At 45.3% G+C, this 72,089-nt stretch overlaps 3 protein-coding genes across 5 annotated transcripts; 2 read left to right on the forward strand and 1 right to left on the reverse strand.

Moving 5' to 3' along the window:
- The first annotated feature begins 8,346 nt into the window (after positions 1 to 8,346).
- On the forward strand, positions 8,347 to 27,226 carry LOC142214293 (high affinity immunoglobulin gamma Fc receptor I-like). 3 transcript variants are annotated; one of them, XM_075283196.1, is made up of 10 exons: positions 8,347 to 8,598; positions 16,115 to 16,135; positions 17,041 to 17,295; positions 18,575 to 18,835; positions 20,204 to 20,500; positions 21,538 to 21,582; positions 22,566 to 22,688; positions 23,396 to 23,485; positions 25,974 to 26,065; positions 27,082 to 27,226. In XM_075283196.1, the coding sequence occupies exons 1-9, from the start codon at positions 8,568 to 8,570 to the stop codon at positions 26,039 to 26,041; spliced, it is 1,191 nt and encodes a 396-aa protein (XP_075139297.1). In that variant the 5' UTR covers positions 8,347 to 8,567; the 3' UTR covers positions 26,042 to 26,065; positions 27,082 to 27,226. The 3 variants fall into 3 exon arrangements, with proteins under 3 accessions (XP_075139297.1, XP_075139296.1, XP_075139298.1); XM_075283195.1 differs by having other exon boundaries at positions 25,974 to 26,060; XM_075283197.1 differs by lacking the exon at positions 21,538 to 21,582 and having other exon boundaries at positions 25,974 to 26,060.
- A 1,598-nt stretch (positions 27,227 to 28,824) lies between these two features.
- METTL25B (methyltransferase like 25B) lies at positions 28,825 to 42,594 on the reverse strand. Its single transcript, XM_075283213.1, has 9 exons — positions 42,579 to 42,594; positions 35,423 to 35,534; positions 33,353 to 33,465; positions 32,850 to 33,063; positions 32,646 to 32,708; positions 31,450 to 31,593; positions 30,146 to 30,828; positions 29,310 to 29,494; positions 28,825 to 28,971 (listed from the first exon to the last, which is right to left on the reverse strand). Exons 2-9 carry the CDS (start codon positions 35,531 to 35,533, stop codon positions 28,826 to 28,828), a joined length of 1,659 nt encoding a protein of 552 aa, XP_075139314.1. The 5' UTR covers position 35,534; positions 42,579 to 42,594; the 3' UTR covers position 28,825.
- Positions 42,595 to 42,604: 10 nt separating this feature from the next.
- ISG20L2 (interferon stimulated exonuclease gene 20 like 2) lies at positions 42,605 to 49,157 on the forward strand. Its single transcript, XM_075283230.1, has 4 exons — positions 42,605 to 42,679; positions 46,342 to 47,122; positions 48,557 to 48,757; positions 48,971 to 49,157. The coding sequence occupies exons 2-4, from the start codon at positions 46,448 to 46,450 to the stop codon at positions 49,082 to 49,084; spliced, it is 990 nt and encodes a 329-aa protein (XP_075139331.1). The 5' UTR covers positions 42,605 to 42,679; positions 46,342 to 46,447; the 3' UTR covers positions 49,085 to 49,157.
- The last annotated feature ends 22,932 nt before the right edge of the window (positions 49,158 to 72,089 follow it).

Below are 72,089 nucleotides of genomic sequence, written 5' to 3' on the forward strand. Positions count from 1 at the left end.
CTTCCAATTTTGGGGTTTTGGACCCGCCACCGACTTGTCTGGACCTAAGTGGGGATCATGAGACACAGTTGCCATCAAGGCAAGCTGTGGTCATGTGCGGTTTGCAGTAAGGGGGCAGTGCGCAATTGGAAGAGGAGTTGGTGGATGACGAGGCCACCGACCCCACATGGACAGGGGTGATGTCTAGGGGCTAAAGCAGTGTAGATGTAGAGGGAAGCTAAATCAACAAAAAACCTGGGTAGAAGCAAAGGCATAAACTGGGGTGATGTTTAGGGGTGAAAGCAGAGTAGATGTGGAGGGAAGCTAAGCAGCAAAAACAGTGGGTAGAAGCAAAGGCATGCAAAACTCTACCCTGTTGGAAGACTTATTCCTAGGTCTGGAACACGTTAATGACCCCCCTGGACAAATTACTGCCACTCAGGGGCCTAGTGTCACCAGGAGGGACAAGTATAGGCGCATGTTGTGGGAATACCTGGCCGACACCAGCTCTGTCCTCTCCGATCCCTCTGTGCTCTACAGCCTAAACTTATTTTCTCATCTTTTTTTCTGAACTGCACATCTCTTGCCTGCTTCCTTTGGGATCTTAGAAATGGTGGTCCACTTCCACAGATGGTAACTTCAATAGACAGTGTAACGGGAGTAGCTGAGGGATCGCTGTCTTAACCACTTTTTGGCACAAAATTAACTTCCAAAGCCAAATATGGTGCAAGTATATGATGCAAGGACACCTACACACCTATCTCTGACACATTGGGGAGTTCACCCTCATGCGCCCTTTTGGCCTGCACCATCATGCGCCTCTTCCCAGCCACTCCACATTTCCCAAGCTTTTCATTGCAGGCAGAAGTACAATACAACCCACCCCCATGCCCAAGCCTGTAACAGCCTCATCGATAAACTGCTGGCCCTGGAGATGTTGGTGTTTGTTTATGCTTCTGGAGACCCAGGCCTTCCGTCAGCAGATGGCAGCTGGGGCACCTCCCTATGCTGGGCCTATCCGTTACTACTTCTCTTGGTGTGCTGTCTCTGCCTTGCGCCTGCATGTGTCCCATAACATCAGTCGGGCCCAGAGCTCTGCGCTTTGCTGCAAGGTCCACTTGACCACCGACACATGGACAAGCGCCTGTGGTCAGGGATGCTGCAGTGCTTATCTTTAATGACAGGCAGGGTGAATGTGGTGGAGTCTGTTCCCCGGGTGCAAACTGGGGTGGCCTATCTCCTCTCCCAGGCCAAAATTCATGGCAGGAGTAGACTGAAACCCTACGAAGCTGCAACCTCCACCCCAGCTACTAGCGGAAAACACTGTAACACTGGCATGGGGAGATGTCAGTAGGCCGTGCTGAAACTGATCAGCTTGGGGGACAGACAGCACAGTGCCTCCGAGGTCAGGGATGCCATCCTGGCTGAGATGGCATTTTTTTTTCCCTGCTACACCTGGGGCCTGGCATTTTTGCGCCTGTGATAATGGCTGGAACCTGGTAGCAGATCTGGAGCTTGCCAGACTCAAACACGGTCCACGCATGGCCCACGTTTTCCAACTTGTTGGTGCCATGTTTCTTTGAAACCTACACCATTGTGCCTGATATACAGGTCAAAGTGGGGCCATTTTCGTAAGTGAGAACTAGCCTCTGCTAGGCAGAAAACATTCAGAGCACACTCCTCTCATCTTCGCACCGTTGGCTGGCGGAGGAAGACGAGGGGGTTGGAGTGGCATCTGATGTCCCTATCCCACACGAGGCTAGAGGGTGCACTTCAGTGCATCCCATTGCTTCACCACAAATGGTGTGAAGGGGAGTGGAAAATGGAGGAAATGGAGAGTGACCCTTACAGTTGGGGCCAGCAAAGGCATGCCAAGTAACACACTGGCACACATGGCTGACTTCATCTTGGGTTGCTTTTCAACACATATTTCACATCATGAAGAACAAATAATACTGGATTTTTTCAACCCTCGAACCCCGGTCTAGGTCTAATGTCTGTTCCTTTCTTATATTAGGGGAGAGGGAAAAAAAATTACTTCAGTGATACGTTTAGCGTACATAGACTGACTATTAATGTGTATCCCACTTAGTGTTGTTAGGGTTACACACCGTCACAACCTGGCTAAAGCTTCTATAGCTGTTAATAAAGTCAACATAACTTTACGGTATCCAAAAAGACAGCTGGTACCGACAGAGAGCAAGACAAATGTCACCCAAAGCTGTGAGCTCTGAACACCCACAGTGACTTTGGCGTCATCATCATTATAAGGGAGCGGGTGGTAATAAATAACTTGGCAGTGCCTAAAACCCAAAAAGCTTATACAACTATATTTACATTAAGATACACAAATGAAACTTTTCAGTAGCATGTCATGAGACAAGCTGATAAGCTCTTCCTTTGTGCAGTGCTATTTGAAAGTTAAACGCTGCCTTTATTTTAATTCTGGAGAAGGTGCAGACATTAGATTTAGAACATGTTGTCTTCATTGTCCAAATCCTCTATATAGGTAACGTGTTTTTCGGGCCGAGCTGTCTGGGAACGAGCTGGTGCAGCACTGACAACCTGGGTGAATATGGCAAGAGCCTGAGATGTAGAGTGAATGAATCCCCAAATTATTTTTGGAATTCCCAGTGAGACAATGGCACTGTATACCAGTATTAAAAATTGTGGGTGCACATAACCCCCATATATTCTTTGAATTCCCAGTCAGACAATGGCACTGTATACCAGTATTAAAAATTGTGGGTGCACATAACCCCCATATATTCTTTGAATTCCCAGTGAGACAAAGGAACTGTATAGCAGTATTAAAAATTGTGGGTGCACATAACCCCAATATATTCTTTGAATTCCCAGTCAGACAATGGCACTGTATACCAGTATTAAAAATTGTGGGTGCACATAACCCCCATATATTCTTTGAATTCCCAGTGAGACAAAGGAACTGTATAGCAGTATTAAAAATTGTGGGTGCACGTAACCCCCATATATTCTTTGAATTCCCAGTCAGACAATGGCACTGTATACCAGTAGTAAAAATTGTGGGTGCACATAACCCCCATATATTCTTTGAATTCCCAGTGAGACAATGGAACTGTATAGCAGTATTAAAAATTGTGGGTGCACGTAACCCCCATATATTCTTTGAATTCCCAGTCAGACAATGGCACTGTATACCAGTATTAAAAATTGTGGGTGCACATAACCCCCATATATTCTTTGAATTCCCAGTGAGACAATGGAACTGTATAGCAGTATTAAAAATTGTGGGTGCACGTAACCCCAATATATTCTTTGAATTCCCAGTCAGACAATGGCACTGTATACCAGTAGTAAAAATTGTGGGTGCACGTAACCCCCATATATTCTTTGAATTCCCAGTCAGACAATGGCACTGTATACCAGTAGTAAAAATTGTGGGTGCACGTAACCCCCATATATTCTTTGAATTCCCAGTCAGACAATGGCACTATATACCAGTATTAAAAATTGTGGGTGCACATAACCCCCATATATTCTTTGAATTCCCAGTCAGACAATGGCACTGTATACCAGTAGTAAAAATTGTGGGTGCACGTAACCCCCATATATTCTTTGAATTCCCAGTCAGACAATGGCACTGTATACCAGTATTAAAAATTGTGGGTGCACATAACCCCCATATATTCTTTGAATTCCCAGTCAGACAATGGCACTGTATACCAGTAGTAAAAATTGTGGGTGCACGTAACCCCCATATATTCTTTGAATTCCCAGTCAGACAATGGCACTATATACCAGTATTAAAAATTGTGGGTGCACATAACCCCCATATATTCTTTGAATTCCCAGTCAGACAATGGCACTGTATACCAGTAGTAAAAATTGTGGGTGCACATAACCCCCATATATTCTTTGAATTCCCAGTCAGACAATGGCACTGTATACCAGTATTAAAAATTGTGGGTGCACATAACCCCCATATATTCTTTGAATTCCCAGTGAGACAAAGGAACTGTATAGCAGTATTAAAAATTGTGGGTGCACGTAACCCCCATATATTCTTTGAATTCCCAGTCAGACAATGGCACTGTATACCAGTATTAAAAATTGTGGGTGCACATAACCCCCATATATTCTTTGAATTCCCAGTGAGACAATGGCACTGTATAGCAGTAGCAAAAATTGTGGGTGCACGTCACCCCAATATATTCTTTGAATTCCCAGTCAGACAATGGCACTATATACCAGTAGCAAAAATTGTGGGTGTATATAGCCCCAATTCTATTGCTAGGGGACTTGCAGGGTATTTCTGAGGTGAAGGTGGGGGGGCACACCGTTGGAACGGGGATTTGGGGTGTATATATGGGGTATACGGGAATACACTGTCAGTGTGTTCCATTCAGGATCCTGGGAAAGCTGGGTTGCGGCGATTGAGCCCGTCAGTGCCACGTTACACTGACAAGCTTCTCCCTGGAATTGAAGTTATATGTAAGCCCAATATATTCTTTGAATTCCCAGTGAGACAATGGCACTATATGGCAGTAGCAAAAATAGTGGGTGTATATAGCCCCAATCCTATTGCTAGGGGACTTGCAGGGTATTTCTGGGGTGAAGGTGGGGGGGCACACCGTTGGAACGGGTATCGGGGGTATATATCGGGTATACGGGAATACACTGACAGTGTATTCCATTCAGGATCCTGGGAAAGCTGGGTTGCGGCGATTGAGCCCGTCAGTGCCACGTTACACTGACAAGCTTCTCCCTGGAATTTAGCTCTTATAAGAGCTGTTGGTTGTCTTCTCCTTCCTATCCTAGCCTGTCCCTGCCTACCCAGAATCTAACCCCTAGCTAACTGGACGGAAACCTCCGTCCTCGGTGAATTGCAAGCTCAGAATGACGCGAAGCTGGGCGGCGCTGTTCTTTTAAATTAGAGGTCACATGTTTTCGGCAGCCAATGGGTTTTGCCTACTTTTTTCAACGTCACCGGTGTCGTAGTTCCTGTCCCACCTACCCTGCGCTGTTATTGGAGCAAAAAAGGCGCCAGGGAAGGTGGGAGGGGAATCGAGTAATGGCGCACTTTACCACGCGGTGTTCGATTCGATTCGAACATGCCGAACAGCCTAATATCCGATCGAACATGAGTTCGATAGAACACTGTTCGCTCATCTCTACTAGTTATTAGAGATGAGCGAACACTAAAATGTTCGAGGTTCGAAATTCGATTCGAACAGCCACTCACTGTTCGAGTGTTCGAATGGGTTTCGAACCCCATTATAGTCTATGGGGAACATATACTCGTTAAGGGGGAAACCCAAATCCGTGTCTGGAGGGTCACCAAGTCCACTATGACACCCCAGGAAATGATACCAACACCCTGGAATGACACTGGGACAGCAGCGGAAGCATGTCTGGGGGCATAAAAGTCACTTTATTTCATGGAAATCCCTGTCAGTTTGCGATTTTCGCAAGCTAACTTTTCCCCATAGAAATGCATTGGCCAGTGCTGATTGGCCAGAGTACGGAATTCGACCAATCAGCGCTGGCTTTGCTGGAGGAGGCGGAGTCTAAGATCGCTCCACACCAGTCTCCATTCAGGTCCGACCTTAGACTCCGCCTCCTCCGGCAGAGCCAGCGCTGATTGGGCTAAGGCTGGCCAATGTATTCCTATGGGAATGCAGAGACTTAGCAGTGCTGAGCCAGTTCTGCTCAACTACACATCTGATGCACACTCGGCTCTGCTACATCTGATGCACACTCGGCTCTGCTACATCTGATGCACACTCGGCTCTGCTACATCAGATGATGTAGATCTGATGTAGCAGAGCCGAGGGTGCACTAGAACCCCTGTGCAAACTCAGCTCACGCTAATAGAATGCATTGGCCAGCGCTGATTGGCCAATGCATTCTATTAGCCCGATGAAGTAGAGCTGAATGTGTGTGCTAAGAACACACATTCAGCTCTACTTCATCGGGCTAATAGAATGCATTGGCCAGCGCTGATTAGCCAGAGTACGGAATTCGACCAATCAGCGCTGGCTCTGCCGGAGGAGGCGGAGTCTAAGGTCGGACCTGAATGGAGACTGGTGTGGAGCGATCTTAGACTCCGCCTCCTCCAGCAGAGCCAGCGCTGATTGGTCGAATTCCGTACTCTGGCCAATCAGCACTGGCCAATGCATTTCTATGGGGAAAAGTTAGCTTGCGAAAATCGCAAACTGACAGGGATTTCCATGAAATAAAGTGACTTTTATGCCCCCAGACATGCTTCCCCTGCTGTCCCAGTGTCATTCCAGGGTGTTGGTATCATTTCCTGGGGTGTCATAGTGGACTTGGTGACCCTCCAGACACGGATTTGGGTTTCCCCCTTAACGAGTATCTGTTCCCCATAGACTATAATGGGGTTCGAAACCCATTCGAACACACGAACAGTGAGCGGCTGTTCGAATCGAATTTCGAACCTCGAACATTTTAGTGTTCGCTCATCTCTAGTCGGTAGGTAAAGCCTCTTACTCATCTTTTATGCGTACATGGGAGATATGGTCATTGTCCACTTATCACAAGTAACCCCTTTGTTTCTGATGATTCAATTTGTTTGCTCTCTCCGTGCCAGCAGTCCTCACCACTGACCTTGAGATTGTAACACTTGATTGCTATGTCTTTATTGTGCAGCTTTCACCTACTCCTGATATTATACGATATCACCAAGATGACTTTATGTGCCTTATATTTATGTTTATTTTCCCTGTTTGTACCTTTACAGCTTTATCTTTATTGTTCATGATATACCACAATGTCATGTTATTGTATTACCAAGACAACTTTATATATCTCTAAACTGTGGATGACGTATACATGCCCTTTTCCCTTTTTGTCTTGTTAAAACTCTTTAATAAAAATGATTGAAACAAAAAAAAGTGAATTTTGGAAGGTCTTACCACATCACACACACACACACACACACACACACACACACACACACACACACACACACACACACACACACACACACACACACACACACACAATGACAGTTCAGGGTGGGGACTGAAGGATTTTCCATTGTCTATTCCATCTATGGCTGTCATGGGGAACATGATTTAAAGGGGTGCTTGTTAATGTTTGTTGAGCTTAAATTGGGGTTTGTGTCCATCCATTTGGGGAGTAAAGAAGGTTTCCAGGTATTTTCCCACTTTGATAGAGGTTTTTTTGAGTGTGGAAAGTGTGTAGTTGTTAGGCTGTGATGTTGGGGTAATAGAGGGTCTTTGGTGTGTTAGATGCCCCCAGACATGCTTCCCCTGCTGTCCCAGTTGCATTGCAGAGGTGTTGGCATCATTTCCTGAGGTGTCATAGTGGACTTGGTGGGATCCCCTGAAACAAAGCATTTTCTCCCATAGACTATAATGGGGTTCGATATTCGTTCGAATAGTCGAGTATTGAGCAGCTATTCAAAACGAATACCGAACATCGAATATTTTACTGTTCGCTCATCTCTAACGAATAGCCTTTCTAAAGGCTATTCCGACGTCTTATCCACAAAAAAAAGGGTTTTAATGGTAGAATCCCTTTAAATACTGCCTCTATAGCACACTTACATACATGCTCTGTGTTACACTTATATACACCTTTTGTATTACACTTATATACAGCCTCTGCCATATTGTGCAGCTGTTTAACACTACAAGGACTTATGGGTATGTGGGTTAGGAGTCAAGATCTGGTTTATGCCCCATTCATACGGTGGAAAGTGAAGAGGAAATTCCTCTTCACTTTTCGCCACCGGCTTTTTCATGCAGCTAGCCACGACTGACTGTAGCTGGTGCAAAATACATAGGCCTGTTCAACGCGTTTCTCTCCACTATTTAGCATTAGTGGAGTTCCTCATGTTGGAGATTACAAGGGACCCCCGAGATAAGTTGTTGAGTTTCTAATCAGGTAATTGTTACGAGCTCGGAGAAGTCATAAAACAGACAGGGGCCACACAGTGGCTCAGTGGTTAGCACTGCAGCATTGGAGTCCTGGTGTTCAAATCCCGCCAAGGGCAAAAAAACATCTGCAAGGAGTTTGTATGTTCTCCCCGTGTTTGCATGGATTTCCATCCCATATTCCAAAAAAGACATACTGATAGGGAAAAATGTACATTGTGAGCTCTATGTGGGGCTCACAATCTACATTAAAAAAAACAAAACAAAAAAAAAAACAGACAAGTATCGTGTAGAATGAGTTCTGTTTATTGAGAAGTTTATAGAGGAAAGTTTATAGAAGAATGTCTTGGCGCTCGGCCCAGGGTCAGTCATACCATCTGAAGAATCGAAACTACAGTCACAGAACGTCATTTTAGAGAAGCAGTTTGCATCGGATCTGACAAACAAGATTGTAACCCACATTCTGGGATTGTCCTGATTCTGTGAGATGTGACATCTGCTCAACACATGCAGTCAATGAAGAGGAAAGTTTCAACAAAATATACCGTAGACTTTGTACCCACCTAAACTACAAGGTCACCCTGCACTGCCGGCAGTCACATCTCCTCTACAAACACCCCTCCTAACCAACACGGGACTGAACTCTCCATACACACTGTGCTGTACAATAATACCGCACTCACCATGTATGTGATATCACTGACCCTCCTAGTATGTAAGTAGCATCAGAATTTATTACAGATTAGTCAGTTATAAACTTATTCAATGTTATATGTTATTTTTTTGTATTATAGTAGTATATTCTTGTACATAGGAGCAGTATTATAGTAGTTATATTCTTGTACATAGGAGGTAGTATTATAGTAGTTATATTCTTGTACATAGGAGGTAGTATTATAGTAGTTATATTCTTGTACATAGGAGCAGTATTATAGTAGTTATATTCTTGTACAGAGGAGCAGTATTATAGTAGTTATATTCTTGTACATAGGAGGTAGTATAGCAGTTATATTCTTGTACATAGGAGCAGTATTATAGTAGTTATATTCTTGTACATAGGAGTAGTATTATAGGAGTTATATTCTTGTACATAGGAGCAGTATTATAGTAGTTATATTCCTGTACATAGAAGGTAGTATTATAGTAGTTATATTCTTGTACATAGGGATAGTATTATAGTAGTTATATTCTTATACATAGGAGCAGTATTATAGTAGTTATATTCTTGTATATAGAAGGTAGTATTATAGTAGTTATATTCTTGTACATAGGAGCAGTATTATAGTAGTTATATTCTTGTACATAGGAGTAGTATTATAGTAGTTATATTCTTGTACATAGGAGTAGTATTATAGTAGTTATATTCTTGTACATAGGAGCAGTATTATAGTAGTTATATTCTTGTACATAGGAGCAGTATTATAGTAGTTATATTCTTGTACATAGGAGCAGTATTATAGTAGTTATATTCTTGTACATAGGAGTAGTATTATAGTAGTTATATTCTTGTACATAGGAGCAGTATTATAGTAGTTATATTCTTGTACATAGTAGTAGTATTATAGTAGCTATATTCTTGTACATAGGAGCAGTATTATAGTAGTTATATTCTTGTACATAGGAGCAGTATTATAATAGTTATATTCTTGTACATAGGAGCAGTATTATAGTAGTTATATTCTTGTACATAGGAGTAGTATTATAGTAGTTATATTCTTGTACATAGGAGTAGTATTATAGTAGTTATATTCTTGTACATAGGAGCAGTATTATAGTAGTTATACTCTTGTACATAGGAGCAGTATTATAGTAGTTATATTCTTAACAATATAAAAGTCAGTAAGAAGTAGCTCCCCCTTGTACAGCTGATTCACCTCCTATCGTGCATGATCCTGTCCTCCTTGACTCTTCGGAGCTCCAAGTTAAATAAAGAAGATAGGTCCAAACAGGTAGCTTGAAGGATCCGCAACTCATGGACGTGTAAAATCCAAGTCTTTATTTCATAGCTCTTTTAAAATTGAGCCACAACAGGCAAAAAACACATAACAGCTTGACAAGAAGACATAGTGAAAAAGGTAGAAAAACGTGAATCAAAACCGCTTAACTGCCGCGTTTCGGAACTATTTATCGTTCCTTACTCATAGTTCAATCCTCCCTCCATGTTGCACATGACTGATCTCTTATATAGTGTTCCTGCAGTACATGATAAGTACGTCTACATTACTTCATTCAGGACTGCCTTGTAAGTTCTGTGTCTTAGTATTGGTTGAACTCTTTCATCATTTAATACCCAAAAGACATATACATATAAATTAACAACACAATTATCGACCACTCTTAATCTTCATTCAGCATTCTTGACCAAATAATAAACAATCCTAAAAAATAGATTCAAGTTGACATTCACAAAGGGTTAATTCTAAGGAGTGCAGACTCCAAGTCAGCCTCAAGGTAATTAACTTGCAGGTCTGAACAGGAGCCTGAATCTAATGACCTCACAACCTGTTGTATTTTGAAAAAGCTGAAATAGTAATACTATGAAAAGAACAACCAGACGGCACAAATTTATCTGACAAGAGGTTATAGGGGTTATCTGTTCTACTATGTAACACTACATATAATACCTGTCCTAAATGACAGACACCGAAGTGATAACTGTTTTATGTGTTCACTTTATAGGAAGTATCCAACTAAGCATCTGCTGGGAGTGTAGGACTAGATCGATGGTTAAATGCACAAATTACACTATACTACTAATAGTGTTATCTAAATGGACCATGTATTAGTTCCAAATGCAAACAGGTACCTACTCCTAAAAAACAGGACTCTCCTGCAAAGTGAATAGGTGGCAACACTAGATCAAATTCATTCACAGGTGAATCCACGTTGGTCTAACACCTGAGGGATTGGATCGAGAAGATACAATGCTTTCAATAATATTACAACATTCATGTTTCCAAGTTCTACCCCAAATAATCATCAGTGTGAACAGATGTAGTGACATTCCATTTGGAATTGTGTGAAGATGACCATCTACATTAAATAGATAACTCCCCATTACATGTAGATATGGATGTAAATATATATACTAGGTTCCTAAAAAATTAGAGCTAAGTCAGACTTTGCGTTCACGCCTGCAGGTTGGCAACATCCAAACTTTAGGATTCATATCGCTTCCTTTTTTTAAAGATTTTTTTTCCTGATACCTCCCCTGACATTTTCTTTGACAGATTCGATACCCCAAACCCTAAAAGTCTCCACTGAACCTTTATGGATAATAGAGAAATTTTTTGTGACTCCCGATATTGCCTCTGTATTAGTTTTTTTGATATCCCTGATGTGTTCGGCTATCCTTACTTTGAGGGGGCGAATAGTGCTGCCAATATAATCCAAATTACAGGTCATGCATTTTATGCAAAATACAACATATCTGGAATTACAGTTTAAAGGAGTTGTCCCACGTCGCATACTCACCAGTCTCCGTTGCTGTAAAATCTTCTGTCTTCCTGCTTTGTTGCGTCATTGGTGGGTGGGGTTACATATGCAAAGCCAGCGGCGAGATGCTGCTGGCCCTACGTGCACGCTCATAGATAGTGAGACCAGTCTAGCCTTCACAATGCGAATACAGACCCGGCATCCGCTGTAATAGAGAGGCGGATGCCGGGGAGGGTTAGATGCCAGCACAGATGCCTGTAACATCGCTATGCTCCTGCCCTGCATGAAGCCAGCAGCAGCAGGAGCGATGCTGTTATTCCACTCCTCCCCCCTGGAATAACAGCACCGCTCCTGCCGCTGCAGACTTCATGCAGGGCAGGAGCATAGCGATGTTACAGGCATCTGTGCTGGTGTCTAACCCTCCCCGGCATCCGCCTCTCTATTACAGCGGATGCTGGGTCTGTATTGGCGGCCCCTTCCCCCCAAAGTGTAAACTACCCCCCCCCCCCCTCCAGGCTCGCTCCCGTGCACTTAGCCCCTCCTCCCTCCCCCCTGACAGCAGCAGATACATCACTTGACTCAGGAGCAGCTAGGTCAGGGCTGTGGCCACAAAGAAGTGAATAAAGTAAGATAGTGGACAAACAAAGCAGTTTTGCTGAAGCAGTGTATTTAGGAAAAGTCTTACATTCACATTAACAAGCAGTATAGATAGCATCCTTGTGATGGGACAACCCCTTTAATGTAGTTTCATAATGTACTTCAAAATCTGTCTTAAAACTGCTCAATTCCTTGATGTTTGTTGTAAAAGGGAAACTTTTACATTTCAATTGATCACATTTATAAGATCCGTATTCACTATCAGTTATAGACATCTGAGATGGAGGATATAAAAAACTGGGAGAGAGTTCATTCCCCAAAGAAGTGCCACATTTGGGTATAAATTGAAGTCCCCCTTCTAAGATTTTTTTAACTGTACTGTCAATTTCCAAGATTGGTAGATTTCTTGATGTCTTGGAATTGCGGACTAAAACTTGTTGAATAAACTACTGTGTTGTTGCGCTCAGATGGATTCCTTCCCTCTTTATTCTCAAACAAACTAGTTCTGTCCCTTTGTTCTACTTTATCAAGTGCTCTGTTTAATGTTGCACATGTTTGTATTTGGAACTAATATACGGTCCATTTAGATAACACTATTAGTAGTATGGTGTAATTTACGCATTTAACCATCGATCTAGTTCTACACGCCCAACAGATGCTTAATTGGATACATGGTATAAAGTGAACACATAAAACACTGTTATCACTTCGGTGTCTGTCATTTAGTGTTACATAGTAGAACAGATAACCCCTATAACCTCTTGTCAGATAATTTTATGCCGTCTGGTGGTTCTTTGTGTATTACTATTTCGGCTTTTTTAAAATACAACAGGTTGTGAGGTCATTAGATTCAGGCTCCTGTTCAGACCTGCAAGTTAATTACCTTGAGGCTGACTTGGAGTCTGCACTCCTTAGAATTAACCCTTTGTGAATGTCAACTTGAATCTATTTTTTAGGATTGTTTATTATTTGGTCAAGAATTCTGAATGAAAATTGAGAGTGGTCGATCATTGTGTTGTTAATCTATATGTATATGTCTATTGGGTATTAAATGATGAAAGAGTTCAACCAATACTAAGACACAGAACTTACAAGGCTGTCCTGGATGAAGTAATGTAGACGTACTTATTATGTACTGCAGGAACACTATATAAGAGATCAGTTATGTGCAACATGGAGGGAACATGGATTGAACTATGAGTAAAGAACGATAAATAGTTCTGAAACACATCAGTTCAGCAGTTTTAATTCACGTTTTTCTACCTTTTTCACTATGTCTTCTTGTCAAGCTGTTATGTGTTTTTTGCCTGTTGTGGCTCAATTTTAAAAAAGCTATGAAATAAAGACTTGGATTTTACACGTCCATGAGTTGCAGATCCTTCAAGCTACCTGTTTGGACCTATCTTCTTTAGTTATATTCTTGTACATAGGAGGCAGTATTATAGTAGTTATATTCTTGTACATAGGAGCAGTATTATAGTAGTTATATTCTTGTACATAGGAGTAGTATTATAGTAGTTATATTCTTGTACATAGGAGTAGTATTATAGTAGTTATATTCTTGTACATAGGAGCAGTATTATAGTAGTTATATTCTTGTACATAGGAGTAGTATTATAGTAGTTATATTCTTGTACATAGGAGCAGTATTATAGTAGTTATATTCTTGTACATAGGAGTAGTATTATAGTAGTTATATTCTTGTACATAGGAGTAGTATTATAGTAGTTATATTCTTGTACATAGGGGGCAGTATTATAGTAGTTATATTCTTGTACATAGGAGCAGTATTATAGTAGTTATATTCTTGTACATAGGAGTAGTATTATAGTAGTTATATTCTTGTACATAGGAGGCAGTATTATAGTAGTTATATTCTTGTACATAGGAGTAGTATTATAGTAGTTATATTCTTGTACATAGGAGTAGTATTATAGTAGTTATATTCTTGTACATAGGAGTAGTATTATAGTAGTTATATTCTTGTACATAGGAGTAGTATTATAGCAGTTATATTCTTGTACATAGGAGCAGTACTATAGTAGTTATATTCTTGTACATAGGAGCAGTATTATAGTAGTTATATTCTTGTACATAGGAGTAGTATTATAGTAGTTATATTCTTGTACATAGGGGGCAGTATTATAGTAGTTATATTCTTGTACATAGGAGCAGTATTATAGTAGTTATATTCTTGTACATAGGAGTAGTATTATAGTAGTTATATTCTTGTACATAGGAGGCAGTATTATAGTAGTTATATTCTTGTACATAGGAGTAGTATTATAGTAGTTATATTCTTGTACATAGGAGTAGTATTATAGTAGTTATATTCTTGTACATAGGAGCAGTATTATAGTAGTTATATTCTTGTACATAGGAGCAGTACTATAGTAGTTATATTCTTGTACATAGGGGACAGTATTATAGTAGTTATATTCTTGTACATAGGAGTAGTATTATAGTAGTTATATTCTTGTACATAGGAGCAGTATTATAGTAGTTATATTCTTGTACATAGGAGCAGTATTATAGTAGTTATATTCTTGTACATAGGGGACAGTATTATAGTAGTTATATTCTTGTACATAGGAGCAGTATTATAGTAGTTATATTCTTGTACATAGGAGCAGTATTATAGTAGTTATATTCTTGTACATAGGAGTAGTATTATAGTAGTTATATTCTTGTACATAGGGGACAGTATTATAGTAGTTATATTCTTGTACATAGGAGTAGTATTATAGTAGTTATATTCTTGTACATAGGGGACAGTATTATAGTAGTTATATTCTTGTACATAGGAGCAGTATTATAGTAGTTATATTCTTGTATATAGGAGTAGTATTATAGTAGTTATATTCTTGTACATAGGAGTAGTATTATAGTAGTTATATTCTTGTACATAGGAGCAGTATTATAGTAGTTATATTCTTGTACATAGGAGTAGTAGTATTATAGTAGTTATATTCTTGTACATAGGAGTAGTATTATAGTAGTTATATTCTTGTATATAGGAGTAGTATTATAGTATTTATATTCTTGTACATAGGAGTAGTATTATAGTAGTTATATTCTTGTACATAGGAGTAGTATTATAGTAGTTATATTCTTGTACATAGGAGTAGTATTATTGTAGTTATATTCTTGTACATAGGAGAAGTATTATAGTAGTTATATTCTTGTACATAGGACGTAGTATTATAGTAGTTATATTCTTGTACATAGGAGCAGTATTATAGTAGTTATATTCTTGTACATAGGAGCAGTATTATAGTAATTATATTCTTATACATAGGAGTAGTATTATAGTAGTTATATTCTTGTACATAGGAGTAGTATTATTGTAGTTATATTCTTGTACATAGGAGTAGTATTATTGTAGTTATATTCTTGTACATAGGAGGTAGTATTATAGTAGTTATATTCTTGTACATAGGAGCAGTATTATAGTAGTTATATTCTTGTACATAGGAGGTATTATAGTAGTTATATTCTTGTACATAGGAGTAGTATTATAGTAGTTATATTCTTTTATATAGAAGGTAGTATTATTGTAGTTATATTCTTGTACATAGCAGTATTATAGTAGTTATATTCTTGTCCATAGGAGGTAGTATTATAGTAGTTATATTCTTGTACATAGGAGTAGTATTATAGTAGTTATATTCTTGTACATAGGAGCAGTATTATAGTAGTTATATTCTTGTACATAGGAGCAGTATTATAGTAGTTATATTCTTGTACATAGGAGCAGTATTATAGTAGTTATATTCTTGTACATAGGAGCAGTATTATAGTAGTTATATTCTTGTACATAGGAGCAGTATTATAGTAGTTATATTCTTGTACATAGGAGCAGTATTATAGTAGTTATATTCTTGTACATAGGAGGTAGTATTATAGTAGTTATATTCTTGTACATAGGAGCAGTATTATAGTAGTTATATTCTTGTACATAGGAGCAGTATTATAGTAGTTATATTCTTGTACATAGGAGCAGTATTATAGTAGTTATATTCTTGTACATAGGAGCAGTATTATAGTAGTTATATTCTTGTACATAGAGGGCAGTATAATACTAGTACTAATCTTGTACATATATGACAGGTTTATTAATGTTGTATTGTATAAATAAGATAGACACTGCTTACAATATCAGAATATTTATGATACACTTTATGTTCTTTGTTTTGCAGTGTTGACCCTGGAACATATAGGTGAGGTTTCTTTTCTTATAATTGACTATAATAAGGAAGGAAATTTTTGGACATTTTGGAAATTTTTGGAGTAAGTGATAAAAATCTAGTGTAGCTATAGTCTTATCTACATGGTGCAGATATCCAGGGTTAGGGTTATGGATGATTTGAAATAACAGTTACACCCTCATTTTTCAATGAAACACAAATTTTATTTTTTCAATGTGTAGCTTGGATTTTGCCATTACAAAAAACCCCCCCAAAAATCCTGACAAATGAAAGTGAGCTTCGTCACTCATAATCAAAACAATATCATCAATCATGTTTTCCAAAATTGTTTCTGCAAATCTGAATCGTCTTCCGTAGTCGCTTTGCTGCAACTGTTGGACAACCATCAGCCTATAAGGATGATGCAGGTCCAGGTGTAAAATCCGGTGAACTGATCGGTCTGACATGCAAAGAGCAAGAGCATGCCATACGGCCAAACGTCGAGGGCTGGCTTCAACTGCTTGACGCACCCTTTCAATGTTTTTAAGGGTGCGTACCGTTCGGTCACCTGCTCGTGCAGTTCCGGGTCTTAAAAAACCTGTTTGTTGAAAGTGATTCACCCACTTCATGATCATGTCAAACTTCAGATCATGGCAGCCAACGTTAAAATGATTCAATGAAAGGTCTCTGTGTTTGAGTGACGGAAAAGCCCGTTTCAATAAAGGTGTTGTACATGAACACACGATGCTCTATCGACCACGTCTCCATTGCTACTGAAATGGCGGCTCCTGACGAGCAGATACCCCCACTCTTTATCCACCAAAGTTATCCCCACCTTGCGTGGCACCCCGTTCAAATCATCCATACCTCCCTGCCTAACCCTGTAGTATCCCATTGATGCAGACTACAATATGGCCGTCTCTTTTTGTTTCTTACAGGAGCAGTAGTCACCCCCATTGTGACTTTTGACCCAGACTGGAACAAGATCTTCACAGGAGAGTCTATAACATTGACATGTGATGTGGATGAAGATGCAGAAGACGCCACGTACCACTGGTTCAAGGACGGTTACTGGATACACTCGGGAAAAACTTATATAATATCATCTGCTCAAACCTCAAATAGCGGAAACTACCAATGTCAGACCAGTAGTGGCAGCAAGAGTGACCCCGTCAGACTGGACGTCCATAATAGTGAGTGATATAATCCTACTAATATTATAAATGTGAAAGTTTGTGTGTTTGGATGCTTGTTCCTCAATCATGCAAAAACGGCTGAACGGATTTGGCACACAGATAGTTTGTAACCTCGATTAAAACATCGGCTACTTTTTAACCCGGTAAATGACTTGGCTTCACGACTGTTATGAATTTATGTTCACATACTATGTTACACTGCTCTTATCTCAGCTTCTGATAAAGCCAGGGCTGTTATCTCTATGTGTAAACAAACGCTAACCCTCAGTGGTTTGTGTACATGCATTTGCATATTATCTGATCTGCTCGAGGCAGTGCTGACAAACTGACATGGGCAAACACCTTTAATCCAAATTGGCAGTTTGCTAACTTTCAACATGCCGGGAAAAAGAAAATCTAATTTGTCACAAACAACAAGAGCTATGAAGGAGCCAGAAGTCAACAGAGTTCTCCTCAAGTGGAGCTGAGGGTGATCATCGACGCCAACAACACGCTCATTGTATGGTGTCCCAGCGAGCTGCCGAGATACTGGAACAATCACGGGCACAGCGCGAGGAACAAGTTCAGTGGCAGGCCAGCTTGACAGTTGTAAATCAAGCAGGCTGATCATCAACACCAACAACATGCTTACTATATGGCGTCCCAGCTAGCTGCTGAGATACCGGAGCAATCACGGGCACAGCGCGAGGAACGATTTCAGCAGCAGGCCAGCTTGACAGATGTTGAAATGCCGGAACAGTCGAATCATCAGCACCAACAACACGCTCATTACATGGCGTCCCAGTGAGCCGCTGTGATACCAAAACAATCACAGGCACGGTGTGAGGAACAAGGTCAGCAGGAGGACAGCTTGAGAGCTGCCGAAATGCTGGAGCAGGCAAACCATTGATGGCAGCAATTTGCTGAATATAGGTGGATCATCGATGCCAACAACACACAGATGACGTCACGGACAGAGGCTAGTAATGTATAAGACTGAGTTCAAACATAGTTTTTTGGTCAGGATTTTGAGGTCGAATTCGTCACATCATCTATTGTCAGTAGTGGCTGAAATGATGGCTCAGTGGTGTTATCTTCTATTGTAATATTGTATTGTTTGTCTGTGATGTAAATAAAGTGACTGCTGCAAAGAAAACTATAAGAGAATTGGCAAGTGCCTGTCTATTATTAGGCTTTGTGGCCAGAGTAACACTTGTAGAATACTGTACTTTTCTAAAATATATAGGCAATGACAAGTTATATAGGTTATATTAACACGCACTATTTTGCATTTTAGGCTATGCCATCTTACAGGCACCGCTACGTGTGTATGAAGGAGACAACCTCACCTTGCGATGCCACCAATACCCTGGTTACCCCGCAAAGCAGACTATATTCTACAAGAATGGCGCGGTTATACAAGACTGGGGGGAGGAGGAGGAATTATATATTGAGAATGTCAGCGTCACAGCCAATAGCAAGTACAAGTGTATAAAGGAGGTCAAACACAATCTACTGTATTATCAGCCCTCCGATGAGACCTCCATCTCAGTCCTAGGTAAATGACCGTAAATTCTGTTACAATGATATGGCTTATTATTTATCTGTAGGTAGATTTCATGCACGTATATGGCCGCTCTGTGTTAACGTTTGCGGATGCTAAGAAAAGAGCTGAGTGTACCCGGGAGGTGAGATGTGCACCAAACAGTCATTTATAGCCAGTGGTGTAACGATTGTGGTTGCAGGGAGTGCAACCGCGACTGGGCTCGGAGGGGTACGGGGCCAGCGGCCAGCTGGAAATGGCCAGGGCCCCGGACCACAGTGGTCAGGGAAAGCTTTGTTCCCCAACCGCTATACATATTGTTAATGGAAAGGGGCCTGACTGGGCCCCTTTCCATTAATGCCAGCCCAGGGAAGGTGTATATATATAAAAAAAAACATACTTATACTTACCTGTTCTGGGCTGAGTATTCGGTCTGGGGCTCTTTCTGGGGTAGATGCTAAAATCTAGTGTGTTAAAGGACCTTTAGTGATGTCATGACATCATCAACGGTCCTTTAGCCCTCTAGGATATGATCAGACTCTTGTGTGGGCAGAGCTATTCTGGATTGTACAGGACAGTGTGGAGGCTGCTGGGAACGAGACTGATGGAAGGTAAGGAGAGAACATGCGTGAGCAAGAGGGGGACATGGGGGTGCAGGCTGTGCGTGAACAAGAGGGGAGAATGGGAGGATTCAGGCACTGGTGGGAGGTGGGCACATAATACTGTGAGGGGGCCACTGTGAAGCATATAATACTGTAAGGGGGTCACTGTGGAGCCTATAATGCTGTGTGGGGCCCACTGTGGAGCATATAATACTGTGAGGGGGGCACTGTGGAGCATATAATACTGTGAGGGGGCCACTGTGCAGCATATAAAACTATGAGGGGCCACTGTGGAGCATATAATACTGTGTGGGGCCCACTGTGGAGCATATAATACTGTGTGGGGCCCACTGTGGAGCATAAAATACTGTGTGGGGCCACTGTGGAGCATATAATACTGTGTGGTGTCCACTGAGGAACATGTAATCGGTCCCAGTATTGTTTACATGTCGGACGCTGTGCTGCTCACTCACCATATTCTTGATAACTTCAGTTGTGGGTACTAAAGCTGTACGCCTGAGATATATCGCTTAAGCACCTGTAAGTGCTACTATCAAGAATTTGCTCTAGGAAGGGGCTAGGGGGCCCTGGAAAAAAGTTTGCACCTGGGCCCACAAGCCTTTAGTTACGCCACTGTTTATAGTATCTTAAGGATATGCCATCAATATTAGAAACTGGAGAACCCCTTTAACTTCTGACCAATAACTACACCTATTCTTTGATGTCATTACTGGTGTCTTCAGTATATGGATATGAGATCACATGTTTATTTCTCTTTTAGATCTGTTCTCACTTCCAACAATAAGACTGAGCCCAGATTCAGTTACAGAAGGTGACCCCATGACCCTGACATGTGACGTGAGGCTTAGCCCCCTCAGGCAGACCAAGGTACTGCAGTTTGCCTTCTACCATGATGGACAAAATATTCAAGATTTCAGCTCATCCAACAAATTTGAAACTTTGTCTACACAACGGTACGATTCTGGGGATTATAAGTGTGTGGTCAAGACTTATCATTCTGAAATGAGGAAGATGAGCGAGACGGTAACTATACAAGTGAAAAGGAATGGAGCGCGCGGTGAGTAGACGTCTCAGGGGTTAAACATTATGAGATTGTATGGCGGCAGCAGTGCTTAGACATTTTCGTATTTGTTAAAGTTTACGCTTTAGTCAATTCCAGTCGAATATTTATGGTTTGGACATAAATTTTTTAATTCCGCATGCACCATTTGCAGCAGAAGACAGCTGTGATTTGTGGCAGGGCTCCTTTTGTCATTTTTTTCTGTAGGAGATTTCGTTGCAGCAGTCACCTCACTTACAGCACACTGATCACACCTATCATGTATATGCAGATAAGACACAGAGGAATTCACAGCTTATCGACTGGGCACGTCTAGAAGTCAATTACGGTCCGCTCTTGACCATTGTGTCTATGGCACGTGCTCTATATCCAAGAGTCAGGAAGTCAAACTATAGGCATACGCGGATTTGTCTCCATACCAGCAAGTTGGGGGTTATGGAAACACTCAAACACGGTTGTAACTTCCATAGAGGTAAACAGGAGTGATGGAAACAGAGTAGTACCCTGAGATCTTCCAGGGAGTTATGGAAACAGCATAGAATTGACACGTTAGCTGTGTCCATAACCCTCAACCACCTCATGGCGGCAGAGATTGGGTTAGTCTTATCTCAGTCATTAGACACCTGAGATGGGACTAACCCTATATCCCTATCAGTCTGAAGGTGGGATAGATAGGAGGTCCATCTTAACTCTTCCATTGCTTCTTTGGGTAACACAGTGCTCTTAGAATTTTGTATGGAAACCGATGGTGGTGAAGATACGAGCTTAGACTCTACCAGGTGACCTTCTGATGTGTAGAGCACTAGAGATGAGCGAGTACTGTTCGGATCAGCCGATCCGAACAGCACGCACGCATTGAAATGAATGGAAGTATCTGGTACTTCCGCTTTGACGCCGGCCGCTTAACCCCCCGCGTGCCGGCTACGTCCATTCATTTCAATGCGTGCGTGCTGTTCGGATCGGCTGATCCGAACAGTACTCACTCATCTCTATAGAGGACCATTGGTGGCTGAATCTTTATTTCTCTCTTGTAGAGCTGTTTGATAAATCAGAGACGGAGGTTTTATCATCTACACCAGGTGATTTTCTTTTATTTCGCTAAAGCCATCAATTTCCACCTGAGTCCACCACAAACTGTTCTTTGTGAACAGAACTTGTACGCTACATCACCGATGGAATGGTAGGACGCATTGGTCTATCTATTACAGGACTGGTCATTGTACTAAGCCAAAGAGTACGTCAAATCTTCCTGAAGAGTAGAAGTGTATTGTGGACCTTGCTATTCTTTCTCCTCTTTCCATAGTCACCTATATAAGGAGTCCACATAAGTTGTAATAGGAGGTTGGACATGGCGGTCATTTAGCTGGATACAGGTAGATACCGTCGGTAGGACGCATTGGTCTATTACAGGAGTGGTCATTCTACTAAGCCAAAGAGTACGAAAACGTAGCGTGAAATCTTCCTGAAGAGTAGAAGTGTATTGTGGACCTCGGTCTTCTTTCTCCTCTTTCCATAGTCATCTATATCAGGAGTCCACATAAATTGTAATAGGAGGTTGGACATGGCGGTCATTTAGCTGGATACAGGTATATACTATCGGTAGGACGCATTGGTCTATCTGTTGCATGAGTGGTCATTGTACTAAGCCAAAGAGTACGTCAAATCTTCCTGAAGAGTAGAAGTGTATTGTGGACCTCGGTCTTCTTTCTCCTCTTTCCATAGTCACCTATATAAGGAGTCCACATAAGTTGTAATAGGAGGTTGGACATGGTGGTCATTTAGCTAGATATAGGTAGATACCATCGGTAGGACGCATTGGTCTATCTATTACAGGAGTGGTCATTCTACTAAGCCAAAGAGTACGAAAACGTAGCGTGAAATCTTCCTGAAGAGTAGAAGTGTATTGTGGACCTCGGTCTTCTTTCTCCTCTTTCCATAGTCACCTATATAAGGAGTCCACATAAGTTGTAATAGGAGGTTGGACATGGGAGGGGTCATTTATCTGGATACTGGTGGAGCTGAGGGTGCACATAATTTACAATGGCTATTCTATGTGTTTAAGGGACAAGTCTTGCCGCCACAGTATTTTCAGTGACTTCGCTGGTCTTAATCCTCATCATCGTCCTGATCTTCCTGTATAGAAAAAGATGTTTTCTGCCTGATATCAACCAACATCTACCAAACGGTAACCGAAAAGGGGGAATCAGAGTCATCAGTAATCTACAGTGATAGATCATGGTCATCATCATGGTCTAGGTCCTGAGGTTCGCGGGTGATGGACTCCAAAAATTTTGGAAAATTCTGACCCAATCTAGTTTGGTCATCTCTATATAGTGAACACTTTCCCTAATATTTCTTGTACAGATATTAGAGTTTATTACATTCCGACCATTCCTTTATTGTTTCTTTTAAAATTCTACTGGTTGCTATGAAAACAGACTGCAATTTAGCTCCACCTGTTGTCAGACATGTGACCTAACAGTTTACTCTTATTAGTGGTATATATTGATAAGATTTCTTAATGTATCAGATGCCACTGTATATACATACCCATTTGCTCCCACTGCTGGACAGAGCATAAATTGCTGATCGGTGAGGGTCTGAACGGTGGGACCGTCACCGATCCTGAGAATAGGCAGTGTGTGGCAAAGGCAACCAAATCCCTGGTGGACGTAGCCACATCCCCGCTCCCATTAACTTCAACAGCCCTCAGCTATCTCTGGTGCTCCCATTGAAGTGAATAGGAGTCAGGGAGTGTTTGTGTCCACCAGGGATACCCTATTCCTATCCTAATATATTAGTTCCGGAATATACCTTAAATTTTTCCTAAGGATATTGCTAAAAAGTCACTCTCTACAGAAAAAATATTCTCTTTTGTTCCATTATTATCAGTTTCCTATGTCCCGCAAACTGAATTCAAAGAGGCCAACGATGAAACTGAGAACATTTATACAGATCTGGACACACATAACAGATGGACAAGTAAGTGCAGGGTTAAAGATTTAAAGGGAGTGGGACTAGACCCCAGGATATCAATCCCAGCCCTGCAGATAGATAGGTTAGGGTCACCTGAATCAGATGGGGTTTCCCCAATGTGAGTCGGAGCCTCCACTGCCGAGATATCGCTGGTAATGAGTTCTTTGGAGCAATGGCGGCCCCCGCGTTACTCAAAAGAGCTAATTTGCATATTGGTCATAATGGTGATCTCTTGGTATAAGAGGCTCCGATTCACATTTATTTGATTCGGATGACCCTAACCTATCTATCTGTAGGGTTGGGGTGATATGCTGGGTGCTGGTGGCACTCCCTTTAAGGTGTGTCTGTTTTATTATGGATATCCCTTTAAGTTGTGTAGCTATAATTCTACCTATACTATTGACAGAGATATCAACAATTGAAAACACAGTCATGTCTCTGATATTTATATGTAGCTGCTCCCAATCCTGACCGCCAATATCTCCGGAAATAATACAGATAGAACTGCAGCCTTAGTGTCATATGAAAGCTGAATCTCCTCCATCATACGACACCAGGAGCAAGTGTCTATGTTTTATCACAGAAAGGAGATAAAATTTGTGACAATCAAAAGTCTGAAAATTTAGGTGTTAACCCCTTAGCGACCCTTGACGTAACTGTACGTCATGGGTCGCATGGGGATGTATGGAGCGAGCTCACACGCTGAGCTCGCTCCATACACGGCAGATGCCGGCTGTATCATACAGCCAGGACCTGCCAATAACAGCAGCGGTCGGTGCCCGAGCCGATCGCTGCTGTTAACCCTTTACACACTGCGGTCAAACGTGACCGCAGTGTGTAAACGGCGCCGGCGGCATGGGCGCCGCCATGTTTCGCCGATCGCCACCCTCCTGAACGTCACATGAGGGCGGTGATCGGTTGCTATGACAGCCGGAAGCCTATTGAAGGCTTCCAGGCTTGTCTCTGCACTAGATCTATTAGACGATGCCAGAGGCAGCATCTAATAGAAGTGCTGCGATTTTCCTATTCACTGCAGTACTGTAGTATTGCAGTGAATAGTATGAGCGATCAGACTCCCTAGGTTTCAAGGTACCTAAGGGGTCTGATCATAAATGTAACAGAAGAAAAAAAAAAGTTTTTAAAAGTATTAAAAAAATAAAAAAAATATAAAAGTTCAAATCACCCCCTTTCCCTAGATTAGCTATAAAAGTAATTAAAGAACATTAAACATAAACATATTAGGTATCCCTGCGCTCCAAAATGCACGAACTATTAGAATATTAAAACATTTATCCCGTACTGCGAACGGCGTAGCGGCAAAAAAAATAAAAACAGCCAAAAAGCGTTTTTTTCAACACTTTGCCTCCTATAAAAAATTGAATAAAAAGTGATCAAACCATCAGATCTTTCCCCAAATGGTATCAATAGAAACGTCATCTTGTCCCGCATAAAAAGACACCACAACCAGCTCCATACATGGAAATATGAAAAAGTTACAGGTGTTAGAACATGATGACACAAAAATTTTTTTCTATTTTGCAAAGTTTATCATTTTTTTAAAAGTATCAAAACATTTCAAATACTATATAAATTTGGTATCACCGCGTTCGTACTGACACGTAGAACACAGGTAACATGTCATTTGTACCAAACAGTGAACGCTGTAAAAATTAAACCCATAAGAAAATGGCGCAAATGCATTTTTTCTCCAATTGCGCCTCATTCTGAATTTTTTTCCAGCTTCCCAGTACATTGCACAGCATATTGAATGGTGCCATTACAAAGTACAATTTGTCCCGCAAACAATAAGCCATCATGTGACTCTGTGAACTGAAAAATGAAAAAGTTATGGCTCTTGAAATGTGAGGAGGGAAAAACGAAAATGCGAAACCAAAAAATGGCCGGGTCCTTAAGGGGTTAAAGAGGACCTTTCATCAGATTGGGGCACAGCAGTTCTATATACTGCTGGAAAGCTGACAGGGCGCTGAATTCAGCGCACTGTCGGCTTTCCCGATCTGTGCCTGGTGTAAAGCGCTATCGGTCCCGGGACCATAGCGCTTTAGGGTCAGAAGGGCGTTTCTGACTGTTAGCCAGGAACGTCCTTCTGCCTCGCGGCGCCTATCGCGCTGTACTGTGGAGCGGGGAGGAACGCCCCCTTCCTCTGCTCACACAGCTCGTCCATAGACGAGTATTATCAGAAGAGGGAGGGGGCGTTCCTCCCCGCTCCACAGTACAGCGCGATAGGCGCCGCGAGGCAGAAGGACGTTCCTGGCTAACTGTCAGAAACGCCCTTCTGATACTAAAGCGCTACGGTCCCGGGACCGATAGCGCTTTACACCGGGCACGGATCGGGAAAGCCGACAGTGCGCTGAATTCAGCGCACTGTCAGCTTTCCATCAGTATATAGAACTGCCTGTGCCCGATCTGATGAAAGGTCCTCTTTAAAGCATCTTTGTCCATAGATAATACAATGACTGTCGTGTCTGTTCCGCAGATGATTCACTGACCCTATGTAAACCTGATGGGAATAAATTGGTGGTAGAAAGTCACATCATCGTCTGATAATGGAATGGAGTCTTCGGTGAGGTATATAGCAATTGGTAGCAAAGTCCTCTATTGTTTTAGAACAGGGTTTATCATTAAAGGGAATGTCCAATCTCAGCAAATAAATGTTGTTTGTATTATACAAATTTGTACAATTGTCCAATATACTTCTAGTATCAATTCCTCAGAGTTTTCTAGATCTCTGCTTGTTTTCATTCATTCTACCGATCAGTGGATACAGTTCTGACCATGGTGATGTAATATACAGCCCGTGGTCATGTGATATATATAGTCCATGGTCATGTGGAATACAGTCCATGTCATGTGATGTACACACCGGTGCACGGCTTGTTACAGTCACAGCACAGTAATCAGACATCTGCCTGGTAACGAGCTGTGCACCTGTTTGTACATCACATGATCATGGACTGTATACCTCATGACCATGGACTGTATATCACATGACCAAGGACTGTATATCACATGGCCATGGACTGTATATCACATGACCATGGACTGTATACCACATGACCATGGACTGTATACCACGTGACCATGGACTGAATATCACACGACCATGGACTCATTTTTATCCACAGGGAGTAAGCAGAACGAATGACAGCAAGCAGAGATCTAGAAAACCATGAGTTCTGGGCCAATAGGTACCAAACATATACAGACGTGTTCTCTTTTTTACCTTCCCTCTTGGCCGGACGTTTTCACATAACATATCATGAGATGACTCCCTTTTCAAAACAATGTGATTTTGTGATATTGTGTCACACAGTCATGGCTTAGATACGGCTTTAGGTTTTGTTGTGAATTCCAGTATTTGGTCGGCATGTTGCAAAATTGTATTGAAGAGATTCCATCAGAAATTGGAGTCCTTAACAAAATGCAGGCTATGTTAAAGGGGTGGCCACTTTCCTAGTAAAAATTTGGCCGAGCATTAACGTACAAACTACCCTGCATCCTTAAAGGGTTAACAGAAGTCGGTGAGGACCGGAGACGTCTTCAGATATCAAGTAACATTTCCTTTTCTTTTGTGTCTACCATAGTGATGTTTCCTACAATCCCTGGAAGAGACTGCAGCTCTGGTGATGGAGATCTGGAGACCGCTCACCTAGTACAGAGGCCGGAATATCTGATCCCTGGTCACTTACCTGGTCAGGATCTCCGGCGTACACTGATGTCAGATTTACAATAAACAGATTTATATGGAGTGATGATGTCATAAGTACGTGTCATAGCGTGATGTAAGAGCTTCTCTCCATAATGCAGGTACTGACCGTGGTCTGGAGATCTGGACTTACAAGTATTTTCTACTGTAGTATACAAATGGCTTGTCTTGTCAAGAGTTGGTGGGGGGTCCCGGGAACCCCTGCAGAGTGAAGGGCCTGCAGGTCTATGATGACTTCAACCTTTTTCTCCATTGTCTAGAGCTATGCCTGGTATAATGGTAGTGGTTGTAGCCTAGTCCTATTTACTTGAATGGGGCTGAGTCACACTTGCAGATTTTATAAGTGGCCTTTTTCTTAAAGACTGCGTGTTACTGACCTCTTCTGGGCTCCGGCACAACTCCCTGTTGTCTTCAGAGCTTCTGGCTGATGTCAGGGACCGCCGTGATGGGCCTCAGTGTCACATTTTGTTCCAGTGTCGGACCCAGCCTGGAACCTCTGGGTTTGGTGCAAAGAACTATGGAAGACTCTCCCCACTTTCCAAGAAGCAGAAATATGAAAGGCTGTTTGATGGAGTCCTGACATACAAATGGGAGTCCTGACATACAGATGGGAGTCCTGACATACTGCCGGAGTCCTGACATACAGATGGGAGTCCTGACATCCTGATAGAAGTCCTGACATACTGATGCCGGAGTCCTGACATCCTAATAGAAGTCCTGACATACTGATGGGAGTCCTGACATTCTGATGGGAGTCCTGACATCCTGATAGAAGTCCTGACATACTGATGCCGGAGTCCTGACATCCTAATAGAAGTCCTGACATACTGATGGGAGTCCTGACATTCTGATGGGAGTCCTGACATTCTGATGGGAGTCCTGACATTCTGATGGGAGTCCTGACATTCTGATGGGAGTCCTGCCATACTGATGCCGGAGTCCTGCCATACTGATGCCGGAGTCCTGCCATACTGATGCCGGAGTCCTGCCATACTGATGCCGGAGTCCTGCCATACTGATGCCGGAGTCCTGCCATACTGATGGGAGTCCTGCCATACTGATGGGAGTCCTGCCATTCTGATGGGAGTCCTGCCATTCTAATGGGAATCCTGCCATACTGATGGGAATCCTGACATACTGATGGAGTCCTGACATACTGATGGAGTCCTGACATACTGATGGAGTCTTGCCATTCTGATGGGAGTCCTGACATACTGATGGAGTCCTGACATACTGATGCCGGAGTCCTGACATAGAGCCTCTATGTACCTGCCTGTCTGGAACATGGAGAAACATGGCATCCACCGGTAGTTTTCTAAAAATGGATTTGATGTGTAACGGAGTGAAAACTTTTAGAGTTTTTTGTAAGGAATCCATGGAGCACTTTGTTCCCTCCACATCACAGATGAAGCAGCTCTACAACGTGATCCCCGCACCAAATATCTCCTTCTATCTAATCTTCTGGGACCAGACACAGGAGTCAGCCCGCAGTGCTCAGGTCTGGTGCGGAGTCACACTTTATTCTGTCCCTGTTACGAGGCAAAACTGGGCGCCAAAAATATTTAGTAATAAAAATTATTTATTTCTATAAATTAAGTTGTTTGAGACATGATAAATCCGACCTACTCCTCCTCTCCTGCCCTCAAGTGACCCGAAGCCATGTCTTCTAGCATGTCAGAGAGGTGACGGACGCCTTTAGCAGCGACAAGGACCAGATTCCTCGGGGAGAACTCGGGCTTGAAGAGAGGAACGACCGCGCAATGATATCCTGCGGAAAGACAAAAATATAATAGTAAAGATAGATGTGTATGTATGAGAGTAGTCCCACCTCGTAATGGCTACCACTAGGATATGGACTCCCTTTACCATCTAACCAGAAACCTCCACCAAGGAACGCGTCGCACTACTGACACACTGCGGCAATATTGACTATAGCCGATCTCATCACTAGATGATATACGTTGGATTCTTACATGGCGGTTTTGGGGTATAAACAGAGCTGAATACCCAATCTATTCATACACCGAACCAACAGGTTAGCACAGTTTTTCCGAGCACATGATGGCCACCAAGTTAGGGCCATCTTGTATGTGACATGACACTAACCCTGCTCTTGTAGGAATATCATGCGGTCCAGCAGAATCATGGTTTCCACCAAGGGAGCCAGCAGCAGGGCCAGACTGAAGAAGGCCACCACCTTCTGGTGCTGCACCAACATGTTCTCTACTACGGTGTGATGGATGGCGGTATTAGAGTCCAAGCCGACTCGTTGGAGACCCTTCTTGGCGTATCTGCAAAACAGACGACATAGATATACTGAGAGATACAGAGAGCGGCGGTCAGCCTGGAGAACCTTAATCTCGATGGGTGACACGAGGTGACTCCAGAAAACAATGGCTCCTGGGCCACCATAGTGCGGGGATCAGTAGAAAGATCCACAACCAGCCAGACCCCTCTGGATCGGTCTATTCAATTAAGCAGAGCCGAGAGCGGTCACGTAAGATACACCCCTGACTTCTAAGAGACCAGAAGCTTCTAGATGGAGAGGAGCCAGGATTTATCGTATCATTTATTATCGGTTATTCATAATCGATCCTTAGAATAGGTCACCAATTGAAAATCAGTGGGATTTTTAACCGAGGACCCTCATGGGCCCTTTGAAGCCATGGCGGCACTCTTTGACCATTGTTTTCATTTCACAGGCCATCTGATGTTCATCGGTCACGTGACCCGTTCACTATTCAGTAACATTCAAATGAATGGGGCTGAGCTGTAATACCAAGTACAGCCACTATACAATGTACGGCGCTGTGCTTGGAAGAGGCCACAGCACCAGAACACCAGTCTCTTCAAATAGCTGATCAGTAGGTGGGCCCGGGTATCGGACTCCCACCGATCTTCAATGCTAAGTCTATTTTTAATATGTCAGTCTTTGTACGTACTCTGTGAAAGGAAGCCTATGAGCGTTCTTGATAGACTGGACCCCGGCCCGTTTCATGGTCGGATCTACACCTCGGATCACCGTCTCCAGCACAGCCCTGTAACAATGGACCCTTAAGACGTCGCTCTCGCCTTTAAGGCGCTCGATATAGTCCTCGATGGCATGGCAAGCCACCTCTCTGGATTTGTAGGACAGTTTGTGGCCAGGGAGTCCAGATACCCAGGAACTTACAGGGTAGCCATACTGAGGTAGGTGTGTGTTACCTTGGGGTGAGGGGGCCAGGACCCCAGGAGGTTGCGGCACTTCACATGTAGTAAGCTTCATATAGCAGCAAGCTACGGAGGTGATGCCGACAACCTTAGGGCACCTGGCAAAATGGCGCAGCATCGCCACACTGAGGTCTCCACAGGCATGGAGTCCAGTTAATATAAAGCTGTTCATCTGAGAGAAGGGGAGCTGGTCCGAAGAGCTGACACTCTGACGGGAAGCCGCAATCGGGGTTACCAAGTCTTGTGTACACGTAGATGAGGCTCTTGTCTCGGACCCGCTCGTATCGATGGTGGTCTCCGTATCATCAGCTAACTGAATGAGAAATTCTTCCCAGGAGGCTTGAGGGTCTACACAGGCCAAGACATGCCGAGGAGGAGTGGGCGACCTGATGCTGGTAATATCATAAGAGGCGCTCTTAAAGGGAAAGGATAAAAAAATGTGTAAACGAATGAGGCTCACAAGACAATACTGGAACGGTCACAGCAGAAAACTGATTGTTATGTCCTTAGGAAATGGCCTCATGCAGACGAGGCGGCTCCAATGAGCAATGGAAGACACTTGGAGGAAATCCGAGATCCTTCTATGTTACACTGTGAATAGATCCAAGGCTATTCATATGAATGAATCCCAGGCTATTCATGTGAATGGATCCCAGGCTATTCATGTGAATGGATCCCAGGCTATTCATGTGAATGGAGGCTTACACGATCTGTTGACACAGACACGTACCACAAGGCCTCACGCACAAGACTGTCAGTGTGCTAGCCATGTTTTTCACAGCTACCACTTTAACACATTCATTTCTTTGGCCCTGTGTATTTCCACGATCCGGTATATGGGGCAAAGCTCAGGATAGGTTCTATTCCTGTCCATTTTGCGGTCCGTGCTCACTGACCCCATGGGGCACATACGGCACATGGATGTCATCCATGTGCAGTTTAATATTGTTCACATGACTTATCCTTGGTAAGGATCATTAATTAAAAAAGTCCCAGAAAATCCCATTAATATCAATCTTTTCTAGTATAAAGTTACCTTTGTTAGTCTCCTTCGTTCCTTATTCAGCATGTAGATCAGATCGTGGTCAAATTTGGTGGCCATGGTGACGAGGTTGCGGTCGGCTTCTATTGCTGTAACGCCGAGCCCTTGACTGAAGGCCAAGACCCTTGACAGGTGACCCTAGATAGACAATGTAGTGGTGCAGTGAGAATACAGCAACCATATCCGTATCAGGATGATTATTACTATTGATCCCAAGCTATTCATGTGAATGGATCCCAGGTTATTCAGGTGAATGGGTCCCAGGCTATTCATGTGAATGGTTCCCAGGCTATTCGTGTGAATGGTTCCCAGGCTATTCATGTGACTGGACCCCAGGCTATTCATGTGAATGGATACCAGGCTATTCATGTGAATGGAGGCTGGCACGACCATTACATAGTGTATGAGGCTGTCTGCTTCTGGTGCCAAAGGTCCCTGATACGCACACAGTTTTGGCGCCAGATGTTAGACTCCTCCTATTATATCCTTCAAATAGAATAGGATATCGAAATCCCAGAAAAAAAAAAACCTTTAACCCCACCGGAGCCATTTTTTTGCTTTTACATTTTACACTCACTCCCCACTTCCAAAAAATCACAATGTTTTTTTATTTTTCAGTTCAGAGATTTGTATGAGGGCACTTTTTATGCAGGGCAAATAGTACACTGCATAAAGTCAATGCAACTGAGAGTAAGTAGGTAAAGACCTGCACATGATTGTTGTAAAGCGCGGACCTAGGCGCTTATTCACACAGCAGGCTATCCCCAGACATGTGCTAGCCATTGTATTACACAAGCTGGTGCAAGGCCATATCTATTCACAAGAACGTTGTTTCAACTGCCCATGTAAACTATCAGAGAAAAGTAGAACCGGTCATACAATGGTCATACAAAGTCTATGAGGATCCGTAAAAACGAAGCAGTACATCTAAAGGCGTTGTCTGGTCCCCAAATCGATTTTTCATACTAATGACCTAGCCACAGGATAGCAAGTGATGTGTATGGAGTCCGACACCCGCACCATGTACAGATCAAATGTTCTAGCATGGCTGTGGGGCCTGATCACCAGTACAATATACTGCAACGCTAATGTACTGCAGTATATTAAGAAATCCATTGACTTCTATTACAGGCTATGAAACGCCCGAGAGCCTTCAATACGTTCCCGGCTGTCCTGAAAGCAGATTGTACCTGACCGCTGCCGATATCCACCACATGATGGCACCGCGTGACGTCACTCAGCTTCTTCACCAGCTGTGGGATGGAAATAAATCACAGGATGAGTGCATAGCGCCCCCCGGTGGAAATTTTACGCTATCTATGCATCAAGATTAGCAATCGTTCAAACTATTCAAGGGGTCTATGTCGGCCATTTTGCTCAGCCCAGAGCCTCACCTTCCCCAGTCGTCGGATCTCATGCTGTTTCTTGGGCTTGACGTGTTTACGAAATAAGGGATCCAGTAAGGAGCTCTGGCAGTGGTTCACCTGGAACTCGGCGGGTCTCTTCCTATCACCGCTGCCAATGTCGTGACGCGACGTCCGCTGGAAAGCCAAGGATTGCGCTGTGACCTTCAGAGCCAAGAGGCTGAGCGGCCATACTGAGCTGTAACTGAGGAACAAGAGGGCTGAGGACATGCTCAGGTTGGTGTAAAGCCCCGGCCCAAGGGGCATCAGCCTTGTACGTTACATTCTGTGTGGTGTTCTGCTGCCATCTAGTGGACAACAAGAAAACTCCAACTTGGTGCGCTCGAAAAGTGGCAACCACATTACACCTCCCTTTGAAAATGAATTGGTTGCCAATGGCCACTACTCTACTTCCCCTGCACATCTCCAGTCTGCAGTAATAGGTGCACCCATACCAGTCCTATATCTAGGACAGAGCACTGGTATCCATTTACCTGGTAGTCTTATTAGATAGGAGCTGATCGGCCAGTTCTGGAGCGCTCAGGTCTGACAGTGCGATCCTCCAAGACTCCGGCAGGGTCTCCCAGAGATTGTCCGTAAAAAATTCCTAGAAGACAAAAAAAAAGGCGATTATTATTCTGACATGAGGAAGGTTTGGTCACATGTAACTGATGGCAGACAGGAATGAATGGAGAAGCGGCTACTACCCATTCCTTGTTGGCAACCACCGGTGAGACCCCCAGCGGGGGGACAAATACCCATCCACCACATCAATAAGCGACCTCCTGCCACCAGAAGCTGCGGAGCTGCAGATCTCTATACAGTACAGACGGCTCCTCATCCACTACAGGAGGCGCCACATGAGCTCATCTGTGAGGGGTTTGGGTGCTGGACCCCCCACCAATCGGAAACGATATCCTGTGAGTAGGCCATCAGTATAAAAACATATAACAATACCCGGGGGCCATTAGGGAAGGGTCAACATGCTGGAAGTATCTGGAAGGACCTCTATGGCTACTGTCTCTGTACCCAGGACCTCTATGGCTACTGTCTCTGTACCAGGGACCTCTATGGCTACTGTCTCTGTACCAGGGACCTCTATGGCTACTGTCTCTGTACCTGGGACCTCTATGGCTACTGTCTCTGTACCAGGGACCTCTATGGCTACTGTCTCTGTACCAGGGACCTCTATGGCTACTGTCTCTGTACCAGGGACCTCTATGGCTACTGTCTCTGTACCAGGGACCTCTATGGCTACTGTCTCTGTACCTGGGACCTCTATGGCTACTGTCTCTGTACCAGGGACCTCTATGGCTACTGTCTCTGTACCTGGGACCTCTATGGCTACTGTCTCTGTACCTGGGACCTCTATGGCTACTGTCTCTGTACCAGGGACCTCTATGGCTACTGTCTCTGTACCCAGGACCTCTATGGCTACTGTCTCTGTACCAGGGACCTCTATGGCTACTGTCTCTGTACCAGGGACCTCTATGGCTACTGTCTCTGTACCTGGGACCTCTATGGCTACTGTCTCTGTACCAGGGACCTCTATGGCTACTGTCTCTGTACCAGGGACCTCTATGGCTACTGTCTCTGTACCTGGGACCTCTATGGCTACTGTCTCTGTACCTGGGACCTCTATGGCTACTGTCTCTGTACCAGGGACCTCTATGGCTACTGTCTCTGTACCCAGGACCTCTATGGCTACTGTCTCTGTACCAGGGACCTCTATGGCTACTGTCTCTGTACCTGGGACCTCTATGGCTACTGTCTCTGTACCAGGGACCTCTATGGCTACTGTCTCTGTACCCAGGACCTCTATGGCTACTGTCTCTGTACCAGGGACCTCTATGGCTACTGTCTCTGTACCTGGGACCTCTATGGCTACTGTCTCTGTACCAGGGACCTCTATGGCTACTGTCTCTGTACCAGGGACCTCTATGGCTACTGTCTCTGTACCAGGGACCTATATGGCTACTGTCTCTGTACCCAGGACCTCTATGGCTACTGTCTCTGTACCAGGGACCTCTATGGCTACTGTCTCTGTACCTGGGACCTCTATGGCTACTGTCTCTGTACCAGGGACCTCTATGGCTACTGTCTCTGTACCAGGGACCTCTATGGCTACTGTCTCTGTACCAGGGACCTATATGGCTACTGTCTTTGTACCCGGCACCTCTATGGCTACTGTCTCTGTACCAGGGACCTCTATGGCTACTGTCTCTGTACCAGGGACCTCTATGGCTACTGTCTCTGTACCAGGGACCTCTATGGCTACTGTCTCTGTACCAGGGACCTCTATGGCTACTGTCTCTGTACCAGGGACCTCTATGGCTACTGTCTCTGTACCAGGGACCTATATGGCTACTGTCTTTGTACCCGGCACCTCTATGGCTACTGTCTCTGTACCCGGCACCTCTATGGCTACTGTCTCCGTACCCGGGACCATTATGGCTGCCCAGAGAGAACCTGTAGCATATAACCTATAAATGTCGTATACCAGGACTGTTCCGTAACGTTATTCACATAAGGGCGCAGTGGTCAGCCAGTAATGGGTCACTCACAATGATATAAGAATCTGTGATGTGTCCGTACAGAGAGAGGACACGCGAGATATTTGCTGCAAGGAGCTTGTTCTGCTCCAGGGACACTTCACGTACCAGGACATCCGACATGCTGGAGAAGAGAAGAATGGATATTAGTATAAGAGAAGTACAACTCTCATCATGTGCTGCTGGGCCATGTATCTAACCCTGTCATGTGTGATACCTGCTGCAGAGATGATAGATATACGCCAGTAATATCTGAAATTTTTCCATTGAAACAGCATATCTAAGCCTATAGTGTGGGGTATCTAAGCTTATTACGTCAGATACACCAGTATGGTAGCACAGTATAAAGCTACATCATGTGTGATATTGTGATACAGAGTTAGTGTATCTAAGCCTATTAGATACACTAACTCATTCCACGTTATTCAGCAGTATGCTCAGCATGTCATGTGTGATACAGTCTGCTAGGCCGGTATATCTAAGCCTGTGTGTGATACAGTCTACTAGGCCGGTATATCTGACCCTGCGTGTGATACAGTCTACTAGGCCGGTATATCTGACCCTGCGTGTGATACAGTCTGCTAGGCCAGTATATCTAAGCCTGTGTGTGATACAGTCTGCTAGGCCGGTATATCTAAGCCTGTGTGTGATACAGTCTGCCAGGCCGGTATATCTGAGCCTGTGTGTGATACAGTCTGCTAGGCCGGTATATCTGGCTCTGAGTGTGATACAGTCTGCTAGGTCGGTATATCTAAGCCTGTGTGTGATACAGTCTGCTAGGTCGGTATATCTGAGCCTGTGTGTGATACAGTCTGCTAGGTCGGTATATCTGAGCCTGTGTGTGATACAGTCTGCTAGGTCGGTATATCTGAGCCTGTGTGTGATACAGTCTGCTAGGCCGGTATATCTAAGCCTGTGTGTGATACAGTCTGCTAGGACAGTAAATCTAAGCCTGTGTGTGATACAGTCTGCTAGGCCGGTATATCTGAGCCTGTGTGTGATACAGTCTGCTAGGCCGGTATATCTGGCTCTGCGTGTGATACAGTCTGCTAGGTCGGTATATCTAAGCCTGTGTGTGATACAGTCTGCTAGGTCGGTATATCTGAGCCTGTGTGTGATACAGTCTGCTAGGTCGGTATATCTGAGCCTGTGTGTGATACAGTCTGCTAGGCCGGTATATCTAAGCCTGTGTGTGATACAGTCTGCTAGGACAGTAAATCTAAGCCTGTGTGTGATACAGTCTGCTAGGCCGGTATATCTGAGCCTGTGTGTGATACAGTCTGCTAGGCCAGTATATCTAAGCCTGTGTGTGATACAGTCTGCTAGGCCAGTATATCTGAGCCTGTGTGTGATACAGTCTGCTAGGCCGGTATATCTGGCTCTGCGTGTGATACAGTCTGCTAGGTTGGTATATCTAAGCCTGTGTGTGATACAGTCTGCTAGGTCAGTATATCTGAGCCTGTGTGTGATACAGTCTGCTAGGTCGGTATATCTGAGCCTGTGTGTGATACAGTCTGCTAGGCCGGTATATCTAAGCCTGTGTGTGATACAGTCTGCTAGGCCAGTATATCTGACTCTGCGTGTGATACAGTCTGCTAGGCCGGTATATCTGAGCCTGTGTGTGATACAGTCTGCTAGGTCGGTATATCTGACTCTGCGTGTGATACAGTCTGCTAGGTTGGTATATCTGAGCCTGTGTGTGATACAGTCTGCTAGGCCGGTATATCTAAGCCTGTGTGTGATACAGTCTGCTAGGACAGTAAATCTAAGCCTGTGTGTGATACAGTCTGCTAGGCCGGTATATCTGAGCCTGTGTGTGATACAGTCTGCTAGGCCAGTATATCTAAGCCTGTGTGTGATACAGTCTGCTAGGCCAGTATATCTGAGCCTGTGTGTGATACAGTCTGCTAGGCCGGTATATCTGAGCCTGTGTGTGATACAGTCTGCTAGGCCGGTATATCTGGCTCTGCGTGTGATACAGTCTGCTAGGTCGGTATATCTAAGCCTGTGTGTGATACAGTCTGCTAGGTCGGTATATCTGAGCCTGTGTGTGATACAGTCTGCTAGGTCGGTATATCTGAGCCTGTGTGTGATACAGTCTGCTAGGCCGGTATATCTAAGCCTGTGTGTGATACAGTCTGCTAGGACAGTAAATCTAAGCCTGTGTGTGATACAGTCTGCTAGGCCGGTATATCTGAGCCTGTGTGTGATACAGTCTGCTAGGCCAGTATATCTAAGCCTGTGTGTGATACAGTCTGCTAGGCCGGTATATCTGAGCCTGTGTGTGATACAGTCTGCTAGGCCGGTATATTTGGCTCTGCGTGTGATACAGTCTGCTAGGTCGGTATATCTAAGCCTGTGTGTGATACAGTCTGCTAGGTCGGTATATCTGAGCCTGTGTGTGATACAGTCTGCTAGGTCGGTATATCTGAGCCTGTGTGTGATACAGTCTGCTAGGCCGGTATATCTAAGCCTGTGTGTGATACAGTCTGCTAGGCCAGTATATCTGACTCTGCGTGTGATACAGTCTGCTAGGCCGGTATATCTGAGCCTGTGTGTGATACAGTCTGCTAGGTCGGTATATCTGACTCTGCGTGTGATACAGTCTGCTAGGTCGGTATATCTGAGCCTGTGTGTGATACAGTATGCTAGGCCAGTATATCTGACTCTGCGTGTGATACAGTCTGCTAGGTCGGTATATCTGAGCCTGTGTGTGATACAGTCTGCTAGGCCGGTATATCTGAGCCTGTGTGTGATACAGTCTGCTAGGACAGTAAATCTAAGTCTGTGTGTGATACAGTCTGCTAGGCCGGTATATCTGAGCCTGTGTGTGATACAGTCTGCTAGCCCAGTATATCTGACCCTGCGTGTGATACAGTCTGCTAGGCCGGTATATCTGACTCTGCGTGTGATACAGTCTGCTAAGCCAGTATATCTGAGCCTGTGTGTGATACAGTCTGCTAGGTAGGTATATCTAAGCCTGTGTGTTATACAGTCTGCTAGGTCGGTATATCTGAGCCTGTGTGTGATACAGTCTGCTAGGCCGGTATATCTGAGCCTGTGTGTGATACAGTCTGCTAGGCCGGTATATCTGGCTCTGCGTGTGATACAGTCTGCTAGGTCGGTATATCTAAGCCTGTGTGTGATACAGTCTGCTAGGTCGGTATATCTGAGCTTGTGTGTGATACAGTCTGCTAGGTCGGTATATCTGAGCCTGTGTGTGATACAGTCTGCTAGGCCGGTATATCTAAGCCTGTGTGTGATACAGTCTGCTAGGCCAGTATATCTGACTCTGCGTGTGATACAGTCTGCTAGGCCGGTATATCTGAGCCTGTGTGTGATACAGTCTGCTAGGTCGGTATATCTGACTCTGCGTGTGATACAGTCTGCTAGGTCGGTATATATGAGCCTGTGTGTGATACAGTCTGCTAGGCCAGTATATCTGACTCTGCGTGTGATACAGTCTGCTAGGTCGGTATATCTGAGCCTGTGTGTGATACAGTCTGCTAGGCCGGTATATCTAAGCCTGTGTGTGATACAGTCTGCTAGGACAGTAAATCTAAGTCTGTGTGTGATACAGTCTGCTAGGCCGGTATATCTGAGCCTGTGTGTGATACAGTCTGCTAGGCCAGTATATCTGACTCTGCGTGTGATACAGTCTGCTAAGCCGGTATATCTGAGCCTGTGTGTGATACAGTCTGCTAAGCCGGTATATCTAAGCCTGTGTGTTATACAGTCTGCTAGGCCAGTATATCTGACTCTGCGTGTGATACAGTCTGCTAGGCCGGTATATCCGACCCTGCGTGTGATACAGTCTGCTAGGCCGGTATATCTGAGCCTGTGTGTGATACAGTCTGCTAGGCCGGTATATCTGAGCCTGTGTGTGATACAGTCTGCTAGCCCAGTATATCTGACCCTGCGTGTGATACAGTCTGCTAGGCCGGTATATCTGACTCTGCGTGTGATACAGTCTGCTAAGCCAGTATATCTGAGCCTGTGTGTGATACAGTCTGCTAGGTAGGTATATCTAAGCCTGTGTGTTATACAGTCTGCTAGGCCAGTATATCTGACCCTGCGTGTGATACAGTCTGCTAGGCCGGTATATCTAAGCCTGTGTGTGATACAGTCTGCTAAGCCGGTATATCTGTGCCTGTGTGTGATACAGTCTGCTAGGCCGGTATATCTGACCCTGCGTGTGATACAGTCTGCTAGGCCGGTATATCTGACTCTGCGTGTGATACAGTCTGCTAAGCCAGTATATCTGAGCCTGTGTGTGATACAGTCTGCTAGGTCGGTATATCTAAGCCTGCGTGTTATACAGTCTGCTAGGCCAGTATATCTGACCCTGCGTGTGATACAGTCTGCTAGGCCGGTATATCTGACCCTGCGTGTGATACAGTCTGCTAGGCCGGTATATCTAAGCCTGTGTGTGATACAGTCTGCTAAGCCGGTATATCTAAGCCTGTGTGTTATACAGTCTGCTAGGCCAGTATATCTGACTCTGCGTGTGATACAGTCTGCTAGGCCGGTATATCCGACCCTGCGTGTGATACACTCTGCTAGGCCGGTATATCTGACCCTGCGTGTGATACAGTCTGCTAAGCCAGTATATCTGAGCCTGTGTGTGATACAGTCTGCTAGGCCGGTATATCTAAGCCTGTGTGTGATACAGTCTGCTAGGCCAGTATATCTGACTCTGCGTGTGATACAGTCTGCTAGGCCGGTATATCCGACCCTGCGTGTGATACACTCTGCTAGGCCGGTATATCTGACCCTGCGTGTGATACAGTCTGCTAGGCCGGTATATCTGAGCCTGTGTGTGATACAGTCTGCTAGGTAGGTATATCTAAGCCTGTGTGTTATACAGTCTGCTAGGCCAGTATATCTGACCCTGCGTGTGATACAGTCTGCTAGGCCGGTATATCTGAGCCTGTGTGTGATACAGTCTGCTAAGCCGGTATATCTAAGCCTGTGTGTTATACAGTCTGCTAGGCCAGTATATCTGACCCTGCGTGTGATACAGTCTGCTAGGCCGGTATATCTGAGCCTGTGTGTGATACAGTCTGCTAAGCCGGTATATCTGAGCCTGTGTGTGATACAGTCCGCTAGGCCAGTATATCTGAGCCTGTGTGTGATACAGTCTGCTAGGCCAGTATATCTGACCCTGTGTGTAATACAGTCTGCTAGGCCGGTATATCTAAACCTGCGTGTGATACAGTCTGCTAGGCCGGGATATCTAAGCCTGTGTGTGATACAGTCTGCTAGGCCGGTATATCTAAGCCTGTGTGTGATACAGTCTGCTAGGCCGGTATATCTAAGCCTGTGTGTGATACAGTCTGCTAGGCCGGGATATCTAAGCCTGTGTGTGTGATACTGCATTGACTTTGTTATCAATAATTCCATATAAAACCCTCCGCACGACTTTTTATGGAATTTCGGTCACACAAAGATATGGTACGAGCCTGTACGTTTCTATGGGTGCCTTATTACCGCAATCCCTAATATAACGGCGTGCTATAGGACTATGGACGTGCAGCAATAAGATCGCAAACAACGCTCTGCCAGTCGAATCTAAGGATAGTGATGCGGTCGCCCGGATTTCGTAGCAACTCGCAGACCGCCATACACCCACGTTATGATTGATGGCCTGACTTTTGCGATCTTTATGTCACCGAGACCTAAAGGGGGACCCAAAATATTTTTTTCTAAATCATAAAAAATCTCATATACTCACATTAAAAATTTTGTGACATTCCCCGTCATCACGGCTATGTAATGATGTCACTATGGGCAAGACGCCATTAGGGTCTGATCACAACATGGAGCGCAGGGAATCCTACTAATGAAAGTTTGTGTGTTTGGTCCTCAATCACGGCAAAATGGCGGAACAGATTTGGATGACATTTCACACATACCTAGATGGTCACCTGGAAGGAAACATAGGCGACTTGATATGCCGCTAAATGCCCCAAATTACTGACCGCTATCGCCGAATGTATGCTCCAGTTACACTTCAGGACCCAAGATGACGTCATCCCAGGTCCTTCAACCGGTCTCTGATTGGTTCGAGGAATTGTGTGGGTGGGCCAATGGACAGTGAGGGAGTCGGAGAAAATGGCGGCTATTCGCAGCTCTAGAAAGACACTTACATGCGGCTTGCCTGTGCGGGGCACGACAAGTGCATCAGGTGTGGACAGTGTGCGAGCCTGAGAAAATGGCGCCTACTCACAGCTCGGGAGTGACGCGGACATGCGGCCCAGAACAAGTGGATCGGGTGTGCGGGGCCGTGCAGCAAGTGGGGCGCGGGAGAGGGCTTTGGGGGTGCACGGGAGGAGGGGGGAGAGGGGTTTGGGTGGGCCGGGGGGACCCCAGGGCCGCACGGGAGGGTGGCTGCATGGAAACGCACGGGAGGGGTACGTGCGGGAGAGTGCTTTGGGGGGCGCACGGGAGGAGGGGGGGTGAGAGGGGGGTTTGGGGGGGCCACGGGAGAGGATTTTTTGGGGGGGCCGCATGGAAACGCACAGGAGGGGTAGGTGCGGGAGAGGGGTTTGGGGGGGCGCACGGGAGGAAGGGGGGTGACAGAGGGGTTTGGGTGGGCCGGGGGGGCCCCAGGGCTGCACGGGAGGGTGGCTGCATGGAAACGCACGGGAGGGGTAGGTGCGGGAGAGGGGTTTGGGGGGGGCGCATGGGAGGAGGGGGGGGTGAGAGAGGGGTTTGGGTGGGCCGGGGGACCCCAGGGCCACATGGGAGGGGTAGGTATGGGAGAGGGGTTTGAGGGCAAGTGTGAAAGGAGGGACATGGGAGAAGGATTTGAGAAGGGGTAAAAGGGGTGCCCAGAAGATGGGTGCGCGCGCATATACAGAGATGTACCACAGCCGAGACGCGGGCGCAGGGGTATCACCCACAATGACGACACGCGGACGAAGTTAGGGGCAAATGCTAGTAATATTATATTTCACAATGTGAGAGACCTTGTACTATTAGGGGCCATAACACATATAGAGCCCCCTCCTCCATTTACACCTGTGCAGGGTATCTCATCCTAATACATGGGGTACACTATATACTCTGCCTGCACTATATACAGCCTGGGGGCCACAGTAATGTTATTATACCCCATACTGCTCCCCCGCTGTGTGTTCGCCGCTTCCTCCCTCCCCACACTTACCCTCCTCCATGAGGCCGCCTCTCCACGTGTTATGGGACGTGACGTGATACCCGGAAGGCCTTCATGTCTGCAGCTGGCCTGCGCTCCGGTCCGTGTGCCTGGTAAGTCCCCGGCGTTGTCCTCCTCCCCGTGTATCCCCTGCTTCTTACCCGCCTATACACCGACAGGGCTGACGGCCTGTGGATCCCCGACCTCTCCTGCAGCGCGTCCGAACATGTGCGGGGCGCTGCGGGCAGTGGTGTGGGAGAGTCCGGGGCCTCACGTGCGGCCTCTGCCAGTACTGCCCCTGTAGAGAGCTGCTGGGGGGTCACTGTAGGAAGGGATGGGGCCAAAATCTATCACAGCATGAGGTGGTTAAAACTACTTCCTATTAGTAATGTCCACCCAGCTTTCCCAGACGCAGATATAAGGCTGTGTTCACATTGGTTCCGTTGCAGATTCTGCGACACCTTTAAGCTATAGTCACACGGCAGTGAATAATGGCGGTGTGATGTCCGTTTTTTAATTTACGGATGTCACATGGCAGCCTTAACGGTACCGTCGATATATAGATCATCATATAGCTTCCCCTTTTCACAGATCTCTCCATACATGTAACATATGGGGGATCCGTAAAAAAACGGATGGTTGTGTAAAATGGACGTTTTTCACGCCAGTTTTGCGCCTCGGACGTGTCATGCTATAAAAAGGTCACGTGACTAAAACAATGGTGAGATTTACTGTCGTACGACTTTAAAGTCGCATGTGATTAAAGGGCTTAGGGCTACACGGTGGCGACTACGGTTTACCATATCGTCCTGCACTAATGTAAGTGAGGGAGCCTTCACACGGAATAAACGCGCGTGTATTTTTGCAAAATACACGTGTAAAAATAAGACTCCCATTGACTTCAATGACATTTTACAGACGTATTTTTACACGTGTATTTTGCAAAAATACACGCGTGTTTACTCCGTGTGAGGGCTCCCTGGATGGAGTCGCAGGGTGACCCCCAAGGGTGCTGTGACTCCTAGCTGCAAAAAGGTTGTGCGCTGCTGCATTTTGGGCGGCTAGAAGTCATAGTCGCCGCACCTTCTTACATTAGTGAAGGAGCTGCAGGACTACGTGGTGATCTCTGGTCATGGCCAAAGTTGCTATATAGTCCTAGCCCAATCCATGATAGGTGACGCCTAGAGATGAGCGAACACTGTTCGGATCAGCCGTTCCGAACAGCACGCTCCCATAGAAATGAATGGAAGCACCTGGCACGGCGACCGGCCGCCGGCAAAGTGTACGTGCCAGGTGCTTCCATTCATTTCTATGGGAGCGTGCTGTTCGGAACGGCTGATCCGAACAGTGTTCGCTCATCTCTAGTGACGCCCAATCCTGGACTGTCCAACTAGTTATGGAGTCATGTTATACAGTCCTATGAAAAAGTTTGGGCACCCCTATTAATCTTAATCATTTTTAGTTCTAAATATTTTGGTATTTGCAGCAGCCATTTCAGTTTGATATATCTAATAACTGATGGACACAGTAATATTTCAGGATTGAAATGAGGTTTATTGTACTAACAGAAAATGTGCAATATGCATTAAACCAAAATTTGACCAGTGCAAAAGTATGGGCACCTCAACAGAAAAGTGACATTAATATTTAGTAGATCCTCCTTTGGCAAAGATAACAGCCTCTAGTCGCTTCCTGTAGCTTTTAATCAGTTCCTGGATCCTGGATAAAGGTATTTTGGACAAACAATTCAAGTTCAGTTAAGTTAGATGGTCGCCGAGCATGGACAGCCCGCTTCAAATCATCCCACAGATGTTCAATGATATTCAGGTCTGGGGACTGGGATGGCCATTCCAGAACATTGTAATTGTTCCTCTGCATGAATGCCTGAGGATTTGGAGCGGTGTTTTGGATCATTGTCTTGCTGAAATATCCATCCCCGGCGTAACTTCAACTTCGTCACTGATTCTTGAACATTATTCTCAAGAATCTGCTGATACTGAGTGGAATCCATGCGACCCTCAACTTTAACAAGATTCCCGATGCCGGCATTGGCCACACAGCCCCAAAGCATGATGGAACCTCCACCAAATTTTACAGTGGGTAGCATGTGTTTTTCTTGGAATGCTGTTTCTTTTTGGACGCCATGCATAACGCCTTTTTTTATAACCAAACAACTCAATTTTTGTTTCCAAAATGAAGCTGCCTTGTCCAAATGTGCTTTTTCATACCTCAGGCAACTCTATTTGTGGCGTACGTGCAGAAACGGCTTCTTTCTCATCACTCTCCCATACAGCTTCTATTTGTGCAAAGTGCGCTGTATTGTTACCGATGCACAGTGACACCATCTGCAGCAAGATGATGCTGCAGCTCTTTGGAGGTGGTCTGTGGATTGTCCTTGACTCTTCTCACCATTCTTCTTCTCTGCCTTTCTGATATTTTTCTTGGCCTGCCACTTCTGGGCTTAACAAGAACTGTCCCTGTGGTCTTCCATTTCCTTACTATGTTCCTCACAGTGGAAACTGACAGGTTAAATCTCTGAGACAACGTTTTGTATCCTTCCCCTGAACAACTATGTTGAACAATCTTTGTTTTCAGATCATTTGAGAGCAGGCTGTCCATGTTCGGCGACCATCTAACTTAACTGAACTTGAATTGTTTTGTAGAAAGAAATGGTCCAAAATCCCTTCATCCAGGATCCAGGAACTGATTAAAAGCTACAGGAAGCGACTAGAGGCTGTTATCTTTGCAAAAGGAGGATGTACTAAATATTAATGTCACTTTTCTGTTGAGGTGCCCATATTTTTGCACCGGTCAAATTTTGGTTTAATGCATATTGCGCATTTTCTGTTAGTACAATAAACCTCATTTCAATCCTGAAATATTACTGTGTCCATCAGTTATTAGATATATCAAACTGAAATGGCTGCTGCAAACACCAAAATATTTAGAACTAAAAATGATTAAGATTAATAGGGGGGCACAAACTTTTTCATAGGACTGTAAATAGGTTGGTTAAAAAAAAAATTGGAACGATGGATAGCGCTGAAACCCACATGAAAACCCCATTGTCTGAACCTACGCTTAGACTCTGCGTTACCATTTTCGTTATAAACGGAAACCATGACCCAATTTGGGGATCCGGCACACAATAGGATGCTGCCCAGTAGCACTGACTTCTAATGGAGCCCGTCAGCCTCTACCGTTGTCCCTTCATTTGGGGGGGATCCCAAACTGTGTCCGAGTTTCCGTTTATAATGGATAGAGATGAGCGAACGCTATTCGAAACTGATGTTTCGAATAGCACGCACCCGTAGGAATGAATGGATGCAGCCGACACGCAGGGGGTTAAGCAGCCGGCAAAGTCGGCGTGCCGGCCGCTTCCATTCATTCCTATGGGAGCGTGCTATACTATTTCGGTAGTGTTCGCTCGTCTCTAATAATGGACAATACAGATAAGGCGGCTAGGGTCGCCGTTGCGCTGGGTGACCTGTCGGTAAGAAAACGCAAGGTTGATCAGGTTGGAAAATACGTTGGCGTACGTCACTCACAGGCTCCAAAAAGTAAACCGTATACTGACGTATTCCACCCTTAGGCCAGCAGGATATTTTTTGACATATGTGGGTCATGGGCCCGATGTCACTGGCCACGCAGTGATCGCCGTGCTCACCTGAGCCCCATGGCTGCCACCGCTTGGGATAGGTCTTCAATACTGTAGTTCCAAAAAAAATCCCTTTAAGAGAGGATTCTTTACCGTAACCGTGTGTCTGTGTTCCAGGTGATGACGCTTCCTCGCCGCCCTGCGCCAGGATACCGTAGACTGTTGAGTGAAGCAGGGGCGATCTACATCTCTTAGTCCTCTGCTGACACCAGCCTGATCCATCATGGCGGACCTTATACTAAATTTGGACTTTTCCACTGGACTCGCAAAAATTAAAACTGATCCAGGAAGTCGAAAGCACAGGCAGTTTTTGAGAAAGATGATGTTTGTCAAAAGGAAGCAGCAGCAGCAGCAGCAGCGGAAAAACTCAGGGGACCACAGCAAGAAGAACGGACAGGCGAACGCTAAGAAAGGCGGCCATGACAGGAAGGGGAGGCCTAATCTGTTCCACAAGCAGGGGGCAGCAGATACATCATCCCGGTCAGTGACTGTGAGCGCCCCCCGTCAGCCTGGCACGTTAAGTGTCAGTAAAAACTGTGCCCCAAATCATCCTCCAGCCAAAGGCCCCAATCCTCCCGCGAAGGGCGGCGCCAAAAACCCCACAAAGCCCTTTATTTCGCCGCAGAGCCTGCTCAGTGAGTACGAGGGCTGCCTCCCCTCTATGTCATCGATACCCAGCTACAAAATCGTTGCCATTGACTGTGAAATGGTGGGCACCGGCGTGAAGGGACGCATCAGCTCCCTGGCGCGGTGCAGCATCGTCAATTACCAAGGAGACGTGGTGTACGACGAGTACGTAAAGCCCCCCTGTCCCGTCACGGATTACAGGACCAGATGGAGCGGGATCCGCAGGGAGCATTTAACAAACGCCGTCCCCTTCAAGGAGGCGCAGAAAGAGGTGAGCGGCCGAGATCAGGCGATACGGAGAGCCATGACTGGGTATTATGGCGTCACAGGGTGCGGCCTCTACGCCGAAAATCACTACGTAGCCCCTGACTAAGGGGAGAACTGACCTCAAAGGGGTTGAGCAATGAATGGCACTTACCTCCTACCATAGTACGCGTCTAATCGGGGGTCCTACTGATCACGGGAATGGCGGGCTTGCGCACTCTGTCTTCGTCAGTCTCAGTGGTTGAGTGGCGAGGTAGCACATGTCCGACCCCCCCCCCCCCCCCCCCCCCCCCCCATTCTCGTGACCTGTGGGACCCCAGCAGTCAGACGTGTATCCACTATCTTGTTTTAGTGGGACATCCCTTTAAGGGATTTTTTTTATTTTTATCCTTAGTATACGTTATGTATATGTAATCTGTTGGAGTCCAACTCCCAGGTACCCCTGCCGACTAGCTGCTTGAATAGACCGTGACCCTCACAAGCCTCAGTCTCTTCCCCGTGCTGATGAGGTCATATTTCTCGGTCACATGGTACAGCAGTCAAGGGAATGGGGCTGAGCTGCAATACCAATCACAACCTCTATGATATATGAGGCGCTGTACTTGATATTCCTGCATGCTGTGGACTCTTTAGACATCTGATCGGTGGAGGTCCTGGGTCTCAGACATCCACCGATCACATATTATTCGTCATTCCTTAGGATGGGTCATCAATACGTTCTAGGAAACCCCTTTAAAGAAGAAATATATAGAGTTCAGGCTCTGACCAGGCGGCCGCTCCTCTTAATTTTGGGGAAGACATCTGAGCCCCCCACCATATTGTTATGTGTCTTTAGTATATACCTACGCTTATCACAGCCCCCCACCATATTGATCATTCTAGTTAAGCGACTGCAGTATTCAGATGAGCTCTACCCCCCCCCCCTTTACTAATTACCAAGCACAGCACCCTATATTGTACAGTGGCGGTGCTTGGTATTACAGGTCAGCCCATGTGACCGATGAACTTGACGCCACTGACCTGCATTGAACAATGGGGGTTCCTGGTGTCGGACCCCAGAGATCAGCTGTTAACCGCCTATGGGGTAATGCTTGTTCAGGACTGTCCAGACCTATGTGTAACATGTGGTCCATTTACCATAGGCAAATCCAGAACATGAAAATTTCAGTATATTCCAAATTCTACCAGTAGGGGGCACATCTGCCATCCCTACAGGAGTCAATGCTTTCCCCTAGGTCAGAGCATGTAGTAGGTTTTCCTCGGGTTGTGCCTGATAATTGGATTTAGATAAAATTCTGCCCCCTATTGAATCTTCTAGTGGTCAGATCTGCAATCATTGCAGCCACCACTAGGTGGAGCTGACAACCTATGGATTTATATAGCTCCTGCGTGTATACATGAGTGGTCTTATAGACTTCCACCCTTCTCCTCCATCCTGCAGGTCTTAAAGCTTCTCCATGGCAAGTTGGTGATCGGTCACGCCATCCAGAACGACTACAAGGCCCTGGGCTACTTCCATACTAAGGAGATGACACGAGACACCTCCAGGATCCCCCTGCTGAACCGCAAAGCTGGTCTCGCTGAGAGGGAAATGGCGTCCCTGAAGCGTCTCACCAAACTGGTCCTTAACAAGGATATCCAGGTAATGTCCCTGCACCCGTCGTCCTTAAAGGGGTTGCCTGGGACTGTGATACTAAGCTCTACTGGTTCTCCTCATATCCATCAGTCACATGGCCAAGCTGCAATTTAGTCCCATTCAAAAGGAAGGGACTGAGCTGCAATTGTTATCGCTTGGGGTACTGTCTGACATGGGAGTAACTGCCGTCCATATAAACCATATTCTCTCTTCTCATAGATGGGAAAACGTGGCCATTCCTCCGTAGAAGATGCCAGAGCCACCATGGAACTGTACCGGGCCGTGGAGGCGGAGTACGAGCAGGAGCTGGCGGCGGGCACAGTCCAGCAATGACATGACCTCCAGTTTTATCGTAGAAAGCGTTTTATACAAGGATTACGGGAATAAAATCAGAGCGCTGCCTGCACTGTCCGCGTCCTGGTGTCACGTGTGTGTCGTAGAATAGTTTATTAAGGGTTAACCTTTAGAGATGAGCGAGTAGTAGTCCATCGAATACCTCGCTCCAATAGGAATGCGTGTAAGCGGTCCTTGGTGTTTGGCTGCTTACATGCATTCCTATGGGAGCGAGTTATTCGATGGAATACAACGCGCTCATCTCGATTAACCTTTCCAGTTGTATGAATGTGACCTCACCCCTATAAACTTATGCTCAGATTCGCTCCAAGGGGGATCTGATAATAAGATGGAGACATCGGGACACATTATTGCCCTTATGGGACACATTAATTGCCTATAAGGGCAACTGTAGGGTGGAGATATAAGGAAGCCCCAGATGTGCCGACAAATGTGAGGGAGAACCACACAAAAAGTACACAAGTCCGTCATAAGCACTCTCTAAAATGTGATAGGATCCCCCAAACCTTCCCAATTTTCCAAGACATAAGTTGAAGAATAAAGTCCCCGATTACCAAAGCTAAGGGTGACCCAGTCTCACCCCGGTGTTCACCAATGGGCTGCACCTTCTCTTCACAAAAGCACAGTGGATGGCTGGGATTGGAGGGAACCTACATGGCCACACGAATCCTACCCCTAGACCTCACGAGGGTCCTAAAAAGGTAACCAAATCTCGAGCCCGGTGTTCCCACTGAAGAAGACCAGGAAAATAAAGGTGAGCCCCCTGGCTCCCTGGCATCGATCCAGTGGCCCAGACTCCCACCATGAGGTCTTCTACCGTCCATCAATGGCGTCGTGTCACTCCCTTACAGTGTGTCGCCAGTCCTTGGACACTTCAGTACTTGGGTTTTTCAAGTTCTATGGCCCCCTAGCATCGATCTGGTGGCCCAGACTTACCACCATGTGGTTCTCTGCCTTCCGTCAATGGTGCCGTGTCATTGAGTCATCACTTCCACTGGCGGAGGCGACCATCGACAAGAACAGATACTACACGTGATCTTAGCCAAGAGACCTAGAAGTGATTCTCGATTAAAAAAAGACTAAAAGATATCAAAGTCTTCTCCAAACTGAAAGAGATCCCACTGGGTTTTTGGCCCAGTACACACTAGTTTTAACATGGAGGATGTAAGTCATATTAAAACCCCTGGACAACCCCTTTAAGCCTTCGAGTGGCTCAGTCATATATAACCAAGACATCTGGAGAAAAGTTATACTCAGCTTCATCCAGTGCAGACTATCACCTCTGGCTGGATGCCACTGTAACAACCCCTCACCTGTGCGATGTATAAGATTTTTATAGGTTTTCAACCTCGTTGCTGTTATTTCTGACACAAGATGTGATGTTATTAGACGGGTGCAGGTCAACATTTGTCAGCACAGTAAAAGAGATCAAGACAACATGGCCGAAATGTTACTGCAGGGGAGTAACTTGGGGAAGGGGGTTGCATCCTGGCTTACACCCCATTGAGGGCCCATAAGGTGTCACTTCCCAATATGAGGAGACCAGTACTATATACAATACAGTGACATTTGGGTGCCCCAAGAGCTTCATGTTACATATCTGTGTAGCAGGTACAAGGTTGTGGCTCAGACTATGTTCACATCTGCGCCGGGTGCACAGCCATTGTCAAATCCATCTGAAAAAAACAAGGATTTGACAAATGATTATACAGCTCCAGATACACATTGGTGGATTATTTAACGACCTGTTCTAATAAGTTTTTCTAAACTTTCAATGCATCACAAAAACTGATTAAGTGCGGAGACAACAACGCAGTAATGAACCCAGCCGGAACAGTCAAAAAAATTGGTCTACGTTTTACCTATTGCGCTGTAATTTCTGTGTTGTCCACTAGGTGGCAGTACTGCACTGGTTTAGTATTTACAGTGCCCGTATCATACACTTGCCTGTCTGGACATAGAAGCCATGACTTGATGATTGGTTATTGATCGGATATTTCTGTCTATAGTTACTTAAAGTGCCCTGTGTGTGTGTGTGTGTATATATATATATATGGCAACTCCATATAGCAACTGGATTTACAAAATCACATAACTCGTGATTCGTCTCAGTCGTGCATTGCCCAGTGAAAATAGAAAAAAGACACGTGTGTATGTGACGTTGTGGTGCCTGACAGCCTCTCGGTCGATAGACACCTTACAGTATCACATATAGTATATAAGATGCTGATGTAACACGAGGCATTATAGTGATGGTGGAAGTAGGGATGGATGCGTTATTCAGCACTGCATGATCCAAAGCAAGCACTCCACTTTCTTCAGCAATACACAAACCTTGCAATAGAGCAAGAGAATTCTAGGAGTAGGAGAAGCAGAACAAAGTTTAGTCAGATTGAATCAATTACAGGCCGATTGGTGAAATAAATCATAGATAGGAGTTAGGGGAATAGCTGTAAAGCAATACAGTCAATGGATGGTTAACCCTTTTGCCAATTTTGTCTAGCCTTAAGTTCACTTCTGCTCCATGGTCTCCATCGTTCAGGTTTGCTGGGGGACCCAAACAACATAGTGCCAGTCCACTGAAATTAACTGTAATGGGGTCCACTGGGTGTGCGCTGTAAAGCAGCAAAAAAAAAAGTCCTCTGACTTTTCTCCCAGAGGATTTTCGGCGGTTTCTGTGCTGCAGTCTCTGTTTGAACTTGAAATTACTGGAAAACCCAGGACAGGGGACTGGCAACAGGAGAGGAACAAGGAATCACTTGTGCAAGTACTAACAATAAGAGTGTGGATGGCAACAGCAACTCTACATCCGGTCTCGGTGGCACCACCAGGAGATGCAGGATTGTTGTACTTCCTGAGAATCATCTCTTGCAGCCATATTGCCACAGCTACCATCAGTCAAGCAGACAAGTCCTGTGGCCTGGTCCACCATCATATTCCACTATAGCGCACTGTTGGTATAGGTCTATAAAAAAAAAATCATTTTGATTTCACATCTGCTCCCATCATGGAACATAAACTAATCCTAGACACACACCGGCCAAACCTGAAATGAAGAGGTTCGCCCATTTCTAGTACTGCCATACACACAGGTACATCTATGGTGGGCAAGAAATGAAATATATATTATATATATATATATATATATATATATATATATATATATTACACTCACCGGCCACTTTATTAGGTACACCATGCTAGTAACGGGTTGGACCCCCTTTTGCCTTCAGAACTGCCTCAATTCTTCGTGGCATAGATACAACAAGGTGCTGGAAGCATTCCTCAGAGATTTTGGTCCATATTGACATGATGGCATCACACAGTTGCCGCAGATTTGTCGGCTGCACATCCATGATGCGAATCTCCCGTTCCACCACATCCCAAAGATGCTCCTCTATTGGATTGAGATCTGGTGACTGTGGAGACCATTGGAGTACAGTGAACTCATTGTCATGTTCAAGAAACCAGTCTGAGATGATTCCAGCTTTATGACATGGCATTGCATTATCCTGCTGAAAGTAGCCATCAGATGTTGGGTACATTGTGGTCATAAAGGGATGGACATGGTCAGCAACAATACTCAGGTAGGCTTTGGCGTTGCAACGATGCTCAATTGGTACCAAGGGGCCCAAAGAGTGCCAAGAAAATATTCCCCACACCATGACACCACCACCACCAGCCTGAACCGTTACCGATACAAGGCAGGATGGATCCATGCTTTCATGTTGTTGACGCCAAATTCTGACCCTACCATCCGAATGTCGCAGCAGAAATCGAGACTCATCAGACCAGGCAACGTTTTTCCAATCTTCAATTGTCCAATTTCGATGAGCTTGTGCAAATTGTAGCCTCAGTTTCCTGTTCTTAGCTGAAAGGAGTGGCACCCGGTGTGGTCTTCTGCTGCTGTAGCCCATCTGCCTCAAAGTTCGACGTACTGTGCGGCGTTCAGAGATGCTCTTCTGGCTACCTTGGTTGTAACGGGTGGCTATTTGAGTCACTGTTGCCTTTCTATCAGCTCGAACCAGTCTGGCCATTCTCCTCTGACCTCTGGCATCAACAACGCATTTCCGCCCACAGAACTGCCGCTCACTGGATGTTTTTTCTTTTTCGGACCATTCTCTGTAAACCCTAGAGATGGTTGTGCGTGAAAATCCCAGTAGATCAGCAGTTTCTGAAATACTCAGACCAGCCCTTCTGGCACCAACAACCATGCCACGTTCAAAGGCACTCAAATCACCTTTCTTCCCCATACTGATGCTCGGTTTGAACTGCAGGAGATTGTCTTGACCATGTCTACATGCCTAAATGCACTGAGTTGCCGCCATGTGATTGGCTGATTAGAAATTAAGTGTTAACGAGCAGTTGGACAGGTGTACCTAATAAAGTGGCCGGTGAGTGTATATATATATATATATATATATATATATATATATATATATATTTTTTTTTGCAGGCATGTTTGGCAGCTGGCTCTTCACGAGCTATAGAGTGCAGACAATGGTCTCCTATCTGCGTACCTGTTGGGTATAATTCACATTACTGCACACAGGTATGCAGCGTAATTCATACTTAGAAATTACACAACGCACACACAGAGAGCCATTGTTCTGTACCCGCAGTCTATAGAGGGCAGCGGAGAGAACATCATATAATACATGATGGGGAGTGTAGTGTTCTCCGCAGACAGTATCACACATGCTGGATTAGATACACCGCTCAGCATGCAGTATCACACAGGCTTAGATACATCTGTTATGTTACTTTTATATCGGCCCTGACGATTTTCTTGGTCCCACGTCCCTCTATAGAAGGCTCTTAGTATGGGGCCTGTTTATTTGGATGTCTCCTTAGTACATAACTGGCTCATGTCCCTCTATAGATGGTTCTGCGTCTAAGTGTCTTCTGACTCCATCACTAGCTAAGGTGTCTCTATAGATTGTTCTCAGTCTGGGGCCTGGTTATCTGGGTGTCTTCTGACTCCATCGTTGGCTCATGTCCCTCTATAGATGGTTCTCAGTCCGGGGCCTGTTTATCTGGGTGTCTTCTGACTCCATCGTTGGCTCATATCCCTCTATAGATGGTTCTCCGTCCAGGTGTCTTCTGACTCCATCACTAGCTAATGTTTCTCTGTAGACAGTTCTCAGTCTGGGCCTGCTTCTCTAGATGTCTACTGATTCCATCACTGGCTCACGTTCCTCTATAGACGGTTGTTATTCCAGGGCCTGTTTATCTGGGTATCTTCTGACTCCATCACTGACTCACGTCCCTCTATAGATGGCTCTTAGTTTGGGACACATTTATCTGGTTGTCTCCTGACTCCATCACTGGCTCAGGTCCCTCTATGTATGTTCCTCAGTCCGGGGTCCATCTATCTGGGTGTCTTCTAACTTCACTGCTGGCTCGCTTTATCTGGGTTTCTTATTATTCCATTCCTCTATAGATGGTTTTATATCCAGGTGTCTTCTGACTCCATCGCTAGCCCATGTTCCTCTATAGACGGTTCTTAGTCTGAGGCCTTTATCTGGGTGCCTTCTGACTCCATCTCTGGCTAATGTCCCTCTATAGATGACTCTCAGTCCGGGGCCCCATTTTTTTGGTTGTCTTCAGACTCCATTGCTGGCTCACATCCCTCTATAGATGGCTCTCAGTCCGGTGCCCGGTTATCTGGGTGTCTTCTGACTCCATCGCTGGCTCATATCCCGTTATAGACAGTTCTCAGTCCGGGGCCTGTTTATCTGGGTGTCTTCTGACTCCATCACTGGCTCACGTCCCTCTATAGATGGTTCTCAGTCTGGGGCCCGGTGTCTGGGGCCCATTTATCTGGGTGTCTTCAGATTCCATCGCTGGCTCACATCCCTCTATAGAAGGTTCTCAGTCCGGGGCCCGGTATCTGGGTGTCTTCTGACTCCATCGCTGGCTCACGTCCCTCTATAGACAGTTCCCAGTCCGGGGCCTGTTTATCTGGGTGTCTTCTGACTCCATCGCTGGCTCACATCCGTCTATAGATGGTTCTCAGTCCGGGGCCCATTTATCTGGGTGTCTTCTGACTCCATCACTGGCTCATATCCCGTTATAGATGGCTCTCAGTCCGTGGCCCATTTATCTGGGTGTCTTCAGACTCCATCGCTGGCTCATATCCCTCTATAGATGGCTCTCAGTCCGGTGCCCGGTTATCTGGGTGTCTTCTGACTCCATCGCTGGCTCACATCCCTCTATAGATGGTTCTCAGTCCGTGGCCCATGTATCTGGGTGTCTTCTGACTCCATCGCTGGCTCACGTCCTTCTATAGACAGTTCTCAGTCCGGTGCCGGTTATCTGGGTGTTTTCTGACTCCATCGTTGGCTCATATCCCGTTATAGATGTTTCTCAATTCGGGGCCCGGTATCTGGGTGTCTTCAGACTCCATCGCTGGCTCATATCCCTCTATAGATGGTTCTCAGTCCGGGGCCTGTTTATCTGGGTGTCTTCTGACTCCATCGCTGGCTCACGTCCTTCTATAGACTGCTCTGTCTTTTCATCACTCCTTTGTACGGCGCTCCCCGGAGGGTATTCGGTTTCTGTGTGGAAGATGAAGGCCGCCTCTCTGAGGGACAACATCGGTGTCTTCTTATCACCCCACCATTGTTCAGACTGAAAGTTCACAGAATTAATGTTGAGATGGAAACAAGTAAATCCTGGCCGCCATGAGACCCGAAACCCCGAGAGACCTCACACCTCTTATCTGCCACACCGCGGCCCGGGATGGGGACAAAGATGAGAACAGTCAATGTCCTGGCCTAAATGTCACCGAGACACTCCCCCGCCCCTGTCTGTACCCTTGTATGTGAGATCTGGAATTAGGACAGACCCCTTAAAAGTAGGTCATCTACACAACTGACATTTTGTACACAGCTGAGGGTTTGTAACAATGATATCCAGATCTCAGGGAGAATTCAGACAGTGCAGAGTGGTAAAAACTGCTTCTTGCTGTGGTTATCAAATATTCTAGGTTATTTATCATGCTTTCTTTCAAAAACAGCGCCATGCTTGTCAACTGGTTGGGTCTGGTATTGCACTTAATCTCCATTGCAATACCTGACACCACCTATGTACAGGTGTGGCGCTGTTTATAGCATGGCATGTATCCTACTTTTCTATATAAAAGGGATTTTTCGAGATTTCCATATTCTATTGGTGGACGGCCTAGCCCAGACTAAAGGGGCTGCAAGGCCCTGGCCTCTTTCCTGTATACCAGGCTCAACACCGTATACTGTATAACAAAATGTCATCTGTAGACCTGCACTAGTTAACCTGATCCAGGCCTAAACTCATCCCGGCCCTTATTAGGCCCATTTTACCTTCCCATGGGGTAGAGAAAGCCATTTACTGTATATAGATTCACCTACTAATGAGATTATACCTCCCCCTCCCCACCCCATAGCCCCAGAGCAGATTTCCCATCTACAAAGGTAATGGCTTTAGCTGTAATTGACTTTGTAGAGGATTAGTAACATACCTGACCCCCAAATCCTTAAATCAGATGCCCCTGCTGTCCACAATATTTAGGAAGGCCTAAGACACAAACACAATGCAAATGAGCTTCATTTGTGAGACACTGGGCCCTAATGGAGAAAGCCCCAGAACCTATTATCTCATTAACTGATAAGGAACTGAGGAGGGGGCTGGAAGGGGGTCTTTATTTGTTATGTGTAAACCAACAAATGTTTAGGCAAACCCAGGGGGTCGGAGGTTTCTGAACAAGTCCGGACACTTTGTATTCGTCCACATTTGTTTTATATGTTTAGCTAGATGGGTATCGATAGAAACTCTGACTTAATCCGAAGCCAATCCTCTTACCGGAAAAGTTCCCATGTGTTGAGGGGTCCACAGGTCTTCGCCCTCCTGGTGCCAGCTCACTTCACCTCTCTCACCCTAAAGGAAAGGTAGCATCATGGCCACCAAATACCTATGTAATGAGGTTTATCTAAGGCCTACATGGGTATCGATTGAAACCCCCAACCCAAACCAAAGCCAGTTTTCTACTATAAAAGTTCCAATTTGTTGAGGGGTCTGCATGTCCCCATCTTCTTCCCCCTCTTGGTGCCAGCTCATTCCACCTCTCCCACCATAGTAGTTTGTTTGCAAGCCTAAAGGAAAGTACCTCATGGCAAACAAATACCTATGTAATGTGGTTTAGCTAAGGCCTACATGGGTATACTAAGGCCTACATGGATATAGTAAGGCCTACATGGGTATACTATGGCCTACATGGGTATACTAAGGCCTATATGGATATACTAAGGCCTACATGGATATACTAAGGCCTACATGGGTATACTAAGGCCTACATGGATATACTAAGGCCTACATGGGTATACTAAGGCCTACATGGGTATCGATTGAAGCCCAAACCAAAGCCAGTTCTCTACTATAAAAGTTCCAATTTGTTGAGGGGTCTTCATGTCCCCATCTTCTTCCCCCTCCTGGTGCCAGCTCATTCTACCTCTCCCACCATAGTAATTTGTAGGCACCCCACTCCGTACCCTAAAGGAAACCTGGAATCATGGCCACTGGCTACCCATGTAATAAGGATTAGTTAAGGCCTCAATGGGCATCAATTGAACCACCTGAAGCCAAACAACTCCAATGACATTACTAGAAAACTTTCCATGTGTTGAAGGGTCCACATGTCCCCTCGTCTTCCCCCTCCTAGTGCCAGTTCACTTCAATTTACCCCACCAGAATAGTCCGTTGGCACCCCATTATGGCCCCTAAAGGAAAGATGACCTTATGGCTACCATTGGCTACCCACATAATGAGGTTTAGGTCAGGCTCCCTTACCCTCACCATGGGCCTCATAGTTGCCCCAGGTCTGTCTCAGCAATGTACAAAAATGTTAGTGATGACTTATGGTTTAGGCTATGGCTGCACCGCAAAGTGTGTCGCGCAACAAAAAGTTGCACAACTAAAACTTTTTTGGAGCTATCATTTGGCAGTAAGTCAAGGGCCACGTGGTGACTCTTGTTGCACGACGAAACATTGTCGTCTTGCCCTGTGACTCCTTCACTAAAGTAAATGGTGTCGCACTGCGACCCCGGGGGTTTTAGGATTGAGACTTCTAGTCACAAAAATATTCCAGTAGCGTTCCAGAATCCACGGGGTCGCATTGGGACTTAATTCACTGAAGGGAGTAAAGGGCATAAGTCGCCATATAGTCAAGTCACAAACATGTCACGTCCAAGTCGCAGTCTCATGAGTAGTGACTTGTGGCCAAAGGTGCAAGTGTTCCTATGGTTAGAGCAGCCCTAAGCCCTAACCTTGTAGTTATGAGTACGTTTTTTTTTTTACTTATGACTATGGATAGAAAGGGTTAATGGTTAAGACCCCATGGAGGAAAGGATAAGAGGCTGAGACATCAGCTGCCACCGACATACACACACTTGTGCCAAAGTGACACATGGCCTTGGCATGGCCTTACTGGGATTGAGGTACGGCCTGTCTCGGGGGAGCACTAACTTTTTCATACGGTCGTAGCCATTTCCTTTGCTAAGTGCTTTTGGGAACAGCTGTGCCATAAACAATGCTTTATGTTATCCTCCGGGTCTTAATGGGGGCAGTGGTAAGATTTGATCAAAGTGGGGGGGGGAGTAAACCAACCGCAGCATGGACAACACACATACAAAGCCCTAGAACACTAAAAGTGCATACAGTAGTAAAAACACATACAAAGCACTAGAGCACTAAACATACACTCAACACCCAATACAAAATACATACAAAATACATAAAAGACATAAACTGATCACTAAAAACAGAGACAACCTTCCAGACATAAATAATACTATGACACAAAACACATAATATAAAAGTCATACAATAAACACACGTACAACATCAGATACAAAATACATACAAAATACATAAAAGACACATAAATGGATCACTAAAAACAGAGACAACCTTCCAGACATAAAGAATACTATGACACAAAACACAATATCAAAGTCATACAATAAACACACATACATCATCAGATACAAAATACACACATGTATAATAGTCACATAAACTGATCACTGAAAACATAGACAACTTTCCAGACATAAAGCATACTAAAGGACACAAAATACATAATACTAAAGACATACAATAAACACAAGTACGACATCAGATACAAAATACATACAAGATGTATAATAGGCTGATAAACTGATCACTGAAAACATAGACAACCTTCCAGACATAAAGAATACATGTAAAACACACAACTTACACAATATACTGACACAAAACACAACCAGCGACCCTATGGGATCCCAGATGACCTAGTAGTACAGAACGTCTGGATTATCAGATGGCGGATTAAAGGAATGTTCCTACTCATTCACATCTGTGATGTTCTTGCATTTTGCAATGTTGGGCACAGTAGGGGGCAGCATTTCCTCATTCACCATATTATAACCTGCAGACCAGGGCTAAGACTCCTCAGTCCTCAGATCTGTCAGCATTGTTCGATAACGTTACGACCACAGGAACCAATCAAATCACTCCTTTATCATTCAAAAAACAGCTAGGTTTCTCATTGGTCAGACTGGACAGCCCCTCCCCTAGTTATACTTGTACATAGTATTAATGTTTCTATGGTGACTTGTGTCTATGTGCCAGACTCCTCCCTCATTCATGTGACAACTAAGCTCCTCCCACAGTGGTAGACTCTCAGAAAACCATAGTTAGATATGATGCTTCATAGGACGTGACTACAATCACAAATAGAGTCTTCTTATGTCACCATTTTGCGTTTTTCTTGCAGGATTATGTTTGGCCTCTTACAGGGGATCATCACAGTAGCTTTATGTCATGAGTGGAGTTCTCCTTTAAGTCCTATGGTCATAGTTAGGGAAGGGTCATGGCCAACCACAAAGGGGCAGGATATGGTAAAATCAACCTCCGAAGTAGGCAGTTTTGGACATTCCTGGGTATGAAAGGGGTGTGTCCAGTTATATTATGGGTGGAGCCAAGGGAGGGGCTAAAGTCTCCCACTATTTTTTGGCAACTATGCTCATGATTGATGTTCTCCTAGTGAAGGACCTAACCGAGAGCCCAAGTCCACCCCATTATTGGATGCCCTAAAATACTAGGGCCCGTAGGCGACTGCCTAATGCCCCTTGTGTCTTATCCTCCCTGTCTGCTCACATGGTTTACTTGGGGCCAAGTTCAGGTGCAGACAATGTCTAGGAAAGCTCTGCTGTCACGTCTTTGTCACCGGACGGGGAAAGCGTCGTGGGCAGAAACGGGCAATGATGGACTCATTAGCGGATAGGTCACGGCATGTGAATGAGCATGTCCTGCTGATAGCGTGGTAACCGCCATCTGTGCCTGTCACTGACTATTAGTACAGACTGACTCAGCCATTGATCAAAGCGCGCCCGTCCTGGTGTTGATCTTGGTTAATCTCCTCAGTTCTCTGAGCTTTCGGGAAACCATCGCCTTCTAACTGACTGGTTGGGGGAAGAATGGAAGCAGCTGTATCTATACTGGTATCTACCTATATATGTGACCTGCTATGGTGGATACTACTACCCTGTCATCCGATTGGCACCCTAAGTGGCAGCGTGTTCTTACCATGTACCCCAAGTGTCAGTGTCATTATCCTGTACCCCAAGTGTCAGTGTCATTATCCTGTACCCCAAGTATCAGCCTGTCATTATCCTGTATCCCAAGTGTCAGTGTCATTATCCTGTACCCCAAGTGTCAGTGTCATTATCCTGTACCCCAAGTGTCAGCCTGTCATTATCCTGTACCCCAAGTGTCAGTGTCATTATCCTGTACCCCAAGTGTCAGTGTCATTATCCTGTACCCCAAGTATCAGCCTGTCATTATCCTGTACCCCAAGTATCAGCCTGTCATTATCCTGTACCCCGAGTATCAGCCTGTCATTATCCTGTACCCCAAGTGTCAGCCTGTCATTATCCTGTACCCCAAGTGTCAGCCTGTCATTATCCTGTACCCCAAGTATCAGCCTGTCATTATCCTGTACCCCAAGTGTCAGCCTGTCATTATCCTGTACCCCAAGTATCAGCCTGTCATTATCCTGTACCCCAAGTATCAGCCTGTCATTATCCTGTACCCCAAGTATCAGCCTGTCATTATCCTGTACCCCGAGTATCAGCCTGTCATTATCCTGTACCCCAAGTGTCAGCCTGTCATTATCCTGTACCCCAAGTGTCAGCCTGTCATTATCCTGTACCCCAAGTATCAGCCTGTCATTATCCTGTACCCCAAGTGTCAGCCTGTCATTATCCTGTACCCCAAGTATCAGCCTGTCATTATCCTGTACCCCAAGTATCAGCCTGTCATTATCCTGTACCCCAAGTGTCAGTCTGTCATTATCCTGTACCCCAAGTGTCAGCCTGTCATTATCCTGTACCCCAAGTGTCAGCCTGTCATTATCCTGTACCCCAAGTGTCAGCCTGTCATTATCCTGTACCCCAAGTATCAGCCTGTCATTATCCTGTACCCCAAGTGTCAGCCTGTCATTATCCTGTACCCCAAGTATCAGCCTGTCATTATCCTGTACCCCAAGTATCAGCCTGTCATTATCCTATACCCCAAGTGTCAGTGTCATTATCCTGTACCCCAAGTGTCAGCCTGTCATTATCCTGTACCCCAAGTATCAGCCTGTCATTATCCTGTACCCCAAGTGTCAGCCTGTCATTATCCTGTACCCCAAGTATCAGCCTGTCATTATCCTGTACCCCAAGTATCAGCCTGTCATTATCCTATACCCCAAGTGTCAGTGTCATTATCCTGTACCCCAAGTGTCAGCCTGTCATTATCCTGTACCCCAAGTATCAGCCTGTCATTATCCTGTACCCCAAGTGTCAGTGTCATTATCCTGTACCCCAAGTATCAGCCTGTCATTATCCTGTACCCCAAGTGCCAGTGTCATTATCCTGTACCCCAAGTGCCAGTGTCATTATCCTGTACCCCAAGTATTATCATATCATTATCCTGTACCCCAAGTGTCAGTGTCATTATTCTGTACCCCAATTATTAGCGTGTAATTATCCTGTACACCTATGTGTCATCAATGTCACCCCATTGTTCTGGACTGGATACATGGCTCACACAGAGATATATCATGGTTGAATCTTGACTACTAGCTCTTTTGCTGATGCCTCCCAATTTTTGGTTTCTATACTCATCCAACACCCCTTCTCGGGATACGGTCACCATCACTTCTGTCCCTTTCTATAAGTGGAGGGGTCAGTGACGTTGTTGCCTTTAACAGGAGGACAATAGATGTTTTTGAGATCCCATAGAGAACCATTAATGGGGGCCGGGGCCCTGACACCAGGTGACGGAGTACCCTGATATATGGTCACTGTGGGGGGGACTTCTGTCCCATTCATCCATACTGGGGTGACTGAACCTCTATGAGTGATGATCCTAAGGTTTCCTTTTCTCCCAGGATATGTTTCTTCCTTTCACCCATTCTCCTCCTGGCTCCGGTTTCTTCCCTCGGGCTTTGGGCTTTTCCTATGTAAAACAGATCTTTAGAATCCCTGTAGCCCGGCCTTTGGAATGGATATTAGAGATTGTATTGGCCCCTTTATGGAAGTGACAGGATCCACAGGGGGCTGAGGGTGCAGGAAGACCGACCTCACACCAACTTTTTACATTGTGGTGTAACCCTTTCATGGCAGAATTGCTGGTCATAGACACAAGGGTCTCAAAAGGGTTCCCATTGACACAATGCTCCTTCTAAATAACACCTATATGTCTACACATCAGACAACATTCCCTTGTAGTTCTCATATAAAACGGCCATACTATGTCCAAGTAATAGCGCCGACATTATACACTGTATAATAGCAATTCCAGACAGTGCCCTAATAATACCCCACTACAGCACTGCTATACTGTATGTAGTGCCTAAATAATAGTGCCATATAGTGCCCAATTGTATACGGCCAAAATATCATTGTCAGCAAGTTCTCAGGTCATGCTGCCACAAAGTTAGGAGAGACAGGGCACAAATAATGATACCATATGGTACTCGAATAGTGCTGCCATAAAATGAGTAAAATAAAGCCATAATATAGTTCCCAAAGAACAGTGACATATAGCTTTACAATACTGCCATGGAATGATCAAGTAACTGTGTCATATGGTGTTAACGTACAGGACTGTGCAGAAACTTAGAACGATTCAGCAGTGGCGTAACTAGGAATGGCGGGGTCCCGTGGCAAACTTTTAACATGGGGTCCCCCCCGACCAACGCTAAAGACCACAGTCGATCGACATCCCCCACATGATTATGTCCCATAGTGGCCCCTGCACACAGTATTATGCCCCTTAGTGGCCCCTGCACACAGTATTATGTCCCATAGTGGCCCCTGCACACAGTATTATCCCCCATAGTGGCCCCTGCACACAGTATTATCCCCCATAGTGGCCCCTGCACACAGTATTATGTCCCATAGTGGCCCCTGCACACAGTATTATGTCCCATAGTGGCCCCTGCACACAGTATTATGCCCCATAGTGGCCCCTGCACACAATATTATGTCCCATAGTGGCCCCTGCACACAGTATTATCCCCCATAGTGGCTCCTGCACACAGTATTATAGCCCATAGTGGCCCCTGCACACAGTATTATGTCCCATAGTGGCCCCTGCACACAGTATTATGCCCTATAGTGGCCTCTCCACACAGTATTATGTCCCATAGTGGCCTCTCCACACAGTATTATGCCCCATAGTGACCCCTGCACACAGTACTATCCCCCATAGTGGCCCCTACACACAGTATTATGCCCCATAGTGGCCTCTGCACACAGTATTATCCCCCATAGTGGCCTCAGTACACAGTATTATGCCCCATAGTTGCCCCTGCACACAGTATTATCCCCCATAGTGGCCCCTGCCCACAGTATTATGTCCCATAGTGGCCCCTGCACACAGTATTATGTCCCATAGTGGCCCCTGCACACAGTATTATCCCCCATAGTGGCCTCAGTACACAGTATTATGCCCCATAGTTGCCCCTGCACACAGTATTATCCCCCATAGTGGCCCCTGCACACAGTATTATGCCCCATAGTGGCCCCTGCACACAGTATTATCCACCATAGTGGTCCCTGCACACAGTATTATGTCCCATAGTGGCCCCTGCACACAGTATTATCCCCCATAGTGACCCCTGCACACAGTACTATTCCCCATAGTGGCCCCTGCACACAGTATTATGCCCCATAGTGGCCCCTGCACACAGTATTATCCCCCATAGTGACCCCTGCGCACAGTATTATTCCCCATAGTGGCCCCTGCACACAGTATTATCCCCCATAGTGGCCCCTGCACACAGTATTATGTCCCATAGTGGCCCCTGCACACAGTATTATGCCCCATAGTGGCCCCTGCACACAGTATTATCCCCCATAGTGGACCCTGCACACAGTATTATAACCCATAGTGGCCCCTGCACACAGTATTATCCCCCATAGTGGCCCCTACACACAGTATTATGTCCCATAGTGACCCCTGCACACAGTACTATCTCCCATAGTGGCCCCTGCACACAGTATTATCCCCCATAGTGACCCCTGCACACAGTATTATCCCCCATAGTGGACCCTGCACACAGTATTATGTCCCATAGTGGCCCCTGCACACAGTATTATGTCCCATAGTGGCCCCTGCACACAGTACTATCTCCCATAGTGGCCCCTGCACACAGTATTATGCCCCATAGTGGCCCCTGCACACAGTATTATCCCCCATAGTGGCCCCTGCACACAGTATTATGTCCCATAGTGGCCCCTGCACACAGTATTATGTCCCATAGTGGCCCCTGCACACAGTACTATCTCCCATAGTGGCCCCTGCACACAGTATTATGTCCCATAGTGTCCCCTACACACAGTATTATCCCCCATAGTGGCCCCTGCACACAGTATTATGCCCCCATAGTGGCCCCTGCACACAGTATTATCCCCCATAGTGGCCCCTGCACACAGTATTATGTCCCATAGTGGCCCCTGCACACAGTATTATGCCCCCATAGTGGCCCCTGCACACAGTATTATCCCCCATAGTGGCCCCTGCACACAGTATTATGTCCCATAGTGGCCCCTGCACACAGTATTATCCCCCATAGTGGCCCCTGCACACAGTATTATGTCCCATAGTGGCCCCTGCACACAGTATTATCCCCCATAGTGGCCCCTGCACACAGTATTATCCCCCATAGTGGCCCCTGCACACAGTATTATCCCCCATAGTGGCCCCTGCACACAGTATTATCCCCCATAGTGGCCCCTGCACACAGTGTTGTGTCTCATAGTGGACAAAATGAAGTGAATAAAGAAAAGAGAAATGTAAATCCTATCACTATTTGGTGTGACCTTTGCCCTTTGGAGGAGGAGTCCTGGAAGTGATGATGTGGCCCCCACAGATATAGCTCTGATCTCGTCCAGTCCGTCTGGGATGACATGAATAGCCATTGGAGCTGAAGTGTTGAGATTTTTGCCGACTGTCCAGCCACGTTGTAGGTTGTCCATCAACTATCATGACTTGTAATGTAGTATCGCGCCATTACCATTTTACGTCGCTGCGTATTCATAGCCTTCACTCTGTCTCTGTTTCTGCCCATGAAGTAGAAAGAACAAGATGGCCTACAAAGTATGTGCCGGGACTGCCCCCGGGTCCCTAAGGAGAACTGAAGATTTCAGACCAAACTGAGAATTCATATCTCCTCAGCACTTCTTCAAGGGCCAGCCACCGCCAAGGAATGCAGCCGCCTGGAGAAAGGTCCTGCCCCGACTAACACAGCTCCAGCTCACAACCTGTTGGCCATACTTTGTAGATGTTTTCTCAAACACTTAGTCATCACACAATAAATACTGACACATCCTTGACCTAGAGGGTGCAGGAGACGCCTGTCATGAAGGTGGTCCTCGGGCCATAAATCCGTGTGGAAAGTCTCCTACCGGGCCCAGCTCTAAAAACCATTCCTCATGTGCATCGTAAGTCTCCTGTACAAACTGTCTGACATTAATGAGTTTTTCCTCTGACTTAGTCGGGAGCTTTAATGGCGCCCTTTGACCTCTGAGGATCCTCATCTTCAGCAGTAAGGGTCTTCTTAGACTTGTCAGCTCAGCCAATTCTGCAAAATGGATGCCTTCACCCTAGACACAACCCAATACGTAGAGTAAATCTTCCAAAAAGAGTTAGAGGGCTATATGATCCGAAGCTTGTTTCTTAGGTCTCAGTTTTAATATTTTTCATGTCTCTGTTTGGTGACAACCAACAAAACAACTCTCTAATAGGTTGTCAACCAGCTTTTACAGACTCCTGTATGACAACTTTGCCTAGTCATACAGTGCTATGGTAGCAGACCGGTGAAACTAGCAAAGACTGGGCCCCATAGCAAACTTTTGACTTGAGCCCCCACACAATGGCCTCCTTTACTGGTCCCTATAATGGTATAATGTCCCATTTACACACAGAGTAATATCCTACAGTGGCCCCTTTACCAAGTGTAATGTCCCATAGTAGCCCCTCCATACAGTATAATGTCCCATAGTAGCCCCTCCATGCAGTATAATGTCCCGTAGTAGCCCCTCAATACAGTACAATGTCCCATACTAGTCCCTCCATACAGTATAATGTCCCCTAGAGGACCCTCCATACAGTATAATGTCCCATAGTAGCCCCTCCATACAGTATAATGTTCCTTAGTAGCCCCTCCATACAGTATAATGTCCCATACTAGTCCCTCCATGCAGTATAATGTCCCATAGTAGCCCCTCCATGCAGTATAATGTCCCATAGTAGCCCCTCCATGCAGTATAATGTCCCGTAGTAGCCCCTCAATACAGTACAATGTCCCATACTAGTCCCTCCATACAGTATAATGTCCCATAGTAGCCCCTCCATACAGTATAATGTCCCATAGTAGCCCCTCAATACAGTACAATGTCCCATACTAGTCCCTCCATACAGTATAATGTCCCCTAGAGGACCCTCCATACAGTATAATGTCCCATAATAGCCCCTCCATACAGTATAATGTCCCATACTAGTCCCTCCATACAGTATAATGTCCCATAGTAGCCCCTCAATACAGTACAATGTCCCATACTAGTCCCTCCATACAGTATAATGTCCCCTAGAGGACCCTCCATACAGTATAATGTCCCATAATAGCCCCTCCATACAGTATAATGTCCCATACTAGTCCCTCCATACAGTATAATGTCCCATAGTAGCCCCTCAATACAGTACAATGTCCCATACTAGTCCCTCCATACAGTATAATGTCCCCTAGAGGACCCTCCATACAGTATAATGTCCCATAATAGCCCCTCCATACAGTATAATGTCCCATACTAGTCCCTCCATACAGTATAATGTCCCATAGTAGCCCCTCAATACAGTACAATGTCCCATACTAGTCCCTCCATACAGTATAATGTCCCATAGTGGCCCCTCCATACAGTATAATGTCCCATAGTAGCCCCTCCATACAGTATAATGTCCCATAGTGGCCCCTCCATACAGTATAATGCCCCCTAGTAGCCCCTCAATACAGTACAATGTCCCATACTAGTCCCTCCATACAGTATAATGCCCCCTAGTAGCCCCTCAATACAGTACAATGTCCCATACTAGTCCCTCCATACAGTATAATGTCCCATAGTAGCCCCTCCATACAGTATAATGTCCCATAGTAGCCCCTCCATACAGTATAATGCCCCCTAGTAGCCCCTCAATACAGTATAATGTCCCATAGTAGCCCCTCAATACAGTACAATGTCCCATACTAGTCCCTCCATACAGTATAATGTCCCGTAGTAGCCCCTCCATACAGTATAATGTCCCATAGTGGCCCCTCCATACAGTATAATGTCCCATACTAGTCCCTCCATACAGTATAATGTCCCATAGTAGCCCCTCCATACAGTATAATGTCCCATAGTAGCCCCTCCATACAGTATAATGTCCCATAGTGGCCCCTCCACACAGTATTATGTCCCACAGTGGCCCCCTTACCAAGTATAATGTCCCATATTAGCTCCTCCATACAGTATAATGACACTTAGTAGCCCCTCCATACAGTATAATGTCCTATAGTGGCCCCTCCATACAGTATAAAAAAGGGATACTCACCTACCTCTCAATCCCCTCCCATGTTTGGTACCGGTGACAACCAACATGTACCGAACATGTGACCATTGAGGCCAGTGATTGCCCATTCACTTCATGGCCATTGTGGGCAAGGGATGGGTCAAAACACCTGATGCTGCAAGAGTAGACTGGTGGTATGAGAGTACTCTTTCTTTCCTTATCTTACTCCAGCCCTCCTTGGGTTTTCCAATTTGACTGGAAAACCCCTTTAATCCTATAGAGCCTTTGGACAATGGGCAGTTCGGAGCATGTCAATGCCTCCATCTAATTTACAGCAACTCTGAGAAGTAATCTTATCCACATTGGCCAGTATTCCTGCAGAACAATGTCAGCACCTACGCCAAAAAGAATTATGCCAAAATCTATGCCAAAAATAATTACTGCTGAAGGCCAAAGGAACTAGATGAATGTCTCTAATAATCCGGCCATTCATTGGATATATTATAAATAATAACATGGGGTATGAAGGATTCGGCCTCGGGCATTTTGTGATTAGTGTCAGGACTTGACGTCCAGAATAGATAGTCATCCATGCAGATGTTAATGGGATTAATGACAGTGGTAACAATCACCGTAATTGGTTTTCCGGGGTTCTGTGCACTGGCTATTGGAGGAGATGTTTGCTAGAATATCATTCATCTTCTATGTACCTCGCTGTGTTGTAAATTCCTCCAAAGTTTACGCAAACATTTGCGGTGCCCATACCTTTCCAGCAGCTGGCGGCCACATGCTCGTTCAGTTATTCTTCCTGGCAACCCATAAACATGCACCCTTGGATTCCGGATGGAGAGAAAGGAGAGAGTGGCTATCGGACCCCTGTGGCAGTGGAAAACAAAAAAATTGTCCTTTGAAATTCAATATGTCCAAACATCATCTGTGGTGGAAAAGATGGGGAGTCCTCATACAAATAAGAGAGTTGACTGGTCAAAATTGGCAGGTTTAGCCCTATTTGCTGCAACGTTCATGGAGACTTATAACTGACCAACGACCCAATTTTTGCTTGCCCTGTTAAAGAGCATCCTAGGCCTTAGCCGGTGACCGTCTTGATGGCCAATGATCACCTATAGGCTCCCACTTGGCTCAGTGGTCAGGTTTCCTCTTATGGTGGCTCTATGGTTAAGCGTGTTGTTATGTTTCCTCTACAGATGGGCCAGCAGCCATTCACTGCTCACTGGCATACTCTACTAGACCAATATTACTTACATTATTGACCAAGAAATAGATAACTATGGAAAGTGGAAATGTGACCAGCAGAATAAAAGGTCAAGGATAGGGTTGAGCGATCAGGATCGGAAAAGATTGGATTTCGATTGGCGATCGAGTAAATTTCACGATCGCGATCGGAATTCCGACCCGATCTTTTCCAGCGGGATCGAGATCGGAGGTTATCTCAAGATCGGCTCAACCCTAAAAGTGACTTTTCCCATAGAGAAGCATTGACTAGGGTTGAGGATCGGGTTCGGAAAGGATCGGATTCTGATCGGCAAATTTCACGATCGCGATCAGGATCGGGATCGGCTGGAAAATGATCGGAGATCAGATTTTAAAATCGATCTTGAAATCTCAAGATCGGCTCAACCCTAGTCAAGGAGGATTTTCCACAGGGCGACTAGGGAGTGGATTCTTGACCTCTTGTGTGGCAGAGAACAGATATTGGGGCAGCAAAGTAATCATTGGACATGGTGGAAGTGTTGAGTTATTGGATGGTGGACATGGGCAATGTAAAGTCCAATGAACGTTCACAGGTTCGATCAATAAACTGAGCACTTACCAACCTTACTGTGTTTGACATTGTTTGCCTCCATATGTCCATCTGTTCCCCTTTTCTTGTATTTGGTGTCTGCTATAGACAAGGACATCATCGAACGCTTACAGTGTTGGGTTTCCCGGCTTCTAGTCGAGAAGAGGACATGCCCAATATCAATACGGGCCTAGTTGCTATCGCTGTACTATGACGCTACCATGTAAAGAGGAGGTTAGAAAAGCAAGTGGTATTAGGACATGTCGGTAGTGTGGACCCAAGAGAGAGACTTCCGAGATGAGGTCAGTGGACAAAGGGGACATCTGTCCAGAGACCTAAGGAGAGACTCATAGACTCTGATAAATTGGCCAGATAGGACTTTCGGTCCTGCAAAATGTTTGTATAACAAGACTCTCTTAGCGAATGGACTGCTGTGGTACCAGAATAATTCTCTGAACAGTACCTCCTCGTCTTGAGTATCAAGAACAAAGTTGTGGTCCTTAAAGACATGGGTAGAAGTGTAATTCCCCCATTGATTGCAGCTCATTGCATATTTGCCACCATAGGGGGTCATGAACCATGAAAGGTAGTGACATAGCAACTATAGAGGCACAGAGTGGTTCCCTTTGGTAAGCAAAATAGGCTGTGAATGCCCACTGAGGCATGGTGGGGCAGGTTGTATAGCCTACAGTGAATTTAGGCTTGGTGGAATCTCCTGTAGAGGTTAAGAGAGCCAACCTCGGTGAAGGACAGCACTTACGACCACGTGTACTTCATACATACATACTGTCTTACCAGGAAGCCCCTTATCAACTGAGAATTGAGTTGCACCTGTCTATATATAGATTCATCGCAAGGTGGCCAAGATAGTCAGAAGGGGCCACATCTCCAAATGGATTGGTGGGACAACCCAAACCAACAAGTTGAATAAGAGCTTCCACCATTAGTGGTGTAGATGAGATGTTGCCATTGAGACTTTGGGTTCACATCTTTCCACGGCTTACACTGGAAAGTTTCCTACCTTGTCTTGTCTAGTTTGTCCATATGTAAAACTTAAAGGTATTGTTCATCCAAAAAGTTCAGCTCTTCACACCAAGACATGTTGATCTCTCTTGAGATGGGAGTTTTCCAAGAAATTCCAAGATGTGACCTTATTTTTCCCCAGTCTCCCACCTATTATTATCTCACCAAATCCCCAGGATTCGCACCCCTCGAGTTCCATCAGGGTTATAGAACTGTATAAATAAAGTTAATCTCAGGACGGTATAAATGTTTTCCATTGCATTAAACGGTATTATTCAAATAAACACGCCGAAAATCTGAATGTCCATTGTCTAAACATGAGATATCAAATGAGACTGTTTAGAGACACTTTCATGGTCTAATATCCAATGATGGATGGTCTGGGGTGGGGGAGGCAGGAGGTTACGAGATGTCATGTCATAATTAAAAGGGAAAAAAAAAGCCTCACACATAGAAGGGTCCAGAGGAATGAGTCCTCCTCAGCCTCTGACCCGGCTGGCAGTGATAAAGTGGGTGTTAGCCTGGAGAAAAGTAGACAAACGGGGGTGGTGGGAGTTGGAGGAGGGTGTCTGTACAGATGAAAGGGGGAGCAATGTCTTACAGACCTGGATATCTGGTCTCAGTAGACCTTAGGTCTTTGTCTGACCAGGCTTGAGGCTGCATTTAGAAATAGTTACATCATGTGCTGTGGTCAATCAGTGACCGGAGGAGACATGAAGTCTACAGCCCCGGATAATCCATAACAGGACGTATTTATCAGCTTTATCCTCTTATAACGCGGGGGACACTGACAACCAACGTGGCCACGCTGCCAGATTTCTCCCCTAGCGTTCCTGGACATCGGATACCAAAATGATCCAGTGATTAAGAAGGGGCAGTGGTCCAAAGTACAGTCTGTGCACCCCCTGCTAAGCCCGTTCCGATATTTCATCAACCTCCAATGCTAACAGGTGTCTAAAATGAAACGTAAGGAGCCATAATACTCTCAAAGGATTAGATCTATGAGAGATGAATCGATTTGTAACAAGCCAGTTTCCAAAAGTT

Source organism: Leptodactylus fuscus, chromosome 7 (assembly GCF_031893055.1).
Source record: "Leptodactylus fuscus isolate aLepFus1 chromosome 7, aLepFus1.hap2, whole genome shotgun sequence".
Lineage (NCBI taxonomy): Eukaryota > Metazoa > Chordata > Amphibia > Anura > Leptodactylidae > Leptodactylus > Leptodactylus fuscus.

Excerpts from the sequence above, each read along its gene's own strand:
- LOC142214293 (XM_075283196.1), top strand. The coding sequence starts at position 8,568 with ATGTATGTGATATCACTGACCCTCCTAGTAT. Across the intron at positions 22,689-23,395 it reads CAACCAACATCTACCAAACG|TTTCCTATGTCCCGCAAACT; the intron begins GTAACCGAAAAG and ends CATTATTATCAG. Across the intron at positions 23,486-25,973 it reads CACACATAACAGATGGACAA|ATGATTCACTGACCCTATGT; the intron begins GTAAGTGCAGGG and ends TCTGTTCCGCAG.
- METTL25B (XM_075283213.1), bottom strand. The coding sequence starts at position 35,533 with ATGTCGGATGTCCTGGTACGTGAAGTGTCCCTGGAGCAGAACAAGCTC. Across the intron at positions 33,064-33,352 it reads CTATCTAATAAGACTACCAG|TTACAGCTCAGTATGGCCGC; the intron begins GTAAATGGATAC and ends CTTGTTCCTCAG. Across the intron at positions 32,709-32,849 it reads AGATCCGACGACTGGGGAAG|CTGGTGAAGAAGCTGAGTGA; the intron begins GTGAGGCTCTGG and ends TCCATCCCACAG.
- ISG20L2 (XM_075283230.1), top strand. The coding sequence starts at position 46,448 with ATGGCGGACCTTATACTAAATTTGGACTTTTCCACTGGACTCGCAAAA. Across the intron at positions 47,123-48,556 it reads TCAAGGAGGCGCAGAAAGAG|GTCTTAAAGCTTCTCCATGG; the intron begins GTGAGCGGCCGA and ends TCCATCCTGCAG. Across the intron at positions 48,758-48,970 it reads TCCTTAACAAGGATATCCAG|ATGGGAAAACGTGGCCATTC; the intron begins GTAATGTCCCTG and ends CTCTTCTCATAG.